The following is a 72,089-nucleotide window of genomic DNA, read 5'->3' on the forward strand; positions in this document are numbered from 1 at the left end:
GTCAAATCATTAACAGATTTAACAGTGATCATTATGATGGGATAACCCCTTTAAGGCCCCTTGCAAACGAGCGTGTCCGGATTAGGTCCGGATGCGTTGCATCTGCGTTCAGGGAAAATCATGCGAGTGCGTATGCAATTTCAGTCAGTTTTTACTTCAATTGTGTTGCATTGCTCAGTTTTGCACGCGCATAAGAAAAAACTGATTGTGGTACCCAGACCCGAACCCTGACTTCTTCACTGAAGTTTGGGTTTGGGTTAGGTGTTCTGTAGTTTTTATTATTTTCCCTTATAACATGGTTATAAGGGAAAATAATAGCATTCTTAATACAGAATGCTTACTAAAATGTAGCATAAGGGGTTAAAAAAAATAAAAAAATAACTCACCTCATCCACTTCTTCGCGCAGCCGGCATCATCTTCTTTCTTCTTCTTTCAGGACCTGCCAAAGGACCTTTGATGATGTAATCGCGCTCACCACATGATGAGCGTGGTGACGTCAGCGCAGGTCCTGCTGAATGAAGATAGAAGATCCTTCTATATTCATTCAGCAGGACCTGCGCTGACGTCACTGCGCTCACCATGTGGTGAGCGCGATTACGTCATCAAAGGTCCTTTGGCAGGTCCTGAAAGAAGAGGATGCCGGCTGCGCGAACAAGTGGATGAGGTGAGTTAATTTATTTATTTTTTAACCCCTCATGCCACATTTTAGTAAGCATTCTGTATCAAGAATGCTATTATTTTCCCTTATAACCATGTTATAAGGGAAAATAATACAGTAAATTGACTTTAATCAATTTACTAACATCATCTCCTAGTAACCGTGCGTGAAAATCGCATTGCATCTGCACTTGCTTGCGGATGCTTGTGATTTTCACGCATCCCCATTCATTTCTATGGGGCCTGCATGGCGTGAAAACCACAATATATAGAACATGCTGCGATTTTTCACGCAACGCACAAGTGATGCGTGAAAATCACCGCTCATCTGCACAGCCCAATTGAAGTGAATGGGTCCGGATTCAGTGCTGGTGCAATGCGTTCACGTCACGCATTGCACCCGCGCGGAATTCTCGCCCGTGTGAAAGAGGCCTAATAGGCAGTGATCAAGACACGGAGGACCAGGCGGGGCGGGAGGAAACCAAGAGGGACGTATACAGACAGGTAAGGAGGACAACCTAGTAGTTAACATCTCATCCACTAACCTATCACCAATACAGATTACAGTCCTACAGAAGGGCCTATCATTTTATCCCACACCAACACTTAATACGTTCTCATTAGAACAAGAATTACAGAAATTCTACCAGACCATAAGACTCAAAGCTCACTTCCAGGAATTAATACCGGAACACCCCATCCCTATTACCGAACCAGGACCCCTATCCATTAAAAACCTGGGACTCAGGAACAAAAGTTCCTTCATGCCCCCAAAAAATAAACATCCCATAGAAACATATATCTCCCTTTCCCAGAAACTAATAGGTAACATCCTCATGGCAAATACGGAAGGCCATTTTAAACATACCAACAATTTGTCCCAGGAGGAGAGAATAGCTCTCAATTCATTACAATTGAATAAGGACATAACCATCAAACCTGTGGACAAAGGTGGAGCTCTTGTCGTCATGGACAAGGGGGACTATCTGACGGAAATTAATAGGCAACTTTCTGACACAGAAACATATGAAATATTACCCTACACATACAAGAATTAATCTCCCGTACCATTAACTTATACTCAACATTAGGTATCATAGACCCCAAAACTGCCATCTTCCTTACAAAAAGAGACCCCATTACCCCAGTATTTTATACCCTACCCAAAATCCACAAAAATTTGACAAAACCCCCAGGACTCCCCATTGTTGCATCTACTGAGTCTATCTTTTCCCCTCTGGCCATTTACCTAGAAAATTTTTTGACCCCTCTGATAAAAAACATCCAGATCCTTCATACTCGATACCTCCGATTTTTTGAAAAAACTACAAAACATGGATAAACTGATGGACTGTAACCTGTTGACATTAGATGTCAACAGTTTATACACTTCCATCACACACGAGAAGGGTATACAGGCCACGGCAAAACTCCTTAATGAACAATCCAATCTCAGTAACCAACAACAGGAATGTTGCCTGGAACTACTAGAGATTATACTTACAAAAAACTTTTTCTTATTTGGGGACACCTATTACGGCCAGAAGAGAGGTACCGCTATGGGGTCCAACGTGGCCCCACCCTACGCTAACGCGTTTATGGTAAAATTTGAGGAAGATCACGTCTACACCCATCCCCTGTTCCAACAACACGTCCACATATGGCTTCGCTTTATCGACGACATCTTTTGTATCTGGAAGGGTCCCACACCAACCATAGATAATTTCATTACAGACCTTAACAATATCTACAGTGAACTGGGATTCACCTCACACATTAGCAAAAAGGAAATCAGTTTCCTAGACACCCTGGTCAAGATCGACCAAGCAGGATCTATATACATAGATCTATATCACAAACCCACGGACCGGAACAGTCTCCTCCTTTTCAATAGCTGCCACCCTAGAGCCACAAAAAAAATCGCTACCACGCTCCCAATACACACGTGTTGACCGAATCGTTACAGACACCACCATCAAAAATACGAGATTCGACAACATGACCGACAGATTTGTACAAAGAGGTTACCCAAAGGCCATTCTAAATAAAGCCCTCCAGAATCTAAAGAATCCACCCACACCAGCTCAAGCTAAACAAGATAATTCCAATAGAATAGCGTGTGTAACCACTTATCATCCCCTCATGCCCAAAATACAGCAAGCTCTCAAAAAAACTGGTCACTACTCTCAAAAGCGTATCCGGAGATCAAAGAATTCCAACAACAACCACTAACCTGCTACAAAAGACCATCCAACATAAGGGATAAATTAATCAAAGCAGATATAGGCAGCTTCACTAGACTTCCCAAACAAACCTTTCTACGCAGTAGGAGACAAGGAACATACCCGTGCTTACATTGTGCACACTGCTCCAGCGTAATCAAGGGAGAGTATGCTACACACCCACATACCGGTAAGGCCATTGCGATCAAGGGATTTTACACCTGCGACTCGAGCTTCGTCGTCTATCTATTAAAATGCTCATGCGGCCTCTGATACGTCGGCGAGACAACACAGCACATCAGGGACCGGATAAGCAAGCACAAATCCACAATCAGATTAGGACACACTTTTTTACCGATACCTAAACATTTTCTTGAGAAAAAACATCAAATCTCTCAGCTTCGCTTCCAAATCCTGGAACAAACTGACCAGCCAAGGAGAGGTGGCAACAGGACGCTTCTCCTAAAACAGAGAGAGGCCTTCTGGATACATAAATTGGGAACACTGGCACCACACGGATTAAACCGCGAATGTGATTTTTTTATAAACCTGTGATATACTGACGTATATTGATATATGTATTTCTCCTTTCTTCTGCAGACTCATTGAATTGTCCACAAGCGGGCGAGGGTGAGGTATTAGCTTTCCCCCTTCCTAACCCCCTCTTCCTCCCTACCCCTGCCCCCCCTTCTTCCCTCCCTTGCCCCCCTCTTTCCCCCTCTTCCCTCTTCCCCCCCCCCTTATTGGATATGCATCCCATTTTTGATATATTTCGCCACATACCCATAGGACTAAACAGTCCCACTTATTATAAAATAGGCTATTGCTCACTTGCTCAATATCTTCCCTATATATTCAAGGGATTTTACACCATCCCAGCAGTCAGGCTGAGATATACTACACACTTATAGGACCAAATAGTCCCACTTAAATAGTGCCATATATTTATAATGACACAGCCCACTATGACACCATCAGATACGTGTTTAAAATAGACTACTGTCCATTTGTCTAAATATCTCCCCTATATAGTCCAGGGACCTTACATCTTTATTTAGAATTCACACCTACAATGACACTACTGCCATGCACAGCCTCCCCTCTATATGCCATCCTTCTATGTCACCACCCTAATACACCCGCCCCCCTTACTGCCCTTTGCTGCCCAATCAAACATCCTATAGTCAAACAAATATGGACTAGATCGAAATATATATGGGAATAATGACATCCTTTGACACAGAGACAGGCATGTTCCACTTCCGGTATGCACACATTACCATGTGATGTCATTTGGAATGCATACTTGCGCTCCATTTGCCCTCCTCCCATCCGGTCACATGACCAATACCTGCGCTCCATACAGTGCCCACTAGCACTTCCGCCTTATGGAACGCAATCGTGCGTTCCACATACTGCGTCACTTCCGGTCAGATGACCGGAATTGCGATCCCTCAGATGATTTAAACCGCAGCAGAACATGGGTCACGTCTGCATCTAGCGCCCCAGAATACCGCTACCCACCACTCAGGTAGAGAATTTATCTTAACCCTTAATTTTTCTTTCACAGAAACTTCTTTATTATGCCAGTCTGTTCGACCATGGGAACTTCCTGCAGGTCCTCACCCCTCTATGTCTCCATATATACACAGGATCTCAAGTATAGGAATAATGCATGGGCGTCACTGAGCTTATCGAATGTATTATGATGTATGCTGATATATACAGTATGATATGTACTATGATTGCATCTATGATTACATGTATCAATATGCTGTGATATATGCAAACGATATACGCTATACCGCCTGAGTCCTCATATATATGCAAATGATATATGTGCTGTATGCGAATGAAATATGCTATACCGCCTGAGTCCTCATATATATGCACAGGATACAAGCTAGTCATATTTGAAGCAGACCGGACCCCTAAACCTCCGGATATATATATGCACAAGATTCAAGCTAGTAGTATCTAAGACTGCACACTTAATGATAACAATATGGTCATATATAATATACCCGCACATATGGACTAACGCCAAAAGCAGCCCTCGATCCGGCATAGACCAGTAGTACTCGGCAGCACACACATGGGTGGACTGCAGTATATAGTATTTAATCATGTTCAAAACTAAACCCTGCTATAACAATATAATCATGTGCATTACATGGAAGATACATATCAGGGCAGACCGAGTTTTATTTCAGGTTGGGAACAAGAACTAGGTGCCTCCATAACAAAGGAGGAACAACAGAAAGCATTTATATTCTCTCACAAATTATCAATGGCCTGTTCTGCACAGGAAAAAAACTATAAGATTATGGCTCGATGGTACAGGTACCCAGTTAGATTACATAGGATATTCCGTCAGTACCAGAAACCTGTTGGAGATGCAGCACAGAAAAGGGGACTATGTTGCATATCTGGTGGGGCTGCAATAAGGTAAAACCTTTCTGGAATAAAATCTTTGACATATATACACTGTGCGCAGAATTATTAGGCAAATGAGTATTTTGACCACATCATCCTCTTTATGCATGTTGTCTTACTCCAAGCTGTATAGGCTCGAAAGCCTACTACCAATTAAGCATATTAGGTGATGTGCATCTCTGTAATGAGAAGGGGTGTGGTCTAATGACATCAACACCCTATATCAGGTGTACATAATTATTAGGCAACTTCCTTTCCTTTGGCAAAATGGGTCAAAAGAAGGACTTGACAGGCTCAGAAAAGTCAAAAATAGTGAGATATCTTGCAGAGGGATGCAGCACTCTTAAAATTGCAAAGCTTCTGAAGCGTGATCATCGAATAATCAAGCGTTTCATTCAAAATAGTCAACAGGGTCGCAAGAAGCGTGTGGAAAAACCAAGGCGCAAAATAACTGCCCATGAACTGAGAAAAGTCAAGCGTGCAGCTGCCAAGATGCCACTTGCCACCAGTTTGGCCATATTTCAGAGCTGCAACATCACTGGAGTGCCCAAAAGCACAAGGTGTGCAATACTCACAGACATGGCCAAGGTAAGAAAGGCTGAAAGACGACCACCACTGAACAAGACACACAAGCTGAAACGTCAAGACTGGGCCAAGAAATATCTCAAGACTGATTTTTCTAAGGTTTTATGGACTGATGAAATGAGAGTGAGTCTTGATGGACCAGATGTATGGGCCCGTGGCTGGATTGTTAAAGGGCAGAGAGCTCCAGTCCGACTCAGACGCCAGCAAGGTGGAGGTGGAGTACTGGTTTGGGCTGGTATCATCAAAGATGAGCTTGTGGGGCCTTTTCGGGTTGAGGATGGAGTCAAGCTCAACTCCCAGTCCTACTGCCAGTTTCTGGAAGACACCTTCTTCAAGCAGTGGTACAGGAAGAAGTCTGCATCCTTCAAGAAAAACATGATTTTCATGCAGGACAATGCTCCATCACACGCGTCCAAGTACTCCACAGCGTGGCTGGCAAGAAAGGGTATAAAAGAAGAAAATCTAATGACATGGCCTCCTTGTTCACCTGATCTGAACCCCATTGAGAACCTGTGGTCCATCATCAAATGTGAGATTTACAAGGAGGGAAAACAGTACACCTCTCTGAACAGTGTCTGGGAGGCTGTGGTTGCTGCTGCACGCAATGTTGATGGTGAACAGATCAAAACACTGACAGAATCAATGGATGGCAGGCTTTTGAGTGTCCTTGCAAAGAAAGGTGGCTATATTGGTCACTGATTTGTTTTTGTTTTGTTTTTGAATGTCAGAAATGTATATTTGTGAATGTTGAGATGTTATATTGGTTTCACTGGTAAAAATAAATAATTGAAATGGGTATATATTTGTTTTTTGTTAAGTTGCCTAATAATTATGTACAGTAATAGTCACCTGCACACACAGATATCCCCCTAAAATAGCTAAAACTAAAAACAAACTAAAAACTACTTCCAAAAATATTCAGCTTGGATATTAATGAGTTTTTTTGGGTTCATTGAGAACATGGTTGTTGTTCAATAATAAAATTAATCCTCAAAAATACAACTTGCCTAATAATTCTGCACTCCCTGTAGGAAAATGACTGGGAAGTCAATAGAAAACACACCTAGAGTGGCGCTCCTCTCCATCCTACCAGGTTCCATCGCTTCTCAGAAATGCAATGTGTTGAGATTTTTTATCTCTGCAGCCAGGTCCGTGATCCCTAGACATTGGCGCACTGTACATGCACCTAACATTAGAGAATGGTATCAAGAAATGTTGCATATAAACAGAATGGAGGAGATTTCTGCAGAGGCTTCGGACCTTTCGAATAAATTCCAAAAGGTATGGTCGCAGTGGATCGAGTTTCAAGACTCTCCAGAACTTCTGTCAATACTCACTTCATAAATGGCAGGCACTCTCATCATATACTTCCCCTCCCTCCCCCCTTCTTCCCCCTTCCCCTTCTCTCTCCTTATCTTTACCTTTCTTACCCTCCTTCTTTCTTTTTCTCTTTCTTGTACGTTTAGTATCTTCTTTCTAAATTGTGGTGGGGTTTATTCCTCACGCCCTATTAACATGTCACATTACAGGGATATTTTTGATAGTATGTCATTTGTTTTTGCATATATATTATGTACTTCATGGATTGAAATGTGAACATGTTAAATGTTTTTGAAAAATGAACTGAATAAAAACAGTTTAAACATAATCATGTGCATTATGTCCTCTGTACGTTTTGCCCCTAGGCACGCATATACTCCCACTACTATTGATACATATATCAAGATCTATTCCATCATATTCACCTAACCAGTAATTCGCTTTACCATTATTAATTTCGTAAACCGTATGTCACGGACCCGTCGTATTTGCACTCATTTGCACCTATATGTATTTGGATATACACTGCTCAAAAAAATAAAGGGAACACTTAAACAGCACGATGTAACTCCAAGTCAATCACACTTCTGTGAAATCAAACTGTCCACTTAGGAAGCAACACTGAGTGACAATCAATTTCACATGCTGTTGTGCAAATAGGATAGACAACAGGTGGAAATTATAGGCAATTAGCAAGACACCCCCAATAAAGGAGTGGTTCTGCAGGTGGTCACCACAGACCACTTCTCAGTTCCTATGCTTCCTGGCTGATGTTTTGGTCACTTTTGAATGCTGGCGGTGCTTTCACTCTAGTGGTAGCATGAGACGGAGTCTACAACCCACACAAGTGGCTCAGGTAGTGCAGCTTATCCAGGATGGCACATCAATGCGAGCTGTGGCAAGAAGGTTGGCTGTGTCTGTCAGCGTAGTGTCCAGAGCATGGAGGTGCTACCAGGAGACAGGCCAGTACATCAGGAGACGTGGAGGAGGCCGTAGGAGGGCAACAACCCAGCAGCAGGACCGCTACCTCCGCCTTTGTGCAAGGAGGAACAGGAGGAGCACTGCCAGAGCCCTGCAAAATGACCTCCAGCAGGCCACAAATGTGCATGTGTCTGCTCAAACGGTCAGAAACAGACTCCATGAGGGTGATATGAGGGCCCGACGTCCACAGGTGGGGGTTGTGCTTACAGCCAAACACTGTGCAGGACGTTTGGCATTTGCCAGAGAACACCAAGATTGGCAAATTCGCCACTGGCGCCCTGTGCTCTTCACAGATGAAAGCAGGTTCACACTGAGCACATGTGACAGACGTGACAGAGTCTGGAGACGCCGTGGAGAACGTTCTGCTGCCTGCAACATCCTCCAGCATGACCGGTTTGGCATTGGGTCAGTAATGGTGTGGGGTGGCATTTCTTTGGAGGGCCGCACAGCCCTCCATGTGCTCGCCAGAGGTAGCCTGACTGCCATTAGGTACCGACATGAGATCCTCAGACCCCTTGTGAGACCATATGCTGGTGCGGTTGGCCCTGGGTTCTTCCTAATGCAAGACAATGCTAGACCTCATGTGGCTGGAGTGTGTCAGCAGTTCCTGCAAGACGAAGGCATTGATGCTATGGACTGGCCCGGCCATTCCCCAGACCTGAATCCAATTGAGCACATCTGGGACATCATGTCTCGCTCTATCCACCAACGTCACATTGTACCACAGACTGTCCAGGAGTTGGCAGATACTTTAGTCCAGGTCTGGGAGGAGATCCCTCAGGAGACCGTCCGCCACCTCATCAGGAGCATGCACAGGCGTTGTAGGGAGGTAATACAGATACGTGGAGGCCACACACACTACTGAGCCTCATTTTGACTTGTTTTAAGGACATTACATCAAAGTTCGATCAGCCTGTAGTGTGTTTTTCCACTTTAATTTTGAGTGTGACTCCAAATCCAGACCTCCATGGGTTGAAAAATTTGATTTCCATTTTTTTAATTTTTGTGTGATTTTGTTGTCAGCACATTCAACTATGTAAAGAACAAAGTATTTCAGAAGAATATTTAATTAACTCAGATCTAGGATGTGTTATTTTTGTGTTCCCTTTATTTTTTTGAGCACTGTATTTTGTAGAATATTTGTCATATATTCGCGAATTCAAGATTATATTCTTGATTGACAAAATCGGCAATGTAATATTCGCGTAATGCATGCAAAATACAGGCGTGGGTCACATATGCTACATTTTTCAAGCTGGTATAAGTCTCCTGAGACTGGAGAAAATGGTTGGCATGGCAGAACATTAGAATAACTTTATATGCAGATAGAGTGCTCCAATATACACTCACCTAAAGAATTATTAGGAACACCTGTTCTATTTCTCATTAATGCAATTATCTAGTCAACCAATCACAAGGCAGTTGCTTCAATGCATTTAGGGGGGTGGTCCTGGTCAAGACAATCTCCTGAACTCCAAACTGAATGTCAGAATGGGAAAGAAAGGTGATTTAAGCAATTTTGAGCGTGGCATGGTTGTTGGTGCCAGACGGGCTGGTCTGAGTATTTCACAATCTGCTCAGTTACTGGATTTTCACGCACAACCATTTCTAGGGTTTACAAAGAATGGTGTGAAACGGGAAAAACATCCAGTATGCGGCAGTCCTGTGGGCAAAAATGACTTGTGGATGCTAGAGGTCAGAGGAGAATGGGCCGACTGATTCAAGCTGATAGAAGAGCAAAGTTGACTGAAATAACCACTCGTTACAACCGAGGTATGCAGCAAAGCATTTGTGAAGCCACAACACGCACAACCTTGAGGCGGATGGGCTACAACAGCAGAAGACCCCACCGGGTACCACTCATCTCCACTACAAATCGGAAAAAGAGGCTACAATTTGCACGAGCTCACCAAAATTGGACTGTTGAAGACTGGAAAAATGTTGCCTGGTCTGATGAGTCTCGATTTCTGTTGAGACATTCAAATGGTAGAGTCCGAAATTGGCATAAACAGAATGAGAACATGTATCCATCCTGTGATGGCTACTTCCAGCAGGATAATGCACCATGTCACAAAGCTCATATAATTTCAAATTGGTTTCTTGAACATGACAATGAGTTCACTGTACTAAAATGGCCCCCACAGTCACCAGATCTCAACCCAATAGAGCATCTTTGGGATGTGGTGGAACGGGAGCTTCGTGCCCTGGATGTGCATCCCTCAAATCTCCATCAACTGCAAGATGCTATCCTATCAATATGGGCCAACATTTCTAAAGAATGCTATCAGCACCTTGTTGAATCAATGCCACGTAGAATGAAAGCAGTTCTGAAGGCAAAAGGGGGTCCAACACCTTATTAGTATGGTGTTCCTAATAATTCTTTAGGTGAGTGTATTTGTGCTTGTGAATTTTTGGCAATTAATGATGCACATATTTTTTCGCAATATGTGCAACTTGTGACATCACAGCACTATGTCTGTAGCATGTATGTATGGACAGCAGAACCTATCACACTGCCTAACACCCTGCACTGGAACCTATCAGCTACACTATAGATTAATCTAACCTACACTGACTATCTCCCCCTAACTATCTGAATTATATATATATAAGTTACCTGTCTAATGTAATACAACAAAGCACAGAGCACAGCAATGACACTGCGAGGTGCGTAGCTATAGGGGAAGCAGGGGAAGCAGCTAGGGGCCCATCCAGGAGGAGGAGTATTAAAAGATTTTGTCAGGGCCCCCTCAACAGTATTACACAATGAAATTATATACAGTGACAGTATAGACAGTGTAGAAAATGGATGGAACAGCTGCCAGGTCTGGTCTGAGAGAGCGATCTTTACTAGCCACAGGAATGGGGGCGGCATGAAAGGAAGGGGTTGCGAAAACATTACTGGGGGAGGGGGGCCCCATTCAAAAATTTGCTGTGGGGCACAGTCATTTCTAGCTACGCCACTGGACACTGCTGTCTCTTTTATAACTGCAATAAACTTTAGAAAATGGCTGCTGGGGAGGTTCTTATATAGTAAGGGGTAGGCAACTTTTCTATTGGTTGCTAGGGATGTTGCTAAGCTGTGACAAAGCCTTCTCATTGGCCCACAAGCTAGAAGAAGGGATGGATGATCACCTGATGTGTACTGTTTTAAAAAAAGAAATAAACAAATATTCGATATTCTGAATATATAGCGCTATATTCTAAATATTTGCAAATTCTCAAAGTGCGATATTCGCGATTAAAATTCACTATTCGAATATTCGCACTCAACACTACACTGCGTGCAGAATTATTAGGCAAATGAGTATTTTGACCACATCATCCTCTTTATGCATGTTGTCTTACTCCAAGCTGTATAGGCTCGAAAGCCTACTACCAATTAAGCATATTAGGTGATGTGCATCTCTGTAATGAGAAGGGGTGTGGTCTAATGACATCAACACCCTATATCAGGTGTGCATAATTATTAGGCAACTTCCTTTCCTTTGGCAAAATGGGTCAAAAGAAGGACTTGACAGGCTCAGAAAAGTCAAAAATAGTGAGATATCTTGCAGAGGGATGCAGCACTCTTAAAATTGCAAAGCTTCTGAAGCGTGATCATTGAACAATCAAGCGTTTCATTCAAAATAGTCAACAGGGTCGCAAGAAGCGTGTGGAAAAACCAAGGCGCAAAATAACTGCCCATGAACTGAGAAAAGTCAAGCGTGCAGCTGCCTAGATGCCACTTGCCACCAGTTTGGCCATATTTCAGAGCTGCAACATCACTGGAGTGCCCAAAAGCACAAGGTGTGCAATACTCAGAGACATGGCCAAGGTAAGAAAGGCTGAAAGACGACCACCACTGAACAAGACACACAAGCTGAAACGTCAAGACTGGGCCAAGAAATATCTCAAGACTGATTTTTCTAAGGTTTTATGGACTGATGAAATGAGAGTGAGTCTTGATGGGCCAGATGGATGGGCCCGTGGCTGGATTGGTAAAGGGCAGAGTGCTCCAGTCCGACTCAGACGCCAGCAAGGTGGAGGTGGAGTACTGGTTTGGGCTGGTATCATCAAAGATGAGCTTGTGGGGCCTTTTCGGGTTGAGGATGGAGTCAAGCTCAACTCCCAGTCCTACTGCCAGTTTCTGGAAGACACCTTCTTCAAGCAGTGGTACAGGAAGAAGTCTGCATCTTTCAAGAAAAACATGATTTTCATGCAGGACAATGCTCCATCAGACGCGTCCAAGTACTCCACAGCGTGGCTGGCAAGAAAGGGTATAAAAGAAGAAAATCTAATGACATGGCCTCCTTGTTCACCTGATCTGAACCCCATTGAGAACCTGTGGTCCATCATCAAATGTGAGATTTACAAGGAGGGAAAACAGTACACCTCTCTGAACAGTGTCTGGGAGGCTGTGGTTGCTGCTGCACGCAATGTTGATGGTGAACAGATCAAAACACTGACAGAATCCATGGATGGCAGGCTTTTGAGTGTCCTTGCAAAGAAAGGTGGCTATATTGGTCACTGATTTGTTTTTGTTTTGTTTTTGAATGTCAGAAATGTATATTTGTGAATGTTGAGATGTTATATTGGTTTCACTGGTAAAAATAAATAATTGAAATGGGTATATATTTGTTTTTTGTTAAGTTGCCTAATAATTATGCACAGTAATAGTCACCTGCACACACAGATATCCCCCTAAAATAGCTAAAACTAAAAACAAACTAAAAACTACTTCCAAAAATATTCAGCTTTGATATTAATGAGTTTTTTGGGTTCATTGAGAACATGGTTGTTGCTCAATAATAAAATTAATCCTCAAAAATACAACTTGCCTAATAATTCTGCACTCCCTGTATTAAATACCAGGAGTAAACACTCCTGGCCATCTACCAGCGAGGATTAGAAGAGCCGAATATATTGTGTGGCAGCCTCTGTATTCAGGAGTGGTACGAAGCTACTGCACATTAGTTCCCAACCTGTGGCAGGGCTCCATAGGAACATAGGGGAAGATTTATCAAACTGGTGTAAAGTTGAACTGGCGTAGTTGCCCATAGCAACCAGTCTGATTCCACATTTCATTTGTCACAGCTCCTTTGGAAAATGAAAGGTGGAATCTGATTGGTTGCTATGGGCAACTAAGCCAGTTCTACTTTACACCAATTTGATAAATCTCCACCATAGTGTAGTTGGTTATAGTTACCCAGGTGATCCATTAAAAAGTGTTAAAAAAATATACAAAAAAATAACAAAATAATTAAAAATAGAAAAATTCAAATCATTCCCCTTCCCCAAAATCAAATTAAAATACATAAATAATTTAAACAAATGAACATCATGAGAATTGCTTCTTGAAAAAAAGCCCATACTATTAAAATATAAAAATATTTATCCCATATGGCAAACAGCAAAACGGAAAAAAATTAAAATGTGGTCAAAAAGTCATAAACACTGAGTGACACCAATGAAGAGTACAAATTGACCCACAGCTCCATACACATAAAAATAAAAAAGTTATAGGGGATCAGATAATGGCAATACAAAGAATATTTTTTTTTCCAAAGTCTTATTTTTTTTATTTTATGCAAAGAGTCAGTATTTGCAGTGTTGGCCCTTCTTTTTCAGGACCTCTGCAATTCGACTGGGCATGCTCTCAATCAACTTCTGGGCCAATTCCTGACTGATAGCAACCCATTCTTTCATAATCACTTCTTGGAGTTTGTCAGAATTAGTGGGTTTTTGTTTGTCCACCCGCCTCTTGAGGATTGACCACAAGTTCTCAATGGAATTAAGATCTGGGGAGTTTCCAGGCCATAGACCCAAAATGTCAATGTTTTGGTCCCCGAGCCACTTAGTTATCACTTTTGCCTTATGGCACGGTGCTCCATCGTGCTGGAAAATGCATTGTTCTTCACCAAACTGTTGTTGGATTGTTGGAAGAAGTTGCTGTTGGATGGTGTTTTGGTACCATTCTTTATTCATGGCTGTGTTTTTGGGCAAAATTGTGAGTGAGCCCACTCCCTTGGATGAGAAGCAACCCCACACATGAATGGTCTCAGGATGCTTTACTGTTGGCATGACACAGGACTGATGGTAGCGCTCACCTTTTCATCTCCGGACAAGCCTTTTTCAAGATGCCCCAAACAATCGGAAAGAGGCTTCATAGGAGAATATGACTTTGCCCCAGTCCTCAGCAGTCCATTCACCATATTTTCTGCAGAAGATCAATCTGTCCCTGATGTTTTTTTTGGAGAGAAGTGGCTTCTTTGCTGCCCTTCTTGACACCAGGCCATCTTCCAAAAGTCTTCGCCTCACTGTGCGTGCAGATGCGCTCACACCTGCCTGCTGCCATTCCTGAGCAAGCTCTGCACTGGTGGGACTCCGATCCCGCAGCTGAATCCTCTTTAGGAGACGATCCTGGCGCTTGCTGGACTTTCTTGGACGCCCTGAAGCCTTCTTAACAAGAATTGAACCTCTTTCCTTTAAGTTCTTGATGATCCTATAAATTGTTGATTGAGGTGCAATCTTAGTAGCCACAATATCCTTGCCTGTGAAGCCATTTTTATGCAACGCAATGATGGCTGCACACGTTCCTTTGCAGGTCACCATGGTTAACAATGGAAGAACAATGATTTCAAGCATCACCCTCCTTTTAACATGTCAAGTCTGCCATTTTAACCCAATCAGCCTGACATAATGATCTCCAGCCTTGTGCTCGTCAACATTCTCACCTGAGTTAACAAGACGATTACTGAAATGATCTCAGAAGGTCCTTTAATGACAGCAATGAAATGCAGTGGAAAGGTTTTTTTGGGATTAAAGGGGTTATCCCATCATAATGATCACTGTTAAATCTGTTAATGATTTGACAGTGATCATTTTTGTAAATATACTTTATTAACAAATTCCCACCGATTAGGAGAAAATTCATCCCCACTTACCTTATTGTTGTGACTCGGTCTCCCCTGGTTACGACCACCGCTCTTCCGCAACATCCCGATGGTCGCGCTTGCCCAGAAGACTTCTTCTTTTCTCCCGGCCGGGCCACTCGCTGTCCTGAACGCGCACGCTGCCGCGCATGCGCGACGGTGACTTCTTCCCGGCCAGAATAGTACAGAGCTGCGAACGCGCACGCCTGCTCTGTACTATACTGGCCAGAAATAAGTCACATTGCGCATGCGCGGCAGCGTGCGCGTTCAGTCCAGCGCGCGGCCCGGCCGGGAGAAGACTTCAATCAAGATGAAGCCCGCCCCCAGCCAGAATCCAGGAAGTGAACGCGCGGTGGCAGCAGGTAAGTATGAAAACGCAAAGTGGGATAACCCCTTTAAGTTAATTTTCATGGCAAAGAAGGACTATGCAATTCATCTGATCACTCTTCATAACATTCTGGAGTATATGCAAATTGCTATTATAAAAACTTAAGCAGCAATGTTTCCAATTTCCAATATTTATGTAATTCTCAAAACTTTTGGCCACGACTGTATGCTGGAGATTTGCAATTTTTACACAGATTTGCCATTTTAGTGCCCAAAATGTTGTGTTCAGCATGTGGCACAGCACTCGTATTATTATGCTGTGCCTTGATCAATTTTTTGACCCCACAGATTTTATGTAAGATTTAATAAAAGCTAAATTAAATGTTAACTTTTTTCACAAATGTATCATTTAGAGGATATATTTTTCAGACACAGAGCACGAAAGTGGAGAAAAGCACCTCCATATGTATTGGGCTCTTTCTCCTTCAGTTCAGAAATAACTTCAAAATGACCCTCATCTCCTGCTTGGACACATGGCAAGGTCTCAAAGTAAAGGAGCAGCCTAGGGCTTTCTAATCCCGTAGAGTCTTTAGGATGAACCAGTTGCTGCCTCAGTGTGTTGCCAGGTTTAAAGCGAGCAGTAATTCAATGTTTATTGAAAATTCTTCAGTTTTTTCAGATACACCAGCTATATGTGGTAGAACCAAGTTCTTCCATCTTCCCTGCCCCGCACTTCACTGGCTATCTTGACATTCTTCTTTCTTCTTTTCTCAGTTTTAGCAAGAGACCTGCAAGTTCAAATGGCTTCTTTAAGGATACTTTCACACTCGCGCTTTGGCTTTCCGTTTGTGAGATCCGTCATGGGATCTCACAAGCAGTCCAAAATGGATTAGTTTTGCCCTAATGCATTCTGAATGGAAAAGGATCCGCTCAGAATGCATCAGTTTGCCTCCGATTAGTCCCCATTCTGCTCTGGAGGCGGACACCAAAACGCTGTGTGCAGTGTTTTGCTGTCCGCTTGACGAAACTGAGCCAAACGGATCCGTCCTGGCACAGAATGTAATTTAATGGGGACGGATCCGTTTTCACTGACACAATAGAAAACGGATCCGTCTCCCATTCACTTTCAATGGAGTTCATGACAGATCCGTCTTGGCTATTTTACAGATAATACAAACGGATCCATTCATGACGGATGCATGCGGTTGTATTATTGTAACGGATCCATTTTTGCAGATCCTTGGCGAATCCCCCCAAAACGTGAGTGTAAAAGTAGCCTAAAGTGTTTGAATTCCCTTATCTAATGACCTCTTTAAAGTGTTTGAATTCTCCTGTCTTAGTCTCTATGCTGGTTGAGATCTTTTCAACCCCGTGGTGTAGAGTTCTGACAACCACCAGTTTGTGAGCCAGAGGATGGTGGCAGTCAAACAGCAGGTACTGGTCCACATGAGTACGTTTCCTATAGACTCCACTTTCCGGCCGTCCTCCTTCTCCGCTTGTTACCAAGCAGTCCATGAAAGCCAGCATGCTGTACTGCACATCTTTCTGTGTAAATCTGATGTTATGGTCCATAACTTTGATGTGTTCAGTGAACACGCATGCTTTTTGTTTTTGAATTTTAACCCAGGTGTCATCCACATATCTGAAACAGTTACTGGGTGCTATTCCCACAGAGGTGTTTAGGGCTTTATGTTCTATCTACTCCATATACAGGTTAGCTATAATGGGTGAAACTGGTGATCCCATGGCAGAGCCATGTTTCTGTCCGTTGAACTTATCCTTGTGCTTAAAATAGGTGGTAGTCAGGCAAAGGTCCAGCAAGAAACACAGTTGACCTGAGTTGTTCTGCTATCTTGTATTAACATTGCGCTCACTGTCTAAACTGCCTCTGCAGTGGATATGCATATGAAAAGGGATGTGAGGTCATAGGAAAGCATTGTTTCCCCTGAACCCAGTATCAAGCCTTGGACTTTAGATGTGAAGTCCTGGTAGTTCTGGATGTGGTGCTCTGTATTTCCAATCAGAGGGGCAAGGATTAGTGTTGATCGGAAATATTCGAATCGCAAATTTTTATCGCGAATATTGGCACTTTGAGAATTCACGAATATCTAGAATATAGTGCTATATATTCGTAATCGTGAATATTCTAGATTTTTTTTTAATCAGTACACATGATCCCTCCCTGCTTCTTGCTTGTGGGCCAATGAAAAAGCTGCAATATCTTTGACTTTCGGAGTAGTGTTGATCGCAATCAAGAAAATAATTACTGGAGATCACGAATTCTTGAATATATGATGAATATTCGCCCAAATATTTGCAAAATATTGCAAATTTGAATATTGCCCCTGCCGCTCATCACTGGCAAGGATGTTGGCTAGGTAATGTTGTAAGTCAGTGATTAAATGTTGCTGACAATAGGTCCCTTCCTTATGTATCTTAGGAAGTCCATATCTACAAGGAGAAGCCTCTCGGGGGTAGGGGTGATGATACATGGCCTGTTCAATAGCTTGGTCCTGTTGCAGCTGTTGTAAGCGTCCTATAACCTTTATCTTTTAATCACTGTTTGGGTCTCTTCTTATGGCGTCATATGTGTTGTTCTCACTGAGAAGTGTAGTCACCTTAGCATGGTAGTCAGACATATTAAGTCTAGCCTAAAGTATTAAGCTACTTTAAAATTGTCTAAACCAAGCTTCAATAGATGTGGAGGTGTGAGACATCTGTTGTCTGCAACCTACAATACTGTTTTAAAATCTCTCCTAAGGCAATTTAATCAGACCTAATGTAATGCTGGCGACCTGTGTACGCTGCACTCCCACTCTCCTGGGTGGGCACTGGTGCTGGTGCACTCATCCTTTGCCTGTCGTAGTTCTGGCACTCTGGCAGCAGGCCAGGGCATTTGTGTCCGGTGTGTATTAGGACTTTTATTATTTGAACCTGAATCTCTTTGAACCTCAACACTACAAGAGACTGCTGCATGGCTGTGTCCATTAGCTAATCAGCTGTTCCAATATATACTTGGCTATTTCATTCAGTCCTTGCCTATGCAATTTGGTCTCTAGCTTGCTTGAACCTGTAAAAGAGCTTTTATCCATTTGTCAGCCTAATTCCTGGTTTCTGGCACAGGATCAATGTACTGATCCTGTGCTACTGCCCTAACCTTTGGAATGTTTCATGGATTTGCAAGAATGCTGACAGCCCTGACCTCTGCTTGTTTTCTGACTACATGTATTGCCTGTTCCCTTGGTGCCCCACATCGATGTCTCTGAGCCCCAAAGGTCAGAAGCCAACCACACCAGGACTATTCCAAAAAGTTGCAGCCTGATGGCTCCTCTGCAGTGAAGTCCATATCCCTATATAAGGGTTAAAGGGATTATGTTACTATGCACTATGTCAGTAGATGGCATTTATCATGTAATCAAAGTTAATACAAGGCACTTACTAATGTATTGTGATTTTCCAAAATGTCTCTGCTGTCTTTCCTGGCTTGATTTGTTATTCCATCACATTATACACTGCTTGTATCCATAGTTATGACCACCCAGCAATCCAGTAGCAGTGGCTGTGCTTGCACACTATACAAAAGGGCACCAGCCTCTCTGGTGACAAGGAATATGGGAGTGCACATAGGCTGTAGTTGTTTCTTATAGTGTGCAAGCACGACCACCACTGCTGGATTGCAGTAAACCCTGGATATGAGCAGAGTATAATGCAATGAAAAAATGAATAAAGCCAGCAAAGGAGGCAATATGGACAATCACAACACATTAGTTTTTGCCTTGTATTAAAGGGTTTCTGTCACTAGAATTTTCAGTATTAAACTGGCTGACATTAGCGATGTGCTAATGTCAGCTGCACCTAACTCTGCTATTCTAATGATTATCCGTGCCCCGTTACTGTAGAATTCTTACTTTTATAATATGTAAATGAGCCTCTAGGAGCAAGGGGGCATTGCTCCTGCACCAATAGGCTCCCATCTTCCACCTCAAGTCACGCCTTCCAAGTGTTGATTGACAGGGCCAGACATCGTTTGCATCCTTCTGCCTGCCCTGGGGATATCTCGCGCTGTTCAGTATTCTGCGCAGGCGCGGTGAGGAAGCTGGCAGCCTGCGAGCGTCCTTTCCTCACTGCGCCTGCGCAGAATACCAAACGGTGCGAGATTCACCCAGGTCACAGGGCAGGCAGAAGGATGTGAACGATGCCTCGCCCTGTCAATCAACACTTGGAAGGCGTGATTTGAGGTGGGAGATGGGAGCCTCTAGGTGCAGGAGCAACGCCCCCCCTGCTCCAAGAGGCTCCCGCCTCTCCACCTCAAATCACGCCTTCCAAGTGTTGATTGACAGGGCCAGGCATCGTTCACATCCTTCTGCCTGCCCATATTTTATAGATATGTAAATTAGAGTAAGTAAGATGCCCAAGGTGTGGTTACTTACTGTTAAGGAGCCCAGTACATGCGCTAGCTCGCTCATCGTGAGATTACGGCACTGTAACCTTGTGAGCAAGGAGAGATTCCTGAATGCAGGCGGTGCTGGGCTCCTTCACAGGGGGCGTGGCTGGGCTCCTTAACCATAAGTAGCCACGCCTTGGGCACCTTACTTGGCTAATTTACATATCTATAAAATAATTTTTTTAATGAAATAAAACCACACAGAGCTATGGGACAGGTATATTGCGGACATGCTAGCGGAGATCTATCCGTGCATGTCCGCAGCTCTATAGGGTAAAACTAGGTGACAGATTCCCTTTAAGAAAGATACAGCCTGAAAAGATACAGCCTGTATATATATTTTTTTGTCAGTTACAAACCAGATTTGAGCCAATAACCAAACTTACTAGTTTATTGAATTTTTGTTTTACATATAATTGTTTGCCCCACTCATACAAGAGGTATCCTAGATTTTTTTATGGCGCTGCCTGCGAGTAGGTGGAGTACATAGCTCAATAACACGGGGAGATGCATCAGCATTCTTAGCTGCAGGGGAAATCCGGTATGGGTCATACCCTTCGAAGATAGCCTTTCGAGTTTTAGGCTTTGCCAGCTGGCAGACCCTGTCTGAGGCTTGGGTGTGGAGAGCAGATGCAGGAACATGCTGTGGAACTGTCAGATCATGCTGGTATTGAGAGTGCCCCATTTTAGGTGCTAAAACAGATAAGCAGTATATTACTTTAAGTATATATTTTTTTTAAATATTCATCTCAACAAAATGTTATTGTTACCTTTCCATGTACAGGAGAATAAAATCTCCCTTATTCAGCGTGTCATTGATAGGAAAGCAGCATTGTATGTTAACATAGCCCATTTTATATGTTTTGATAACAGCAAGAATAGTTCCTACCATCTTCATATACTGTCCAGATATGTGTATTATTCCCATTTCATTCTCTCTCTTTGTGCCTGGGACCATCTAACCAACTACCCCCACAATCTCCTAGCTGCTTTCTGGCAAAACCGGAATATATATGTAAATGCAGCCAGATTAATGAAAGGCTTAATGGGGTATTTGCTATGACAATGGGTGTGGAACCACTGTGTCTACCAATAGATTTGTCTTCAGACTAAACCTAAGGGAATTATCCTGGCAGTCCTCTGATATTTACACTTTAACCCCTTTACAGGGATCTGTACTTTGCTGCAGTGGAATCACCAGACTGCTTCCTCCTGGAGTAGTCTCTCTGTGATTCATAGCTGACCCACATGCAGTCAGAGACACCAGTAAAGAGCACTGAGAGGTCAGCAAAATCATAGTCAGGGACAGGCTGATGTTAGGACAGGCAGAATACGCGTTATACAGTAAATGGTCTGAGGTCAGGGCAGGCAACGAAGGATCAATACAGGATCAAACTAATTTAATCAGTTTCTATGAGGAGGTAAGTTCTAGACTTGACCAGGGTAAGTCAATGAATGTCATATACAGTTGCAAGAAAAAGTATGTGAACCCTTTGGAATAATATGGATTTCTGCACAAATTAGTCATAAAATCTGATCTGATCTTCATCTAAGTCACAACAATATACAATCAAAGTCTGCTTAAACTAATAACACACAAAGAATTAAATGTTACCATGTTTTTATTGAACACACCATGTAAACATTCACAGTGGAGGTGAAAAAAAGTATGTGAACCCCTAGACTAATGACATCTCCAAGAGCTAATTGGAGTGAGGTGTCAGCCAACTGGAGTCCAATCAATGAGATGAGATTGGAGGTGTTGGTTACAGCTGCCCTGCCCTATAAAAAACACACACCAGTTCTGGGTTTGCTTTTCACAAGAAGCATTGCCTGATGTGAATTGTGTCTCGCACAAAAGAGCTCTCAGAAGACCTATGATTAAGAATTGTTGACTTGCATAAAGCTGGAAAGGGTTATAAAAGTATCTCCAAAAGCCTTGCTGTTCATCAGTTCACGGTAAGACAAATTGTCTATAAATGGAGAAAGTTCAGAACTGCTGCTACTCTCCCTAGGAGTGGCGGTCTTGTAAAGATGACTGCAAGAGCACAATGCAGACTGCTCAATGAGGTGAAGAAGAATCCTAGAGTGTCAGCTAAAGACTTACAAAAGTTTCTGGCATATGCTAACATCCCTGTTAGCGAATCTACGATACATAAAACACTAAACAAGAATGGGTTTCATGGGAGGATACCACAGAGGAAGCCACTGCTGTCCAAAAAAAAAACATTGCTGCATGTTTACAGTTTGCACAAGAGCACCTGGATGTTCCACAGCAGTACTGGCAAAATATTCTGTGGACAGATGAAACCAAAGTTGAGTTGTTTGGAAGAAACACACAACACTATGTGTGGAGAAAAAGAGGCACAGCACACCAACATCAAAACCTCATCCCAACTGTGAAGTATGGTGGTTGGGGCATCATGGTTTGGGGCTGCTTTGCTGCGTCAGGGCCTGGACGGATTGCTATCATCGAAGAAAAAATGAATTCCCAAGTTTATCAAGACATTTTACAGGAGGAGAACTTAAGGCCATCTGTCCACCAGCTAAAGCTCAACAGAAGATGGGTGTTGCAACAGGACAACGACCCAAAGCATAGAAGTAAATCAACAACAGAATGGCTTAAAAAGAAGAAAATACGCCTTCTGGAGTGGCCCAGTCAGAGTCCTGACCTCAACCCGATTGAGATGCTGTGGCATGACCTCAAGAAAGCGATTCACACCAGACATCCCAAGAATATTGCTGAACTGAAACAGTTCTGTAAAGAGGAATGGTCAAGAATTACTCCTGACCGTTGTGCACGTCTGATCTGCAACTACAGTAAACGTTTGGTTGAAGTTATTGCTGCCATTTATACTCAGGACTGTGACAAGGGAACATCCTCTATGTCTAGAGGAAAGAAGGTTTCTACAGGATTATGGTAAGTGCAGTGAGACTATGGAACGCTCTGCATAAGGAGGTGGTGATGGTAAATTCACTAAAAGAGTTCAAGAGGGGCCTGGATGCATTTCTAGAGTGTAAAAATATTACAGTTCACAGTTACTAGATTTCTGAAGAAGGGTCGTTGATCCAGGGAGTTATTCTGACTGTCTGACTGGAGTCGGGAATGAACTCTTTTCCCCTAAAATAAGGAAAATTGGCTTCTACCTCACAGGTTTCTTTTGTCTTCCTCTGGATCAACTTGCAGGATAGCAGGCTGAACTGGATGGACAGATGTCATTGTACAGCTTTACGAACTAGATTACTAGTCAGGCACAGGTCAGGTCAGGCAGCAGATGGTCAGAAACTAGTAAATAGGCAGAAAGTTGGTAACTGGGCAGACAACACAACAAACAGCTTTTCAGAGTATTAGAATGTTAGAAAGCCTTAAGTACCCCAGGTTGCCAGCCATTGGCTGGTAAAGATTAGGGTACCTGTCTGCTGACCTTTTAAGAGCACACCCTTCGGGAAGAGGAGAAAGTGCCTTGCTGGCATGTAGGATGCAGCCAGCATGGAGCTACAGAGCAGACCTGAAGGCTGACCTGCTGGGAAGAAGACAGTGGGAGGCAGGTCCAGGCGATGAGAGCAACAGCAACGGTGATAGGCTGCTGCTGTAACAGTAGTCTGTTATCAAGAAATACATTCTTATCAAATAGACAGGAGCTATGGATGAACATGTGCACCTCCACTCCAAACAAACTGTATGGGACTGATCACTGTACTTATCTATTTCCGGAAGTCATGTAGATTTTGAATGGAGTGGTTGGACCCCCAGCAATCTAACGGTTATTACTTTTTGGCCCAGAAAGCTCCAGAGACTAGAAGATCTCTGTGTAAGTTACTGCAAGATTTAGAGAGAGAGGAAGATAAAGGAGAACTTGGAAACTAAGTATAGGAGTCAGGAAGATAACCTGCACAGCCCTTCAGACACTGCTGCAGTGAAGGACACCATTAAGACATCCATCACACCTGGACACATACTGGCCAGATGTGCCTTCAAAACCCTGTATCCTGCAGTGGACACTACTAGAGATGGCCTTGCGGTTCGCCCGGTGGTCTGTTCGTGGCGAACTTCGCCGCCATATTCTTTTACATTGTGAAGAACTTTGACCTATGACACATCCATCAGGTGGTACAGGACAGCCAATTGAAAAGTTTCAGCACATGGACATACCCCCTACCTTATAAATAGACCTGACCTGGCATGCCATTTTACATTCTGTCTTTTGTCAGTGTAGGGAGAGGTTGCTGTGTGGAGCAAGGACAGACTGTTAGGAACACCAAACGCTAGCTAATAGGTCCACAAAAGTCTTTTTAAGGACTGGTATAGGTGTACTATTGATAGGTGTGCAGTACAGAGGGGTGTAATACACTTATAATATACTTTCTAACAGAAAGCATATTATAGTGGATTTGTATTGTGCAGCAGTGGTGGTAACTGGTGAGCGGTTCTGTAGCGATACTACAACTACAAAGAGTGACAAACGCAATTACAAAAAATTATTATAACTGGTGTGATATACCAGTCACCCCCAAAATGACTGATAGAAGCGTGATGTTAAATACCAATATACTTTCTTTATATTGCTTTTGGGTAGTGCAGCATTTGTTTGCTGTTTTTCTGCGTTCCCTCTGCTACACACAGTGACAAACGGTACTGGAAAAAATTATTATAACTGGTGTGATATACCAGTCGCCCCTCAAAAGAGCTGATAGAAGCGGGGTGTTATATACCAATAATATACTTTCTATATAGTGCATTTGGGTACTGCAGCATTTGTTTGCGGTTTTGCTGTGTTCCCTCTGCTACACACAGTGACAAACGGTATTGGAAAAAATTATTATAACTGGTGTGCGCATGCGCGAAAATTATATTGCTGATATTTCGCATTGAAAAAAATGATGAATGGAGATCGCAAATTTGAATAATACATCTGGTATGTCACTGTCCATGTTGTTGGACTATTTGTGCACTGCTAGTAATTATTTCTTGGCTGCAAATATGAGCTGAAGGTTTTTCAGATTCGCCAGCCATTAAAATGAATGGGACCCGCCGCGATCTTGCGGTTCACGAACATTTGATCGCGTTTGTGCGATCGCGCTCGCAAACATTCCCGGCAGATGTTCGTCCATCACTAGACACTACAACCATTATTGCCAAGGTACTATGTACAGCCATAGATTCTACTGAGAGAGACTTTAGCAAGAGAAAGAGGAAAGAGGGCCATGACTCCAATCCTTGTCTAAATCCATACACTGTTATCTGAAAGTTCCAACTGTTTACGGTGCAATTCTCTATCTTTTGCTATAACTGGATGTACTGCAACTTCTATTTTGCACTACAGTAAAGAGAGATGTTTATTCTTCTATCTCTGTCCTGGTTTTCTAACTCTTACATCCTAAGCCGGCCACGCCCTGCCTTGCACTGATCCAAACACCTAACATTAAGGGCACCCCAGCTACCATCAAGCAGTAGCCTCAGAATCAGGGTGTCCCTGAAAGAAGAAAGGATGCCCCCTTCATTCACTGTATGGACCTAGGGGGCAACAGTGTGAGGACAGCCGTCGTGATTGCCTGGACAGCCAGAGCCACTACCACTCTGATCCTCCGCTCTGGCTCCTCTTGGGCTCACTGCAGTTATCAAATAAAACATCTTTATGAAATATGCAGTAACCAAACAACATTGTTGCTCCAGCAAAGTTAGTTTGTCAGAAACATGCTTAAATACAAAAAGGTGCTCAGCCATAGATTAAGAGGAAATTTACTTGGCGCACATTGGCCCTTCAAGATGGCAACAGAGCACTTACAGATATGCCTGTAGAGACTAGCATACAGTGGTAATTAAGAGTAGAGTGCGAGCAGGGAACAGATAGGTATGCTGGCTGCAGCGCCACATAACCTGGCTGGTGTGCCATTATTACATACTGTATGGAGACATCAGTAGAAATGCAGTGAACAACTGAGAAGCCGATGCAGAGGATGGGAGTGGTAATGGCCCTGATGAAGTGTTGTGTCGTCGTGTACTCCATTAGGCTGTTGCTCCCTGGGGATTTTTTGCAGTGGAAAGGTGGTTTTAAGAATCAGGCCAGCCGTAAAAGTATAACAGACTGTCTTCATTGTGTGCAAAATATCTTATGGTACATCCAGCAGTGGTACAGGCCTGGTGTTTGGCTGGCCTGAAAGAAGTCTAGGTGATGGTTGTCTGAGCTATAGCCTCTCACCTGCAGCAGGGTCTGCAAAGCTGTGATTTTGCTGATCACCCTGCTGTCTAGGTACACTTAAGCTTCTTTGGAAGCAGCATTCTCAATTCTGGCAATTTTACCTAGGCCCTGATTTCCCAATAAGGCCCTGGAATAAGTATAGGACCAGAGACAACCCATTCCTCCCCAGATGGACAAATGGAAGTCTCTGTCTCAGGCCCAGATACAACAACAGGTAATATAACAAATACAAACAAACGCAACACTTAACTTTTGTAGAGATGGAAGAACAGGGACACCAGAGAGGATCTCACACCAGCTCAGCCAAACCCAAATTAAGCTATCAACCGCATAGTCAGAAGGGTGGGGTGAGACTATAAAGACCAGAAATGATGACCACTGAGCAACAGCTGAGAAAAGGGAAGTGGTCATTAACCCTATCAACACTGAATCAAGAGAAATCAAGGAGGCTGTTAGATTCCTCCACACTCAGCCAATCTCTTTGATTTCCTGACATCAGTCACCTGAGGGACCGTGACACTCTGGCATGGGATTTATCTCTCTTTGCAGTCTCACTGGAACTCCCCCTCTTAGCATTAAGTAGGACCAGCCCACTCCTCCCAAGAAGGGAAGGACAGGGTGGTTAGTCCTGTTCCTACCAACTATTGACAAGCATACCTAATACGTTGGAATACACGGCAGAAAAATAATATGACATTACAATACAAATAAAACAATTGCAGATAACCCCAGGTCTAGGGTACTGCAGAAACAACTCAAAAATGAGGCACCAGTTGCAGATCTATAACCACTTGGTATTCATTTATCATTCTGAAATATGCCATAAATTAGGAATATTTAAGGCACAGCTTGCTAGCTGTTGCGCCGCAATCTGCGACTTTGCCCCGCTCACACCAGGTCGAAATAAGTGGGCGTGGTGTGGGCAGGGAAGGGGACTTGCCAGTAGCCCCATCTCATTTACCATTTTCTACGCCTGTTTCAGGAGTAAAAAAAGGTCTAACTGTAAGACAGCTCAGAAGGTGTCTTACATTTAGAACTGGCGCTGGATGCGCCGAAGTTATGGAGAGGCCTGCGCCTCTTCATAGCTTCGGTGAAACCACCACCGGCTTAGGGCTTTATTAAGACCAGCGTCAAAAACGCCCGTCTTATTAAATGTGCCCCTTGGTTTACCAGACTCTTGCCTTAAAGGGGTTATCCCATGACTAATTAAAAAAATTAAATTATCAGACATCATATAGAAGATGACAATCTCTTTCTAACAAAGCTAGAACCAGCCCTGTACCTCACATTAATCCAGATATCTCCCAGTCATTGCTTGGCTGGATTTATATCAAGCTGACAGCTCAAGGGGAGTGTCTTTTCTGCTGCAGCTAAGGGGGTGTGTCTCAGCTCTCGCTATCTCAGCTCAGGAGGCAGTTGAAAGATGAAACTGAGCATGTGCGGCCTTCTCAGTGAGCAGGACAGAGAAATAAGAGAAAAACAAACAGCAGGTGGCGCTGTACAGATACATTTTGTTGAATAACTCAGTGGCTATGCAAATTTTTTAATTACATGCAATTACAGAAGTATTCAGACCCAAGTGCTGGTTTGAAAACTGTAGAATATTTTTCATGGGACAAAACCTTTAACCTCTTCAGGACACATGACGTACCGGTACGGCATGTTGTCCTGGTACTTAAGGACACATGACGTACCGGTACGTCATGTGTATTTCCGATCACCGCCGCCTGGCTGGCGGTGATCGGAACAAGATGCCTGCTCAAATCATTGAGCAGGCATCTTGTCTAAATGCGCGGGGGGGTCCCGTGTCGGTGATCGCCGCAAACCGCAGGTCAATTCAGACCTGCGGTTTGCGGCTTTACCTGCGGTTTGCGGCTGCTGGCAGCTGTTCCATCGGATCCCCATGCGGCTGTAGGGGGGACCCGATGGCATAGAAGGCAGCGCGATGCCGCTGCCTTCCGGTGATGAGCCTGTGAGATCCAGCCCCCTGGATCTCACAGGCCGGAAGCTGTATGAGTAATACACACAGTATTACTCATACAGCCAATGCATTCCAATACAGAAGTATTGGAATGCATTGTAAAGGATTAGACCCCCAAAAGTTCAAGTCCCAAAGTGGGACAAAAAATAAAGAGAAAAAAAAAGTTAAAAAAATTTAGTTTTCCTCCAAAAAAAATTTAAGTTTCAAGTAAAAATAAAGTAAAAAAAAATTGGTAAAAGGATAGGGGAAAAAAAAGTATACATATTAGGTATCACCGCGTCCGTATCGACCGGCTCTATAAACATATCACATGACCTAACCCTCAGATGAACACCGTAAAAAATAAAAAATAAAAACTTTGCTAAATAAACCACTTTTTTGTCACCTTACATCACAAAAAGTACAACAGCAAGCGATCAAAAATGCGTTAGCCCCCCAAAATAGTACCAATCTAACCGTCACGTCATCCTGCAAAAAATGAGCACCTACCTGAGACAATCACCCAAAAAATAAAAAAAACTATGGCTCAGAATATGGAGACTCTAAAACATGATTTTTTTTTGTTTGAAAAATGATATTATTGTGTAAAACTTACATAAATAAAAAAAAAGTATACATATTAGGTATCACCGCGTCTGTATCAACCGGCTCTATAAAAATATCACATGACCTCAGATGAACACCGTAAAAAATTTAGAATAAAAACTGTGCTAAATAAACCATTTTTTGTCACCTTACATCACAAAAAGTGTAATAGCAAGCGATCAAAAAGTCACACGCACCCCAAAATAGTGGCAATAAAACAGTCATCTCATCCCGCAAAAATCATACCCTACCCAAGGTAATCGCCCAAAAACTGAAAAAATTATGGCTCTCAGACTATGGAAACACTAAAACATGATTTTTTTTTGCTTCAAAAATGAAATCATTGTGTAAAACTTACATAATTAAAAAAAAAGTATACATATTAGGTATCACCGCATCCGTGACAACCTGGTCTATAAAAATATCACATGATCTAATCTGTCAGATGAATGTTGTAAATAACAAAAAATTAAAACGGTGCCAAAACAGCTATTTCTTGTTACCTTGCAACACAAAAAGTGTAATATAGAGCAACCAAAAATCATATGTACCCTAAACTAGTACCAACAATACTGCCACCCTATCCCGTATTTTCTAAGATGGGGGCACTTTTTTGGAGTTTCTACTTTTAGGGTTGCATCAGGGGGGCTTCAAATGGGACATGGTGTCAAAAAAAACAGTCCAGCAAAATCTGCCTTCTAAAAACCGTATGGCATTCCTTTATTTGTGCGCCCTGCCGTGTGCCCGTACAGCTTTTTACGACCACATATGGGGTGTTTCTGTAAACTACAGAATCAGGGCCATAAATATTGAGTTTTGTTTGGCTGTTAACCCTTGCTTTGTTACTGGGAAAAATGGATTAAATTAGAAAATTTTCCAAAAAATTAAAATTCATCTATAAATTCATTTATCTCCATTTGCCAATAACTCTTGTGGAACACCTAAAGGGTTAACGATGTTTGTAAAATCTGTTTTGAATACCTTGAGGGGTGTAGTTTCTTAGATGGGGTCACTTTTATGGAGTTTCTACTCTAGGGTTGCATCAGGGGGGCTTCAAATGGGACATGGTGTCAAAAAAAACCAGTCCAGCAAAATCTGCCTTCCAAAAACCGCATGGCATTCCTTTCTTCTGCGCCCTGCCGTGTGCCCATACAGTAGTTTACGATCACATATGGGGTGTTTCTGTAAACTAAAGAATCAGGGCCATAAATATTGAGTTTTGTTTGGCCTTGCTTTGTAAAAGTAAAAAAAATATAAAAATGGAAAATCTGCCAAAAAAGTGAAATTTTTAAATTGTATCTCTATTTTCCATTAATTCTTGTGGAACACCTCAGGCTGGGTTCAGACCTGAGCGTATTTGATATGCGCGTTTGACGCGCGTTTTTGTCGCACGTTTTTATGCACGTTTTTTGCAATAATAAACGCGCGTTTGACGCGCGTTTGTGTGATTGACTGCAGTGTCCTATGGCCACAAACGCGCGTCAAAACGCCCCAAAGAAGCTCAAGAACTTGTTTGAGCGTAGGGCGTTTTACAGCGCGTTCAAACGCGCTGTAAAACGCTCAAGTGAGAACCAGGGCCATAGGGAAGCATTGGTTTTCATGTGTTGAGCGTTTTACAGCGCGTTTGAACGCGCTGTAAAACGCTCAAGTGTGAACCCAGCCTAAAGGGTTAACGACGTTTGTAAAATCAGTTTTGAATACCTTGAGGGGTGTAGTTTCTTAGATGGGGTCATTTTTGGGTGGTTTCTATTATGTAAGCCTCGCAAAGTGACTTCAGACCTGAACTGGTCCCTAAAAATGGGGTTTTTGAAAATTTCTGAAAAATTTCAAGATTTGCTTCTAAACTTCTAAGCCTTGTAACATCCCCAAAAAATAAAATATCATTCCCAAAATGATCCAAACATGAAGTAGACATATGGGGAATGTAAAGTAATAACTATTTTTGGAGGTATTACTATGTATTATAGAAGTAGACAAATTGAAACTTGGAAATTTGCTATTTTTTTTTACAAATTTTTGGTAAATTTGCTATTTTTTTTAATAAATACAATTTTTTTTTCTTTACTTCATTTTACCAGTGTCATGAAGTACAATATGTGACGAAAAACCAATCTCAGAATGGCCAGGATAAGTCAAAGCGTTTTAAAGTTATCACCACTTAAAGTGACACTGGTCAGATTTGCAAAATATGGCCTGGTCCTAAGGTGAAATAAGGCTGTGTCCTTAAGGGGTTAATGGATGGTTTAGTGAGCAAGTAATGGAACAATATTTCACTGTAAGGTTGCCTTTTATGTATACAACCACCAATACCTGCTAACTCCTCTATTCTAGCTCTGGTAGTTTCCACTTTATCAGAATTCAAGAACCCATTGCCATCCTCCTGGCTACGTTTTTGTGTGCTTGACACAGAATGGGCAGCACGATCCTTTGGTCTGGCTAGCTGTACTGTGCGTGCACTTGCAGAAGCTGTCTTGGCGGCTTCAGTCACCTGAAATGAGTTGAAGATACAATGTTATAGTTTCATCTGTGAAACATTTTCAATCATTTTCAGTATTACGAGCATACCATAGTGTATACAGGTCGGTCTTCCATCCATTCTTGACAAACAGTTTTTGATTGTGCCAGTTTTTCCAACCGTGGAGATGAAACTGCCTGTAGAGCGCTTTGTTTGACAGGCCAAATTGGAGAAGGCCTATAGGAAGTAAGATAATGACTTTGTATTTGCTTATTGTTTTATTCATTTGTGTATCATGTTTTACTGTTGAAATCATTGCAAATTCCTTCAGTCGGGGCTTATTCAGATTATACAGTCATCTGAATGAGCCCTTACACGGATGAATATCCATATTATGTAGTCACCTGTCTTCCTTATACATCTTGTTCACAATTTTGTGCTGTGCCAACTCATTTTGCCTTGCAGTCAAACCTGTTGGAAGAAAGTGAATACAAAACTTGGCATATTGTATTTTTCTGAAAATCTGTCACACACATAGCTGCTTCCTGCAATATAAATATACTTTTATATAGAATAGAATATTCTGAAAACGTGGGAGTGAAAAGTCATTCACAACTGGTTTGCTACAATGAAACTAGTCAGCTGAATACAATTCACACTTTAAGGCCTTATTCACACGTCAGTGTTTTGGTCAGTGATCTCCATCAGTGATTGTAAGCCAAAACCAGGATTGGAGCCCCCACAGACATAAGGTATAAGGGAAAAATCTGCTCCTGTTCTGTGTTTAGACCCGTACCTGGTTTTGGCTCATTATAACTGATGGAAAACACTGACCAAACACTGATTCTGTGAATGAGGCATAAATCTACAAAAATGTTGCTGTTTTCCTGTTATGAGAAAGCAGTGCATTGTGGGAGCTTGTAGGCAGGGTCACACCCCTTACCAAATAGTTAACCTGACATTTTACCTTGTGATATTGTGTTAATAATTAACCTGGCTTTATTTTACTGTGCCTTTATCCTCTCCCAGACTGTCACGACCATGGTCATGGTCGTGACTCCTGTATCCGCATGCTGTTGCCTGCGGTCTGGTTTGGTTGTTCAACCACAGGTGAGGGCCGCTAGTATGTTGCCTCACTTGTGGTTGCGGCTGGCAACATGTAGTTAATTCGCAGTCTAGCAGCCTGAGCTGGTGCTGGGCAGCTTGCTGCAATGTGCATGCGGTTGCACCTGGCAACCTATCTTTGTAAGGTGTGTCTTTTGTATGTCTGGTGTGCACAGGGTTTTAGTTATGTGTGCACTTTCTCCTTTTAAGTGGCTGTCTTCCCTTCCCTGGTGTGAGAAGGGTTAATTCCCTTCTGTGTGTGTGTGAACACTGGGTGTGTCTGTGTGGGTGTGGCCACTTTGGGCTATATAGCCTCAGTTGAGACCTGATGTCTGAGGGGTACTCCAGCCTTGTTTGTAAGCTGGAGGCACCCTCCTGGTCCCTTATACCATCTGCCAGTGAGGGCCACCCTTGTGGTCATAAATGTTGTGATGTGATGTGATGTGATGTGATGTTTATGTGGTGTCTGTTATTATTGCAGCTATGGTTCTGTGTGCTGTGTCCTTTTTTGTCTGTGTGTGGACTTCCGCACTTGTGTCCAGGGATCCAGTCAGTGTGTCTGTGGCAGGTAGGGGTGGAAGTCTTTCACTCTCCTGCCATATCCATAGTCTGTTTATGTTTATATCTCCTTGCAGCTCGGCCAGTTTAGACTCCTGTTTCTCCGCATCTGGGAGGAACAGGTGGTCTACCCAGCTCCTAGTTCAGGGATCGGCGGAGGGTGCGTAGGGATCCGAGGTTCCTGAGCATGAGCCCTCCTACCATCAAGGTCGGCTCATGCAGCTAGGAGTCGGGGTCAGATTAGGGATGCGTTAGGAGGTGACCTGCTCCCTAATTCTGTTGTTTCTGGCCTAGTAGCTTCCAAACATCTTCTGGCATCGCACGGCTGAGTGTTTCCCCATCCTCAGCCGTGACACAGACAGAGTCAGTTGCTTTTACCCTCCTCACAGAATCTATATATTTGCAAATCTGATGTGTCAATTTAAAGACTTATTCAATTCAGAAGTCACTTTGAGGAGTTTACATTATAGAAACCCCCCATAAATAACCCCATTTTAGAAACCACACCACTCAGATTTTTCAAAACTGATTTCAGAAACTTTGTTAGACTTTTAGGTTAACAGGAATTAAAGTAAAATGTAAATGATTTTTAAAATTTTACACTTTTTTTGCAGATTTTCCTTTTTAACCATTTAATTCTATAACAAAGTGAGGGTTAACAGCAAAACAAACCTCAATATTTATTACCATGATTCTGAAGTTTACAGAAACATCCCACATATTATTATAAACTGCTGCATAAGCACAGGACAGGAGCACCATATAGTTTTTGGAAGGCAAATTTTGTTGGAATGATTTACAGGCATTTTAAGAGACCCTGGAGTACCTCTACAGTGGAAACCTGCAAAAAGTGACCCCATTTTGGAAAATTGCAATTTTTACACAGAGATACCATTCAATTGCCCAATATGTTGTGTCCAAAGTGTGCCAGTTTGAAAAGCAAGCACTTTTATTGTTATGCTGTGCTTCCTAGTTTTATAAACACCCTACATACTGTATGACCCTAATCTTTTGCCTGGACATACAGCAGCGCTCAGGAGTAAAAAAGTACCATGTTCGTTTGAGGCCTAATGTGGTGGTTTATGCTTCATGTGCTGAACCCCTGAAAAGTGATCCAATTTTGCAAACTATACCCTTCAAGGTATTTATTAACCCTTTCGATACCAGTGCCGTACATGTACTGCGCTGTATTGATGTGTAAACATGGCGCCCGCTCACGTGCGCAGCGGGCGCCATCGCCGACAGATCTGCGGCTAATTACCAAGTGAGGTCACGGCATCTAAATGCACAAAAACCTTGAATCGCATGCTTCCGGGCTTCCTACCGATGCCCCGTGTGGCCAATTGGGGCATCGGTACTTGTGCTGAACACTTTCAGCCTCGCTGATGAGGCTGAAAGTGTTCATGCTGCAATTATTATTTTGGCCACCAGATGGCAGGCCAGGATAAGAAATGAGCAAAATTTAGTTTAAATGGCATTTAAAAAATCCCTAATAGACCAAAATTAAAAAAACATAATTTATAGGCTCATATATGAGCCACAAAATCATCACAAAAAATTAAAAAGAAAATGTTAAAAATTATATAAAAATTTAAATCACCCTCCTTTCCGTATAATAAAAAAAAAAAAACCTAAATAACAATAAATATAAACATCATGGGTATCACTGCAACCAAAAATGCCCATACTATTAAAATTGAAAAAAAAAATTCAATACGACGAATGGCGTAACAGAAAAAAGGGTCAAAATGGCCGATTTGCCATTTTTTCATTGCTTCTCTTACCCAAAAAAATTTAATGAAATGTGATCAAAAAGTCACGCACACTCCAAAATAATATAAATAAAAACTACAGATTGTTTCACAAAAAATGAGCTAGTAGACATAAGTATAAAAAAGTTATGGGGGTCAGAATATGGTGATGTAAATTTTTTTTTAATCAATGTTCAAATTTATTTTTACACTATTTAAACATAAATAACCTATACATTCTAGTGTATCATTGTAATCGTTCTGACCCAGAGAATGAAGGGCATTGGTCAATTTTGCCATAAACAAAACGCTGTGGGAACAAAACCCGTAAAACGGTGGCGGAATTGCGTTTTCTTTCCAATTCCACACCATTTTTTTACCGCTTCCCACTACATTTTATGCCATAATTAATGGTGCCATTAGAAAGTACAACCTGTCCTGTAAAAAATAGGCCCTCATACATGTGACTGGAAATATAAAAAAGTTATGGCTCAAGGAGAATAGGGAAGAAAAATGAAAATGCAAGAACGAAAAAAACTCAGATATCCTAAGGGGTGGAGTGAGCATTTTGACCCCACAGATGTTTTGCAAAAATTAGTTCACAGCAGATGGTGCAAAGTGAAAATTGCAATTTTTACACTGTCATGCCATTTCAGTACCCAATATTTTGTGCCAATGTGAAAGGTAAGCTCTCTAATTATTATGCAGTGTTTCCTGGTTTTAGAAACGCCCTACATGTGGCCCTATTGTTTTGCCTGAACGTACAGTGCCTTGAAAAAGTATTCATACTCCTTGAACTTTTCCACATTTTTTTCGTGTTACACCCAAAAACGTAAATGTATTTTATTGAAATTTTATGTGATAGACCAATACAAAGTAGCAAATATGTGTGAAGTGAAAAGAAAATGATGTATCATTTTCAAAATTTTTAATAAATAAAAATCTGAAAAGTGTAGCGTGCATTTGTATTCAACCTCCTGTACTTAGTAAATGGATTCTGTGTATAATTTATTCTCAGTATAACTACAGTTGTTCTGTGAAAGCCTCAGAGGTTTGTTAGAGAACATTAGTAATCAAACAGCATTATGAAAACCAAGGAACACACCAGACAGGTCAGGGATAAAGCTGTGGAGACATGTAAAGCATGACATGTAATTTTTTTTAAAGGACTAAAGGATTAATTTTTTTACATGACATGTAATTTTTTTTAAAGGACTAAGAGTTAAAAATAAATATAAACTGTGCTCACCCTCAATGATTCTCTGCCGTAGCTTTCAAACACTAGTCCTATTCCCTCTGGAAAGGAATGCTCATTAAATCACCGGGTGTAGTGGTGACTCGCTTTGGGCCTTTCCTAGCGTTTGAAGCCAGAACCTGAAAGTGAAGAGCTGTGGAGACTAGAATGGCAGCTCAGGGGATCGGTGAGGATGAGTATGGCTTATTTTTTATTTTTAACCTTTTGTGGACCAATTTTACAATTTATTTTTTATTTCCCAGAGAGTCCCTTTACACTGGTAGATAATCATCTGAACAAAAGGGCTCATGAATGATTGCTCAGTACTGATGATGGATTGCGCAGCCATTTGTTTTCATTATCAGCAGTAGATTACCTATTTACTCTGGGAGACCATCTGCCCATGTAAAAAAACATTTACAGGTGAAGTTCCATTAGTTATGAATACAAGCTGCCATAAACCACTGCTGGCGATCGAGCTGTTTGCTCTTAACTGACAGAAAGTTTGATTACAAATGGAGCATATCTACTGCAACATTTATTTTCAGAATACTTAGATTATTGTAAACACTTACTACAAGAAGATATTGTGTCTGTCTTGTCCTGCCAATATACAGATGGCCTGAAACACATTAAATAAAAAACTTGATATAAATTTACACTCTGGTCACAATATACTATAAAATTTTCCTGGTGCAATTATTTTAAATAACAAAAGGGGTTGAAGAGGGCAACAAATACCAGATAGTGAGTATTCACTTTACCAATCTCCTGCCTCTGCTGTTCTCCCACTCCTCTCCACTTCTTCTTCTCAAGCTCATCACGCCATAAATGGCTTGGACTGCCTGCTCAGCCAATGGCTGACTGAGGTAGGTCTCCATTGTGGCCAGTGATTGGCTGAGTGGGCGGGCCTAAAGAGCCTGATTAAAGGAAGTAACTCTGAGATTGGAGCAGTCGATGAACAGCAAAGGCAGAGAATCGGTAAGGTGTTTGTTATTTTTGCTCTCTCTCCGGTTTTATTTAACATTTTAGACCCAAAATACCCCTCAAATAAATAATAAAAAAATAAAAAAATAAAAAGCCAGGTTGGCCAGTAAGCTGTATGTGTGTTAAAATGACAAAGATGCACCCACCTCTAATATCTTCGAATACCCTGTTCCATGTTCTTTGTTTACAATGCTGTAAGGAATAATTGGCTGGAACAGTTGCATATTGGGATGACATGTCATAGCTTCAGCATTGTAAACATAGGTGGAGAGCAGACCACAAATCTATTGACATGGGAATGGTGGAGGCAGCATCAGAGATGGGAATCAAATAGCATTGGAGCATATTGCTAACAATACTAGCTAATCTCCAATAACTGCATGGCTTAACAGCATCACTCCAACTCTCGAACTGCATCTTCATGGTACTGGTGGTGCAATCATTTATATATAGTGAAGATTATCACTTTTTATGCAAAAGGGGAGATGTCATTGTACTTGGGTCCTTGAAGGCATCAGTCACCAGGGAAATCATTATCAACCCAACCCTGCAATTGTGAGAAAAACACTTTTTGATCCTTATGCAATAAGTTCTTACGAGCATCAATGGTGAGCCTGAACCCCTTGGTGCGCCCTTGCTTCTCTGTTGCTCCTTCTTTTGCTAGACATTCCCCCTTTTACTTGTTTGACAGGCCCAGTCATCTGAATCTTCATCTCTTTTTGTCTTGTCAATCAAGTGGAAAGTGGAGTTGCTAGGAAAGGAGAATGGAGGAACTAAGGTGCACCAAGTGGCTCAGGCCCTTACTAGATGCACATAAGAACTAATTTGCATAAGGATTAAAAAAATAAATAAAATAAAATTCAATTGCAGCAATTTATCGGTGAGAGTAATGTAATCAGCAGTGACAACCCTACCAGGTATTGTGGAGAGTTGCACTGATGCTGTCAAGCCAAGCAGTCATTAGAGATTAGATTGAATTGTTAGCAATATGGTCCAATACTATTCAATTTCTGATGCTGCCTATACCACCCCCATGCCAATGGATTTGTGGTCTCCTGCCTATCTATGTTTAAGATGCTAAAGAGATGACGATGTCCTTTCTACCTTCACAACTTTTTCTGTACCTTTGGAACTTTTTTATTTTTCCTTTCACATAGCCGTATGAGTGCTTGTTTTTTTGCAGGACAAGTTTCATTTGCTACTGGCACAATTTAATATTGGATACGATGTAGTGGGGAGCTGTAAAAAAAAAAAATCCAAATGGGATGAAACTGGAAAAATAACACAATTTTGCCATAGTGCTATGAGTTTTGTTTTTATGGCGTTCCCTATGTGGTAAAACTGACCTGTTTCCCTTCATTATCTGGGTCAGTATGATTAGTGATACCATATTTTTATAGTTTTTCTTGTGTTTTAATTAAGGATGAGTGAATTGACTTCTAATGAAACATGTAAAATCAATTCGCATAAAACTTCGTTCCAATACTGTACGGAGCAGGAGCTCTGTACAGTATTAGAATGTATTGGCTTCGATGAGCCAACGTTATTGCTTCGCAAAGTTTTGCAAGACTTTGGGTAATAACTTCATAAATTAATTTGTACTGTAAAAAAACGTTTCCTGAACTCGGGTTCGGTTCCAAGCTTATTAAGGGCATATGCACATGACCGTGTGCTGGCCGGGTCCGTGCTGTGGACTGCAAATTGCACGGCCACCGACTGTGTGGCCACGGCATAGGGATCGCGGACCCATTCACTTAAATGGGGTCCGCGATCTGCATCCAACGGTCCGCACCATAAAAAAGTAGTGCATGCACTACCTTTTTGTGGTGCGGAGGCACGGACAGAAAACTCATGGAAGCACTCCGTACCACATCTCCCAGATTGCAGACCGATTCAAGTGAATGGGTCTGCATCTGTGATGCGGGGTGTACACGGGGTGCACACGGCTGGTGCCCGTGTATTGCAGACCCGCTGTATGCGGGTCACAATATGGCCACGGCCGGGCAACGGCTATGTGCATGAGCCCTAATTAGCATGTGGAGAGATATGCTTCATAGGAATTTAAAATAATGGATGCGGATTCAGAGCAGATTCCGGTTTTGGGTGAGAAAACATATCATCGTGGAAAATCTGCAGTGTGTACATGGTCTTAGAGTTATGGTATATTCATACATGATGAATTTGTTACCAAAATTTCTGCAACTGCAATATTCATCTGAAGGGGTGTGAAGACATTCGGGCACGATGTTGTTGTTCAGTTTGGTGCAGATAGGGTCACAGATTTAATTGACTACATTGCAATGAATGAAATCTAGGGTGAAAATCCATGACATTTCAGCAACAGATAGGGCATTTCAAATCCGCAGTGTGCCTAGATCCATGGAAGATTTTTATGCTGTGAGTCGATGGGGTTTAAATCCTATTCACTAAGATTACACTATACTTCATGGTGGACTTTTGTTGCAGATTTCGCACCATTATGTAATAAGTATGCAATGTGTGACTTCCTCCTAAGAATACTTGTTGACGTGACATTTGTCTGGATTCTGTGCCTGCTACATAAATTAATTAATTATGAGCTCCCATTTACACAGTATGGTAGTGTTCAGAGCATTTCCCAGCAAACATTTTTGATGAATTTTTTTCTTAATTTGATTTAAAGGAATTTTCCAGTGTCTAGATCAGGGATGCACAACCTTTTCTGATCTTGAGCCTCTTTCACACAAGCAATACGGATTGTGTCCGAATCTGTTCAGGAAAAACTGATGGTTTTGCATGCAAATTCAATCGATTTTGTCTGCAATTGCATTTTGTGAGTGCGTTTTTCCTTCTTGATTGTATACGGATTGAATGCGTATTTCGCGGTCTTCTGTTTTTCACGCAAGGCCCATTTACTTCTATGGGGCAGAGTTGAGTGAAAAACACACAATATAGAACATGCTGCAATTTTCTTCCTGAACGCAGAGATGATGCTTAAAAAACGAGGCTCACATACACAGACCTATTGAAATGAATGGGTCAGGATTCAATCCGGATGCTATGCATTTTCTCTACGCATCACATCCGAACGTAAAACTCGATCATGTGAAAGTGTCCATTGCGGGTTGAATGCGAATTTCAGTTGAGTGTGATCTTCTGTTCTGGACACTGCTGGTCGAGCAGGAGCGCACGAGATTATACTGATTTATAATGCTATTTGTCTCTGTATGACCTTATTGCTACAGAATCATAGGGACAGCTTTATGTCACTATGGTCCTGTAGAAGTATGGTCATGAAGAGACACACAGCATTATAAATCAGTGTAATGCTGTGTGCTCCATTAAGTCCAGAATGGAGGATCACGCTCACACATGGATCACGATTGCCGCAATGGACTCGCTCGTGTGCAACAGCCCTAAGGGTCCCGTTCTCAGACTGCACACGTCCAAAGGGCTACAATTAAACTTAAAGGGGAAATTAACTTTTGAATTTGAACTTTCCCATACATTTTTACTTCCAGGATTCCCCCCTATCAGGAGAATGGGGGCCCAGTTCTCCCTCTAGAACGAAAGTGACCATGCATGTATGCAACTCTCTCTCTCTATTGTAGTTTATGTGAGTAAATGTGAGGCTGATTTAGATGAGTAGATAATCGTTACGATTAGAACATTAGCGATTCATGATGGACGACAATCGTGTAATGTAAATGTATGTAGTGACTAAACGATTTTTAATAAAAACATTTGTTCAACAATTGTCAAATTGCTGATGTGAATAAGTAGATTTTCACTTGTTAATGAATTGTGGAAATGTAAATACACATCCTGTGACCTTTTGCTGATAGGCACGATGACTAGACCTGTCTGAACACAGTCAACAATAACTGTTTGAGCGAGTATACAATCAAATATGAACAAATTTGTACACAATACTCCCTACATGTAAATGCTTGTCGTTTTCATTGGCGTATTGTTGGTAGGTCATTTGTGTCATCAGTCGCCTGAACGATTATCTACTCTTCTAAATGAACCATTACTGAAGCAGTCAAGTGTTTCACTTCTGCTATACAATGAAGATAGCATACTCTTACCTGTCTTTGCCACTATGTGCCACTTCCCTCTGGCACACAAAATACACGTGAACAGCTACCAAACCAAAAATAAGCATATCTCTGACCAGATGACTGGGAGCTGCACGGAACAGCAAGGCCTCTGGTCTAGATAGTGGTAGCCTATCATTAGAATAGTTCATCAGTATCAGAAAGCTCTGTGCACTGTGTGATGGCCAAGCCTTACTACAGTTCAACTCCATTTCATGTGAATCGGTTTCAACCCCTTAAAGTTGAAAAACAATACAAAATGAAGCCCTGGGGACATATTTCAAAATCAAGGTCACAATTGCATAAAATATTTTGGGTGTAATTGATGCATTTTTGCACCAACTTCTCTGATTGAAACCGTCCCAAAAACATTTACGCCAAGCAAGAATATTGATGTTGATTAATTCATCATTTGTAACCCAAAAATGTAACCCCCTTCTAATCATACATGCACAGGTTTATTTATCAAGATTTTGCATGCATGGCAATTAATCCCAACCACATAAAGAAATAATCACTGAACTCAAAATATTAAGAACACTCATTTTTACTTGCCAATTGCGCCTATCATAATTAAAAATAATCTTACAGCCTAGTGGTTACCCAAAGCCAAGCTGCAACATTATCATGGAGCTGTTTAACTCCATACTCTTCATCATGAGGCCTCATGTGCACTGACAAGGGGACACATGGAGTCTGTAGTCTACAGGCTTGTTTTTGGAGTGGATCCCATTAGCACTATATATACTTCTGTATGCTGGCTCCATTAAGAGCCTTATGTTTATCTAGAATGAAAACATAATATGGCATGTAATGAAAAATGCTAAAATTATTTTTCTTATGTGTACCTCCATGTAAAATCAGAGCCACGTGCAGCATAGTATGGACTCTTGCGTTTTTACAGGGCTGCATACATGAGCCATAATAATTAAAATAACTTGATATGTCTGTAATGTTGTGAGGATACGTCTGCTAAACTCTACAGACAATTGTTATCATCAAATTAAAAGATATCCATTTGTTTCCTTATTCTTGATGATTGCTAACATTGGAGCAATTTGAGAGTTCCTGTGTTTGTTGAGAGCGACATGGGGTCGTCATAGACATAAGAGACTGACACAGTAATTACAGTGTTTTTCAGCATTCTGGCATTTTGAATGCTTGTTAGCTGGGGTCACCTGTAATTACAGTCTCATTGTGCTCTACACGAGATCTGCTATTCATAGTGTATAATTAAATGGCAAATAATAAGTACGTGGTAACAAATAATAAGTGCTATTGTCAAATGTGAGGCTGTTACTTATATTTATCAACACGGGTTCTAAATATGATTAGTGCAGAATGGTACAGGAATAATTCTGAAACAATCCGGGTTAAAAATACAGAGGATTTTATCAGGGAAACAAAAGATTATAATGATAAAATGTGGGATAAACATGACAGCAAGTACAAACTGTAATAGGCAAATTAAAGGGAATGCTTCACCTATATTTTTAATGAACTAAAAACAAATACTGATAACTATTATTTTATGTAGATTGAATTTATTTAAAAAGGACCTGTCACCATAAAATGCAGTGCAACGTGAAGGCACCATGTTATAGAGGAGGAGAAGCCGAGCAGATTGTTATATATTTGTGGGAAAATATTCAGTAAAACCTGTAATTTATACACTTATATCTTTGTATACAGTGATAGCTGTCAGTCACTGGTAACTCCTCCCTTCTGTACAGATAGCTCTTCACAGGAAGTGGAAAAAGCAGAGATATAAATGTATTAATTACAGGTTTTACTGAATATTTTCTTATAAAACTATATATCAATCTGGGAAATAATAATAAAGCGAGCACTCGCTCTATGGCAATACTCAGAATTTATTTTTAAAATGTAAAGAGATAATAATACAATCATAAAACACTCTGGTTAAACATTATAATATAATTAAAAGGTCGACCATATACCAAATACTGATGAGATTGGTACTAATTCATATAAGGGGCTTATTCAAGCATATAGGAGACTCAACCATGAGCAGTTGTACAACTGCTCATGGTTGAGTCTCCTATATGCTTGAATAAGCCCCTTATATGAATTAGTACCAATCTCATCAGTATTTGGTATATGGTCGACCTTTTAATTATATTATAATGTTTAACCAGAGTGTTTTATGATTGTATTATTATCTCTTTACATTTTAAAAATAAATTCTGAGTATTGCCATAGAGCGAGTGCTCGCTTTATTATTATTTTCCACTATATCCAATATTTTGAGGCAGGGCGTCCTCGATTTTGAGTTTGTAGCACCGTACCACCCACTAGCAATAGTGAGCCACTCCATTCAATTATCCAATTTATATATCAATCTGCTTGGCTTCTCCTGATCCATAACACGGTGCTTTCAGATTGCATTATATTTTGTGGTAACAGGTCCTCTATAAAGGGTTATAACATGAATCAATTTAGTATCAAGGGCCCTGATAAGCTGTTAACAACTGTTTTAAGGTAATTTATAGACTTTCTACTATAAAAGTACCCTTTTCATATTTTTATTTTTGCATTCATGTGCTCCCCTTGCTGCTGCTGGTAAGATGTGCTGTTGTGGGGCAGGTGCTGGACATAATCGGTCTATTTTCCCCTCTGGAGGCTGGCAGTATAGTATCTTCTCACTTCTACTACAGTAGGAGATTTCTCAGTTGTGCTGCTATATTACTGCAGAGTTTTTTTTTTTTTTTTACAAAGTCCGTCTACTTCCCCCTCTGGCATCTGGCAATATAGTATCTTCTCAATTCTACTACAGCAGGAGACTTCTCAGTTGTGATGCTATGTTACTGTACAGTTTTTTTTTTTTTTACAAAAGCAGTCTACTTTCCCCTCTGGCAGCTGGAAATATAGTATCTTCTAACTACTACTACTACAGCAGGAAACCTCTCAGTTGTGCTGCTACGTTACTGCAGAGGCCTTTTTCCATCTCTGACAAGAAAGCTGGAAAGCTATTTATTGCCTGCTCTGCACTGAAGAGATGATCTCTATGCAGAGGCCTGGCTGTGGGGAGAGTAACTGACCATGTGTGACCAGCAGCACTGAGCTGGACATGCACATTGCTATACACTGTGAACAGCAAGTGGGATCATGGTATGTAAGTAAATGAGATGAGATAACTTTTTTCTGGATCATCTCTTAAAATTATTTACCTAAAACTCTCATTGAATGAACTGACCTGTCTTGTTGTTGTAGAAAATTCACTTTAGGACGAGCAAGAACATCAAGTCGATTTGCTGGAGATAAAGAGACCTGAGCCGCAGACATGGTGATTCTGATAGTGAATAATAAATGATATTCTGAATAAAAATTATTATGATTATTACATTAGCTGAATAGTGCACAGAGGTGTATAAGTGTGTGTGTGTATATATATATATATATATATATATATACACACACACAGTCAGGTCCATAAATATTAAGACATCGACACAATTCTAACATTTTTGGCTCTATACAACACCACAATGGATTTGAAATTAAACGCACAAGACGTGCTGAAGCAAGCCATCATTAGACTGAATAAACAAAACAAACCCATCAGAGAGATAGCAAAAACATTAGGCCTAGCCAAAACAACAGTTTGGAACACTCTTAAAAAGAAGGTAAGCACCGGTGAGCTCAGCAACACCAAAAAACCCGGAAGACCACGGAAAACAACTGTAGTGGATGACCGAAGAATTATTCCCCTGGTGAAGAAAACACCCTTCACAACAGTTGGCCAGATCAAGAACACTCTCCAGGGGGTAGGTGTATGTATGTCAAAGTCAACAATCCAGAGAAGACTTCACCAGAGTGAATACAGAGGGTTCACCACAAGATGTAAACCATTGGTGAGCCTCAAAAACAGGAAGGCCAGATTAGAGTTTGCCAAACAACATCTAAAAAAGTCTTCACAGTTCTGGAACAACATCCTATGGACAGATGAGACCAAGATCAACTTGTACCAGAGTGATGGGAAGAGAATAGTATGGAGAAGGAAAGCAACTGCTCATGATCCAAAGCATACCACCTCATCAGTGAAGCATGGTGGTGGTAGTGTCATGGCATGGGCATGTATGGCTGCCAATGGAACTGGTTCTTTTGTATTTATTGATTTGACTGCTGACAAAAGCAGCAGGATGAATTCTGAAGTGTTTCGGGCAATATTATCTGCTCATACTCAGCCAAATGCTTCAGAACTCATTGGACGGCTCTTCACAGTGCATATGGACAATGGCCCAAAGCATACTGCAAAAGCAACCAAAGAGTTTTTTAAGGGAAAGAAGTGGAATGTTATGCAATGGCCAAGTGAATCACCTGACCTGAATCCGATTGAGCATGCATTTCACTTGCTGAAGACGAAACTGAAGGGAAAATGCCCCAAGAACAAGCAGGAACTGAAGACAGTTGCAGTAGAGGCCTGGCAGAGCATCACCAGGGATGAAACCCAGCGTCTGGTGATGTCTATGCGTTCCAGACTTCAGGCTGTAATTGACTGCAAAGTATTAAAAAGTGAAAGTTTGATTTATGATTATTATTCTGTCCCATTACTTTTGGTTCCTTAACAAGTGGGAGGCACATATGCAAACTGTTGTAATTCCTACACCGATCACCTGATTTGGATGTAAATACCCTCAAATTAAAGCTGGCAGTCTGCAGTTAAAGCATATCTTATTAGTTTCATTTCAAATCCATTGTGGTGGTGTATAGACCAAAAAATGTTAGAATTGTGTCGATGTCCCAATATTTATGGAGCTGACTATATATATATATATATATATATATATTAATTAGAGATGGGCGAACCGTTTAAGATTCAGTTAATTTCAGGTTTGCTGAATTTAAAAAAAAAATTGGTATGGGCACAAAGCGATTGAGGGAGGGATGGAGGGAAGGTGAAAGAGAAAGCCTAGTATGCTACTCTGGTTTTCTAAGCAATATATATGCATTGTCTGGGTGGTACACACATAGTATGCATAGTAGGTGCTCTCCATAATGAGGGGTACCTCTCAGACTATATATATATATATATATATATATATATATATATATTGCCCAGAAATAAATATAAATATATATATATATATATATATATATATATATTGTATCTACATTACCCCGGCTGCCTTCCAAACAGTTTGGGTCCGATCTGGCTCCTCACTCTACATATATATATATATATATATATATATATATATATATATATATATATAACTCAGCTCAACACCTTCATATTTCTTAGTATATATTCTTAAGTAAATCCACATTTCATTTGTTTGTTTGCTCAGGTGTCTGAGAAAGAAAGTAAATAATACTGGTGTTTGCACAGTCAGTTCCTTATCTCATCATGCATCATGTGCTGAGACTTTAGATGAGAAGTAACCATACATGCCAGCATCTGCAGAAGTAGCCACTATCTATATAATGTGTCCAATTAAAGGATATATTAGAGATGTAAACTCAGACTTACCTCCTGCATCAGTGCACAGCTCTCATGTCATGTGTCCAGCCTTCCTTCTATTGTTTGTTGCTGGGAGACTGGGGGCATCAAAGAATGTCACATGGTAGCAACAAAGGCGTCATGTGATGAATAGTTAACATCTGAGAATGGGTAAAGCTTTGCATTTACTCACTTTTATTTCTAGCAGATTATGAATCGTTTACAGTATGTTGCATTTCCTTCTCTACTCTTTGTAGTGCTGAAAATGTGCAAATCATCTAATTCAGGGACTTTTGCTAATGTGCATATTTATTATCATTGCAAATAACTTGAACAGATAATCAAACAATGAGAAGTTCTTTGCATTTGTGATGAATTAAATATGAATCTAAGGAATGTACAGCGTGTTCAATGTCACTGAACAGATTTGACTTAGGGCTACTCCTGACAGCAATATCTAAGTGGTCCCCTGGTTTTCACCCTGTCACCCCTGTACAGCAATCTCCAGATTGCTACATCTAGCATTAGTCTCCGTTCAGTGACAGCTGACCCAGGTGGAGTTCATTCAATACAATGAACGAGCAATAGGCAGCACAGTGTCAATACGGCGAACAGTTAGAGGTCAGGATGGGCGAAACTGGATCAACACGGTAAACAGGCAGAAGTCGGGCATGGGAATTCAGAAGACATAAAATGCCTTTGCAGGGACTAGACAAGCTAGGAACCTTATTGCTCAGGCCAGGGGCATACATAGAAATCACTAGGTCACATAGCAAGTATCTAAATTGGGCCCCATGCCCCATTTATAGCACATCCCAATACCCATTTCAGGCCTCTCCCTTTGCTCCATGAACTGTGCTTGCTGATGTGTTTTATATTGTGTGCCATCAGGGCTGGACCGGGATTACAAAACAGCACTGACCTACAAAAGAGGTATAACAGATGCAGTGTGTACAAAAGTGGATGAAAAATGTCTCTGCATCTTATGGGGTAAATACTAATGAGCGCTTCCATTTTGGAAGCGCTCATTAGTACCAGAGGACTGGGAAGCGGTGGAGGCTCTGCTTTCTTGGTCCTTGGCTGTGCTGTGGCTGCACACAGCGTGAGGGCACTCTGTGACCTCATGCTGTGCGTGTCGGTTCACAGCACAACCGGCGGCAGGAAGAGCAGGAGGAGCGCCGGAGGCGAGGAGCTGTGGAGTCCAGAGCAGGAGAGGTAAGTGTTTTTTTTTTTAATGTGTTCTGTGGCTGAGGCATGGGGGCTGAAATATGGCAATGGGGGCTGATGTGGGGTCTGAAATATGGTAATGCAGGCTGAAATATGGCAATTGTGGCTGATATGGGGGCTGATGAGAGGCATGGTGGCTGATATCAGGGCTGATGAGAGGCATGGGGCTGATATGGGGGCTGATGAGAGGCATATGGGGGCTGATGATAAGAGGCATATGGGGCTCTAATCTGAGGTCTGATTGGGGGTCATTCACATTGGGGTCTGAGCTGAGGTCTGATTGAAGGTCTAATCTGAGGTCTTATTGGGTTTTTATTAACATTGGGGGTCTGATTGGTGGTCTGACCTGAGGTCTAATGAAATATATTTTTGTCTTATTGTCCTCCTCTAACATCTAGTTGTGTCTTATGGTCCAGTCCATGTTATAGAGTGAAAAATACGGCATATAGTATATAAAGCAGTGTGTTGACATGTGAGGTACAAGGTATAAATTACAGCTCGTACTTCACATATCAGTACACTGCTGTATATAATATATATATATATATATATATATATATATATATATACAGTACAGACTAAAAGTTTGGACACACCTTCTCATTCAAAGAGTTTTCTTTATTTTCATGACTATGAAGGCATCAAAAACTATGAATTAACACATGTGGAATTATATATATAACAAACAAGTGTGAAACAACTGAAAATATGTCATATTCTAGGTTCTTCAAAGTAGCCACCTTTTGCTTTGATTACTGCTTTGCACACTCTTGGCATTCCATCTCGATTGGGTTCAGGTCCGGTGACTGTGGAGGCCAGGTCATTTGGCGCAGCACCCCATCACTCTCCTTCATGGTCAAATAGCCCTTACTTTCAAAGTTTTCCCAATTTTTCGGCTGACTGACTGACCTTCATTTCTTAAAGTAATGATGGCCACTCGTTTTTCTTTACTTAGCTGCTTTTTTCTTGCCATAATACAAATTCTAACAGTCTATTCAGTAGGACTATCAGCTGTGTATCCACCTGACTTCTCCTCAATGCAACTGATGGTCCCAACCCCATTTATAAGGCAAGAAATCCCACTTATTAAACCTGACAGGGCACACCTGTGAAGTGAAAACCATTTCAGGGGACTACCTCTTGAAGCTCATCAAGAGAATGCCAAGAGTGTGCAAAGCAGTAATCAAAGCAAAAGGTGGCTACTTTGAAGAACCTAGAATATGACATATTTTCAGTTGTTTCACACTTGTTTGTTATGTATATAATTCCACATGTGTTAATTCATAGTTTTGATGCCTTCAGTGTGAATCTACAATTTTCATAGTCATGAAAACAAAGAAAACTCTTTGAATGAGAAGGTGTGTCCAAACTTTTGGTCTGTACTGTATATATATATATATATATTGTGGAGGTTAGCTGTAAAAATGGTAGGCAGTCGGCAGGATTGGATGCAACATAAGGGTTTTATTGGAAAAAACACAACACAAATTGTTCCAACAGGATGGCGTGGCTTCAGCCCATCAAAGTTCAGTCACATAAAGCACTTATCTTCAGCCCTCATGTGTCATATAACAGTTCAATTTTTAAACAGGAGTCACCTTTGTGGGGAATCTTGTCTTTTCTCTTCTCTGGAACACTGTGGAGAGGAATGCTTCCAAGTCCTCTGCAGACCAACACCAACCACACATTGACAGTGTGTCTTTTAAGTTAGCTTCCAGCTAGGTGAGGTGGTAACACAGGAGATGGAGTATGGGAGTAACCTTCCCACCCAAACTCTTCAGTCACTCCTAAATCCCGGACCCAAATTCCAGCTACCACAAACTCAGCGATCTAACATCACTGGTTGCCATTTACCTCCGGGATTTACATCACTGAGAGCAGCAGCCTCAGTGACACATACTTACCATCAATAACCTCACCCCTTGGATGCTTACAATATATATATATATATATATATATATATACACACACTGCATATACACTCACCTAAAGAATTATTAGGAACACCTGTTCTATTTCTCATTAATGCAATTATCTAGTCAACCATTCACATGGCAGTTGCTTCAATAGTAACATAGTAACATAGTACATAAGGCCATAAAAAGACATTTGTCCATCCAGTTCGGCCTGTTATCCTGCAAGTTGATCCAGAGGAAGGCAAAAAAAAAAACCCTGTGAGGTAGACGCCAATTTTCCCCACTTTAGGGGAATAAAAAATTCCTTCCCGACTCCAATCAGGCAATCAGAATAACTCCCTTGATCAACGACCCCTCTCTAGTAGCTATAGCCTGTAATATTATTACGCTCCAGAAATACATCCCTCTTGAATTCCTTTATTGTACAAACGATCACCACCTCCTCAGGCAGAGAGTCTCACTGCTCTTACCGTAAAGAATCATTTTCTATGTTTGTGTACAAACCTTCTTTCCTCCAGACGCAGAGGATGTCCCGTCGTCACAGTCACAGGGGTGTGGTCCTGGTCAAGACAATCTCCTGAACTCCAAACTGAATGTCAGAATGGGAAAGAAAGGTGATTTAAGCAATTTTGAGCATGGCATGGTTGTTGGTGCCAGACGGGCCGGTCTGAGTATTTCACAATCTGCTCAGTTACTGGGATATTCACGCACAACCATTTCTAGGGTTTACAAAGAATGGTGTGAACAGGGAAAAACATCCAGTATGCGGCAGTCCTGTGGGCAAAAATGCCTTGTGGATGCTAGAGGTCAGAGGAGAATGGGCTGACTGATTCAAGCTGATAGAAGAGCAACGTTGACTGAAATAACCACTCGTTACAACCAAGGTATGCAGCAAATCATTTGTGAAGCCACAACACGCACAACCTTGAGGCGGATGGGCTACAACAGCAGAAGACCCCACCGGGTACCAATCATCTCCACTACAAATAGGAAAAAGAGGCTACAATTTGCACGAGCTCACCAAAATTGGACTGTTGAAGACTGGAAAAATGTTGCCTGGTCTGATGAGTCTCGATTTCTGTTGATACATTCAAATGGTAGAGTCCGAATTTGGTTTAAACAGAACGAGAACATGTATCCATCCTCTGATGGCTACTTCCAGCAGGATAATGCACCATGTCACAAAGCTCGAATCATTTCAAATTGGTTTCTTGAACATGACAATGAGTTCACTGTACTAAAATGGCCCCACAGTCACCAGACTCAACCCAATAGAGCATCTTTGGGATGTGGTGGAACGGTAGCTTCGTGCCCTGGATGTGCATCCCTCAAATCTCCATCAACTGCAGGATGCTATCCTATCAATATGGGCCAACATTTCTAAAGAATGCTATCAGCACCTTGTTGAATCAATGCCACGTAGAATTAAGGCAGGTCTGAAGGCAAAAGGGGGTCCAACACTGTATTAGTATAATGTTCCTAATAATTCTTTAGGTGAGTGTATATGTATATAGGCCCTTACATATATGCATATATATTGGCCCTTTTGCATGGGCCAGTCCAGGTGGTACATGTATACATAGAGATGTATGTATGCCCCCTTGTCAGCATACATCTCTATGTATATAATATATATGTGTAGGTGGGCTTATTGCTGCCCATTCAGACACCCTGTTTTATATATATGTATATATTTATGGATGTGCCCCAAGCATCTATAAGTATATATGTACAGTTAAACTGTGCCCAAAAGCTCCCATGGATGCCCCCCCCCCTCTGGAATGTGGGGGCAATTATGTCCAGTTTCGGCCTCTTCAAAGGACAGATGATCAATACCGGAGATGGTATGCCTAACAGGGACATGAGAACAAAGAGTTCCCATGCCCCTGTGTGCCGCTCACCTCCTGCGCTGTAAAAACAGCGCCAGAGATGTGTGATATCTCCACAGGCGGGAGGATCAAAGGATACCCCTGCCAGCCCGCGTGGACCTGGCTGCAGGCGTGCGTGCGCACGCCTGCAGGGCGGGAAGACAGGAGCGAGCGCCGCGGGGTTTAAATACCCCAGCGGCACTGCGCTCTGGAGATCGGGACCCCCCTCTGAAGGAGAGCGCATCCGGCGCTCAGACACAGGACCCCTGGCACCCCCCCCCCTTCCCGAAGGAGAGCGCATCCGGCACTAAAACTCTGAACCCCGACCCTCCTCCCGGAAGCAGAGCGCTGTGCTGCGCTCAGGAGCAGTCTCCAGCCCGACATCCCCTGCAAGAAGGAGAGCGCAGGCAGCGATGTGCTGCGCTCTGAAGACCGCCCCCCCCCCCTCACAGAGAGGGAGCGCAGGCAGCGCTGAAAAGGAAGGAGCTGCGCTAACCCACATACCGTGCACATACTTGACCATCCCAAACCGGAAGAAGAGGCTGGCAGCGCTCAGAAGAGAGGTGGAGGGGGCTGAGTCCAGAGAAGTTGAGCCCAGAGCAGTCAAGAGGAGGAGAGCAGAAGGATGGAGCAGCCAGAGGGACTGAGAAGTTGAGCAGCTGGCTAAGTATCACTTTCCCTGCCTCTTCCTTAACCCCTGCTGCCCTGTACTTTAGTAGTAACTCCTGCTGTACCTTGCTCTGCTGCCCCAGCCCACAGTCCCCTGTACCCCTGCAGCCCCAGCCTCTCCCATTAACCCCTGCTCTGCCCTGCATTGCCCTGTCCCTGCAGACCATTAACCCCTGCATTGCCCTGTCCCTGCAGAGCATTAACCCCTGCATTGCCCTGTCCCTGCAGAGCATTAACCACTGCATTGCCCTGTCCCTGCAGAGCATTAACCCCTGCATTGCCCTGTCCATGCAGAGCATTAACCCCTGCATTGCCCAGCTACAACCCTGTGTTCCTTGGCCTGCATGTATTAACCCCTGCAGTGCCACAATTGTGTTTTTAATCCCTTGTACCCCATAGGGACAGTGAGTAGCCAGGCGGGTGGGTTACTGATATTTGTGTGTATGTAAGTGTACTATTGTATTGTATAGATAGTGTGTGGGATGGAACTTGGGATTGAATAGTGTAGTTAGTGCTGTATTTATGGTGCTGTATTGTGTGTATTGTGTACTGTAGGTGATAATAAATATCTTGTATTATTTGTATTATACCTACTGTGTAACGTGTGGCTATTAGCGGTAGCTTGCTGAGTTAGGCGCATGCAGCTAGCTTAGTGATTAGCGTAAGGCAAGGTGAAAGTATTATTCCTTATTTAAGGTATAAATAGGCGGAGTCATCACTAGACGACTCCTCTTGTTTATGAATATTAATTATTGATATTTGCATAAATATTGGTAATTAATATTCCCCCTTTACACTTACCTACATATACTAATAAGACAGTCTTCAAGAAAATTCCTGAGAGTGGCCATACTTAGTGATAGACGAACCGCGCGTTCGCGGCAGGCCCCATTCACTTTAATGGCAGGCGAACCTGAAAAACCTTCAGGTCATATTTGCAGCCAGCAAACACTTACTAGAAGTACACAAATAGTCCCACAACATGGACAGTGATATACCAGAGGGGAATCATTGGCAAAAATTCCCACAAAAAATATGTATTTTAATCAGGAGCCATTTTTATGCGTGTTAAAGGGAAACTCTCAAAAATGTGCTCTGCTGGAGCCTAGAAAATTATTTCCTATCGGTTTGATGTATACAAATGTGCAGCACTCCACGTTTTTGTATCATGCAGAGTCCATTAAAAAAATGCATACGTTAACGTAATTTTTTTTTCTACCATGGAACTCTATGGTGAACGGACACCACTGTACGGCATCAGTCTGAGGCATCTGTTAACGCATACATTTTTGATATGCTTTAAAAGGATGGCAAAAATAGGATGTGAACCCAGCCCTAGTGTCAGAAAAAGCACCAGTACACAGCGGAGCAGCGTGGCGAAGAGTGGAGGCCGCCATGTACTGACAGAGCGCTACCTGGTCCTGGTGGTCAGGGATGAGGACTGTGCTTCCCAAGGATCATTTTCTACTGGGAAATACAGGGCACAGTATAATACACTAGAATTTATACAATATAAAGATATTATCCCTACCCCCAAATAATAATACAATTAGGTGGTCATTTATTATATAGAAATACGTCTATGTTAGGTGTATTTCTGACACAGATTGTGGCGCAAAGGTCCTTAGCACCGCAATCTGCATATTTTTCCCGCTCATGCCAGGTCTAAAATAGGAAGGCGTGGGCAGGGAAAGGGATACAGTTATTGCCATACAGTTATTGGATACCACTGCCATACAGTGACCGGATAAAACCTCTGTACAATGACTGGATAACACCGCCATACAGTGACCGGATAAAAGGGTATAAGAGGGCACAGTACAGGGAATGACTAGGGGCACTGTACAGGGTGTGGTAAGAGGGCACAATACAGGGTATAAGGGGGCACAGTACGGGGTGAGGGGCACAGTACGGGGTGGGTGGCACAGTACAGGGTGGGGGGCACAGTCACATGACCCTGTGACGTTAGAAGGTCCTTATGGTGAATGCGGTTCATACGCTACCATAATGAGTGGCAGAGCAGTGAGACAGGGGAGTGATTATGTGGCGAGAGATAAAAAATTTAACTGTCAGCCAGTACAGGCCCCAAAAATTAGGCAATAGGCATTCACCTGACAGCAAAGAACTTTAGATTCTGTGGCTGGAGGTATATTAGGCGGTCACAGGATAAATATGTAACTGTGGGCCAGTACAGGACACAAAAATTAGGCAATAGGCATTCACCTGACAGCAAAGAACTTTGGATTCTGTGGCTGGAGGTACATTAGGCGGTCACAGGATAAAAATGTAACCGTCGGCCATTATAGGCCCCAAAAATTAGGCAATAGGCATTTACTTGACAGCAAAGAACTTTGGATTCTGTGGCTGGAGGTACATTAGGCTGTTACACGATAAATATGTAACTGTCGGCCAGTACAGGCCCCAAAAATTAGCCAATAGGCATTCACCTGACAGCAAAGAACTTTTGATTCTGTGGCTGGAGGAACATTACGCAGTCACAAGATAAATATGTAGCCGTCAGCCAGTACAGGCCCCAAAAATTAGCCAATAGGCATTCACCTGACAGCAAAGAACTTTGGATTCTGTGGCTGGAGGTACATTAGGTGGTCACAGGATAAATATGTAACTGTTGGCCAGTACAGGCCCCAAAAATTAGGCATTCACCTGACATAAAAGGCCTTTTATGCTGCTGTATATACATAAAGCAAGGGTGGTGGCGGATATGTGTGGGCTGGCATGAGGAAATTCATATACACGTGGTCATTACAGGTGTTGAATTCCACACTGAGGTAGTCCACACTTTCGTGAGCATGGCGAGTGCGCTTATCAGTCACGATCCCCCCTGCTGCGCTGAACGTCCTTTTGGACAGGACACTCGACGAGGGGCAATCCAAGAGTGCCATGGAAAATTGTGCCAGCTCTGGCCACAGGTCAAGCCTGCACATCCAGTAGTCAAGGGGATCCTCGCTTCTCAGATCGTCCACATCGGCCGTTAACCTGATGTAGTCAGACACCTGTCGGTCTAGGCATTCCCTGAGGCTGGATCCGGAGGGCGGCTGTCGATGGTTTGGCTGCAAGAATGATTTCATATCCGAAGTGACCAACATATCTTTAAACCGCCCTCTTTTTGCAGGCGCGGTAGGATTGGTACCTGCACCTGTTTCGCTGTGGGTGGAAATTCGTCTGCCAGTGCTCGCAACAGCAGAATGCAGCATCTTTCGCAGCAAGGCCTGGAAATGCTGCATTCTGGTAACATGTCCACCATTTTGTGTTTGTACCAGGGGTCTAAGTACGTTGCCACCCAGTACAGGTCCTTGACCTTTATGCTTTTTATATGGGGGTCCCTCTTCAAACACTGAAGTGGAGCATGAAGGCCCCCATTTGCACTAAATTGGAAGTGGTGGAGCGCCCTGGCTCCTGCTCATTGCCCAGGAGAATGTCATCTTCGGTCTCCTCCCCCCAGCCATGGACAACACCAGGGATCCCCGAAAAATTTAAAGCCTGCTCTTCTTGCTCCTCCTACTCCTCCCCCCAGCCACCATCCTCCTCTGACTCCTCTTCAGACTCCTGCTGACTTGTCTCAGATGAAGTAGCCCCCCCTGGGAATTCATTCAGCATTGCGACTTCCTCATCTTCCAGCTCCTGCTCCTTGACAGCTTGATCAATGACACGACGCAATGCATGCTCCAGAAAGAAGGTGTAAGGTACGATGTCACTGATGGCGCTCTGGCTGCGACTGACCAGTTTGGTGATCTCATCAAATGGCCGCAGAAGTCTGCATGCTTCCCGCATGAGCGGCCACTGGCGCGGTGAAAAAAAAAAAGCTCCAGAACCTGTCCTGCTGCAGAGTTCGTACAGGTAGTTGTTAACAGCACGTTTCTGCTGGAGCAGCCTATCAAGCATATACAAGGTGGATTTCCAGCGCGTCGGGCAGTCACAAATCAGATGTCTGACGGGCAAGTGGTGTCGCTGCTTGTGGCAGGCGCAGCACTATGAAGTGCCTTTTGCGCTGTGGCATTAGAAGAATTTTGGTATCTCTGACTTTTAGTCTAAACAGACTGTCTATTACTCTGTAATTCCTCTAGCGCCGTTCTATGGAAACAGTAGGTTTAAAGAGCACACCAAATGCTTTAAATAACTTCTTTATTAACATTAACATTTCTTCATATATAACGCTGCCGCCTCCGCAGCAGATAGTCCATGTACAAAACACGTGTTGAAAAGATATCACAAAATGGCGATATGCATAAGATGGTGGTTCAACTGTTCAATCTTGTCATTCAACATAAAATGGTGGATATATTTCTCTCTTGAGTATCTGTACTCTCACTTTTAGTTATTTAAGCACTTTATGATCTCTCTGAGAGGTATATCTGAGGTCTAACTAATAGTTCACTTGCAGTATGCAGTTAGCAGTGACTATTTGCAGATTAGTTGAGTATGATCTGGTATGGTTGTATGCAATTTTGATTGCAATATGGAATATGAATGCTTGCAATTTGTAGCTTGCAATTTAATTTGCTATTGTATGGTTGCAATTGGTTGAACTGTAAGTAAACACATATATATCTAGTTCAGTATACAGTTCTAAACACAATACTAACAATATGAACATTATATAACTGTTTTAACTACCTATTTTGGCCTCTTGTTCCCATAAAACTCAGCTCTCAGTGGAGTGAATGTCTCTTCAGCTCCTGTCTCTGCTGAATAATGATTCTAGCAGCAGGAGCTGGGGGAATTCCCAGACAGGCTGTGTGTGTGAGGCTGGCTGTGATTGGTGAAAACTCTTGCTGTGTGAGAAGCTGGCTGTGATTGGTCTAGACTTCTGCCCAGCAACAACAGATTAACACTACGCATTCTGTTTTTTCTGCTGTGTCACTGAGCTTACCTTACATTACAAAATTAATCTTAAAGGCATATTATCTTTTTCTGCTTCTGTGAACACAAAATATAACAGTTATATGACATCTAAAACATGATGTCACAGTAAATAACTGTTCTTTTGTCTTTAACACATAAACATAGGAACTGTACCAAGGCCATTGGCAGGTCTAGCTGTATACGCACATAAGCTATACTAGCAATCCAGGACAGGTCTCAGCTGGCCAGCTACACTCCCATTAAAATTACCTATAATTCTATGTTCTTAGTGGTAGGACTTGAACATGAATTTGAGGAATTTTCCATCAGGTTCTCAACTTCCAATTGTCTTTTATCACTCAAGTAGAAAAACTAACTTGAGTTAGTTTCAACTAACGTTCCAACTTGAGTGGGGTAGTGAGACGTTTTCCTTTTTTATCAAGCTTTCAGTCTCCTATTTGTAACAACACTCTTCTTACTAGTTTATCTTCATTCTTTTGTACTTCTAGAACTTTGGACAATTTCCATTGACTTATAGGTAAATCTTCTTCTTTCACTAACACTATATCACCAACTTGGACATTTCTTCTGGGTGTTTACCATTTACTTCTTAGCATAAGATTGGCTAAGTACTCTTTCCTCCATCTATTCTAAAACTGTTCTGATAGATATTGAACTCTTCGCCATCTCCTTCTGGCATATAAATCCTCTTTGCTGAACTTGCCAGGTGGTGGCTGTATGTAATCCGACTTAAGGTGAAGTAGATGGTTGGGAGTTAAAGGGTCCACACTTGTTGGATCGTTGATGTTATCAACTGCAAGTGGACAACTCTTAACAATAGACATTACTTTATAGAATAGGCACCTACGTGAAGCATCATCTATTCTTCCGGGCGTCATTTTCAACCCTGCACTTAACACATTTCTCACAGTTCTGATTTGTCTTTCCCAAACACCTCCTGTATGGCTTGTATGTGGAGCATTAATGTGAAAATCACACTATTTCTCTAACAAATACTCAGTTACTTTTTCTTTATCAATCTCTTTTAGTGCTTTCTTCAATTCATTTTTTGCTCCAACAAAATTAGATCCTTGGTCAGATCTAAGCTCTCTGACAGTACCTCTAATTGCTATGAAACATCGTAAGGCATTGATGAATGCGTCAGTTGACATATCCTCTAACATTTCCAGGTAAATCGCTCTGGAACTCAGACATGTAAATATTAGTCCATATCTCTTGTACTCCTTGCGGTTCTGTTTGGTGATGAATAGGCCAAAACAATCCATTCCGCTATAAAGAAATGGTGGTGATGGGTTTACATGATCTGCCAGTAAATCTGCCATTCTTTGTTCTTCTATAGGTCTACATGCCTTTCTGCAGACTACACATTTACTTATATACTTTGCTATAACTTTGCTTACTTTCACAATCCAGTAACCACCATCTCTCAAACATCTTTCGGTAAAGCTTCTACCTTGATGCAAGGATATTTTGTGGTAGTGATCAATAATCAGTCTTGTGAAGGTAGAGTTTTTGGGAAAGAATTGCTGGATGCTTCACTCTGCAAGGTAACAATGCATTTTTCCACTCACCCTCCCACCTTCAGTATACCATCCTGCAGAATAAGATTAAGCTTGTACAATGGGTGGTTGTTTGGAAGCCTTTTAGGTTCTTTACTAAGTCTCTTTAACTCTTCGCTGTAGAATCTCTGTTGAATGAGCCTTATGACTGTTTCTTCAGCTTTAATTCTTTCTTCTACATTCAACAATTCCTTCTTTCTGATTCCCTTTGCCAAATGTTGAATTCGAGCTACTACGTTTATGACTGTATTCCATTTTGAACATCTGGCTAGTCTTTCAAGTATGTCATCTTGACACTTGGCAGCAGTGCTCAATGTTTGTACAACTCTTACTTCTGGATCACCCATAGACAATTTTGTGTAACCTTTACTGGGCGTGATTTCCTTTTCACAAAGGAACTCTGGACCGTTGAACCAGTTAGAATTTTTAAATTCTGTTACTTTCAGGCCTCTTGAAGCATGATCTGCTGGGTTATGCTTTGTGTCAATGTGATGCCAATGTTCCGGATTTGTTATTTCCCGAATTTTCTCAACTCCGTTGGCGACAAAGATATGGAATCTTCGAGCTTCGTTGTTTATGTATCCTAGGACAAATTGTGAGTCTGTCCAAAAATATTCTTCTTCTATTTTCAATTACAATTCTCCTCTCAGAAACTTGCTTACTGGTGCTGAAACTATGGCTGCTGTCAGTTCAAGTCTTGGTATTGTCTGAATACTGGTAGGTGCAACTCTGGCCTTCCCCATAACCAGGGCACAGTGTATCTTTTCTTCTTCTATCACTCTGATGTAGGAGCACTGACTATAACCATAACTACTGGCATCTGAAAAGTGATGAAGTTCTATTTTCTTGTACTTTCCGAAATCATGAGGTACAAAACATCTGGGTATCCGAACTTCTCTAAAGTTTTGCAAGTCTCTTATCCAACTCTCCCACCCTGGCCTCAAATTTTCAGGTATGGGCTCGTCCCATCCCAACTTCTGTCATAATTCTTGCAGTATTTCTTTTGCTTTGAGGATTACTGGGGCCAAGAATCTCAATGGATCAAATATTGAAGCCACTGTTGAAAGAATGGTTCGTCTAGTTGAAACTTTCTCATAAATAGATACTTCAAATAAGAACTTGTCGTTCTCTACATTCCGTCCCAATCCAAGTACGTTCTGAACTGGAAGATGATCATAATTGAGATCTACATTCTTCATTGTTGCTGCACGTTCAGAGTCACTGATGGATTCCAGCAACTCTCTGTTGTTTGAGATGAATTTGTGAAGGCGCAAGTTTCCTCTTGCACATAACTCTTGGCTTTCTTTCACTAGTTTGATTGCAGATTCTGTGGACTCTAGACTTATGAGACCATCATCTACATAAAAGTTTTTCTTCAGAAAATTTGGTGCTGATGGGCAATCCTTTTCATTCTGATTAGCCAGGTTCTTCAGGCCATAATTGGCGCAACCTGGAGATGCTGCTGCTCCAAACAAGTGTAATTTCATTCTGTATTCTGCTGGCTCTGTATCTGTATCGCCGTCCTTCCACCATAGAATCCTCAGGAAGTCTCTATCTTAATTTAGAAACATAGATGACCTTGTTGATTCTGCTGAATATTTTCTTCTAGAGTGTGTATGAACTTTATGTCTTCTTGGGATACACTCTTTTCTTTAGAACTTATATCTGCAAAGTCGGATTCAAGAATCTTGATTACTTTTGCTGGACTTACAGTTGGTAACTCTTGGACAGATATTCTATGACACAATCCTGTCACCTGTCTTGAGTTTGTGATCTGCTGTTTTCCTCCAACAACACCCCATCCTAAATCAGTTTGAGCAGCATAGGGTTCACCCTTTCCTTCTGTGATTACCTTTCGTGGTACCAAGGATTCTGGACAATCGTAGCCTATCAACAGTCCAACACCAAACTCCATCAGCGGGGACATTTCATGAGATATGACAGATAGGTGCTCCCATTCATTGGCTGTTTCACAGGTAGGTATACGATCTCGATCTAGAGGTATATCGTATTTTGTATAAGCTGGAGGTAGATCTAATGTGCAGTTTGAATGAAGTCCTCTAACTCTCAGTCCTTTGACCCTTTGTTCACTAATGTGTGTCTCCCCATCATTGTGGTGAGTTTGAACTTCAGTGGTTCTGTAGTCACTTGTAATTTCTTGCAGATTTCTTGATCAATGAAGGTGACGTCACTTGGGCATCCAGTAGCGCATAGGCGTATACTTTCTTGTTCCTCCTTTTCCCTCACTCTGCAAGAGAATACCGATACTTTCTTTCCTTCCTCAGTATCTTTAGTTATTGAGGCTTTATCTTGCTTTGGACGTTCTTCATGTAGTGGTGTAGGATGGCGTCCTTTGCATGTGGCCTTTTTCTTACACTCCTTAGTAACATGACCTTTTTTTAGGCATCCGAAACACAGTTGGTTATCCGGCACAAATTTTTTATTTTCTTCTTGGGACTTCTCCTTCAATTTTTGGCACTTATGTATGGAGTAGTTCTCTCCACAGAACATACACTTGAAGGTAGTATGAAGGTTTGTCTGTTCTGTCTCTCTTCTGATCCCAGTAGTTACTTTGGACTTGCTCTCGTAGGTATCTGGACCTTTAGCTGCTGCGTTGGTTGCTAAGCTAGTTGCTCTTGCACGTCTTATCTCTCTTGCAGGCCTTTCTTCTAAGGATTTTAAGACGTAAGATGATGTTACTGGATTGCATGCTATCCGTGCTTCCTCATTGACAAACTCAGAGAACGCTTTAAAACTTAGGAAGTTCTTACCTAGATCTAACTGTTTAGTCATATAGCGATTCCATCTAGAAGCCACTTCTTCAGGTAGCTTAGTTAGCATCCTGTGGTTTTCTAGATAGTCATTCAGTACTTCCAGTCCTTGAACATGTGGGATGGCATTGCTGCATGCAGGAAGTCACCATACTTTTGGAGTCTGAAGTGTTCTTTAGGACCTATTTTAGGCCAGTTATTCAGTTTCTCTCTAAAGGTTCTTTGTACTAAGAAAGGATGACCATATCTTGCATTCAATTTTTCCCAAGCTTGCTTGTAGGCATCTTCGTCTTTTCTATAGAAGTTACCGTCAAGAACTTCCTTGGCTGCTCCACCAACATATCTCTGAAGGTAGAATAACTTGTCAACTGGACTAAAGCAATGATGCTCAATGATCATCTCAAACTTGCCTTCCACTATATGAACTTCAGTATGTCTCCTGAAAATACAGTAGGTTCCGGATCGGGAAGTCTTGCTAGGACTGTTCTATGTGGTCTTGCTGGGATAATGGTTGTAAGATTCTCCTGAGCATTGCCGTGGCATCTAGGAATATAATCATCCTTTTCTATTTTCTCACTTAGTTCTGAATTAGGTGAGTCCTTTTCTTCATCTTTTCCGGTAGAGATAGAGGGTAAATTCACACACCTTTTCCCTAACACTGGACTAGGCCTCTCTTTGTTTTTATGAGCAGGGATGGAAGGATAATAAATTCCTTTCCATTCTCCTGGGCATGTGAAGGAAAGTAGGATTTTTTTTTCACTTAGTACAGATTTGAACCTATGACTACTCTGACTCATATCCTCCTCATGTACTCTGAGTCTGACTTCTATGATCTTAACTTCTTTCTGCCTTTTCAGACTTTTTAATTCAGCTTCCATTTGATGGCGCTGTGCCTCCATTTCAGCTTCCATCTGATGGCGTTGTGCATCCTTTTCAGCTTGCTTTTCAGCCATCAGTTGACGCTGCACCTCAATGGCAGCTTCCATCTCAATTTCTGCTTTCTTGACAGCAAGTTGTTCAGCTAATTCCTTTCTTTTGGCTGAAGTATTTGAGGACTCTGATATGTGGGTGGCACTTCTGCTAGTGAAGGAAGTCACAATTAAGATTGTATTTCCCCCTAAGGACCTAGCATAGTCTCTCATAAAAAGCTTGTTCATTCTACTTCTTGCTTTAACTTCATCATAGTTTGCTGCAGATAGTTCTCTCATGAGCTTTACTAAATCTTTAGTGACCACAGTACATGTGTCCATGCTCCTTACAATATCCTGGGAAGGTGTCGTAAGTGACAGCAGGTTGACATATGCTGCCATAAGCTCTGATTCAGATTTTTCTACCGTCTCTACCATATCGCTCAAGTTCTTTTTTATACTCTCTTGCTTTAGCTTTCTACGAATGTATTTAATGTATGATTTCCACTTCTCATAGATTCTGGCAAACTTTTTTCCTTTTAATGCTGTTTCTTGCTCCAAATTTTCCAGCATCTTTGGGGTTAGTTTTATGGCACGTGATGAACGTCTTAGTTCATCTGCTTGGGCTATATTTGTTTGAGGCAAGACTAATGCTGCAAAATAATCTTCTACCTCAGACAGGTTCCCTTGCTCTTCAACTTCTACACTATCTATCTTAGTATTCTCTAACAGTGGCATGGTAATACTAGGCTCAGACATTTTACTTTAAATGCTATAACAATCAATACAAATAGTAATAGTCCTTTCACTTTAAATGCAATATTGACAAATACAGAAATAAATGACTTTCATTTTAAATGTAACAGCGATAAATGCAGGCAATAAATGACTTTCACTTTAAATGCAATAGAGTCCGTGTAATACAAACTGTCCTTTGTTTTACTTTAAAGTCTTTATCTGAACACAAAAATGTCTCTTTATGCCAAAGCCTATATGCAACGATAAGTAATAAAGGAAAACTCTGACCTTATTCTGAAGAGCAGGATACTGCGATTTGAAGGTTGCTGGAACAAATGTCTGTCTTAAAGGAGAATTGTCTTTTCTTGATGTGATGCTCTGCTCTGCGCTGACTTGTGATGCTCTGTACAGACTTGCGATTCTCTGATCTGAGTTGTAATGCTTTATGATGACTTGCCATGATCTGTGATGACTTGCAATGCGCTGGCTTGGATACACTGCTGCAGACTTTGGGCCTGGTGGTGGGAAACTAGCTGACTGCAGTACGTGGTCTCTCCTTGGATAGTGGTGCAGGCACTCTAGCTCTGGATTTTGGCCTCCCACCATGCGTCTCTTTCTCTCTCTAGGGATCACAGGAGGGTTGGCGCTCTTTCTCTGACTATTTTGCTTTGCCGTTCTGCCACTTTAAGAGTCGGCTGCAGTTTGACTAATGTGCACATTCTATGACCTTTATGGTAGCTCCGCTGAGGTGTCATTGCTTGCTAACTCAGGGAACAGTTGCTGCGCGGCGGTATATGCTGGCACTGCGCTGTGCTCTTTACTGTGCAAGTTGAGGAGCGCTATCACTTTTGCCCTCTGAGGGCAATAGTTCCACTGTGGCAGGCGCAGCACTATGAAGTGCCTTTTGTGCTGTGGCATTAGAAGAATTTTGATATCTCTGACTTTTAGTCTAAACAGACTGTCTATTACTCTGTAATTCCATATTTTTAAAGAGCACACAAAATGCTTCAAATAACTTCTTTATTAACTTTAACTTTTCTTCATATGTAACACTGCCGCCTTCGCAGCAGATAGTCCATGTACAAAACACGTGTTAAAAAGATATCACAAAATGGCGATATGCATAAGATGGTGGTTCAACTGTTCAATCTTGTCATTCAACATAAAATGGTGGATATATTTCTCTCTTGAGTATCTGTACTCACTTTAGGTTATTTAAGCACTTTATGATCTCTCTGAGAGGTGTATCTGAGGTCTAACTAATAGTTCACTTGCAGTATGCAGTTAGTAGTGACTATTTGCAGATTGGTTGAGTATGATCTGGTAAGGTTGTATGCAATTTGGATTCCAATATGGAATCTGAATGCTTGCAATTTGTAGCTTGCAATTGAATTTGCAATTGTATGGTTGCAATTGGTGGAACTGTAAGTAAACACATATATTTCTAATTCAGTATACAGTTCTAAACACAATACTAGCAATATGAACATTATATAACTGTTCTAAATACCTATTTTGGCCTCTTGTTCACATAAAACTCAGCTCTCAGTGGAGTGAATGTCTATTCAGCTCCTGTCTCTGGTGAATAATGATTCTAGCAGCAGGAGCTGGGGGAATTCCCAGACAGGCTGTGTGTGTGAGGCTGGCTGTGATTGGTGAAAACTGTTGCTGTGTGAGAAGCTGGCTGGGATTGGTCTAGACTAGAGTTGAGCGGACACCTGAATGTTCGGGTTCGACCGGGTCGGCCAACTTCACAAAAAAGTTTGAGTTCGGGACCCAAACTTGACCCTGAACCCGAACCCCATTGAAGTCAATTGGGACCCGAACTTTTGAGCACTAAAATGGCTCTAAAATTGTCATGGAATGGGCTAGAGGGCTGCAAATGCCAGCAAAATGTGGTTAAGAGCATGGCAAGTGCTCTGCAAAGAAATGTGGATAGGGAAATGACTTTAAATAAAATAAAATACGTAAAAATAAAGAGTTATAATCTTGATCTAGGAGGACAAGGTCCATATAGAGTAGGAGGTTGAGGAGGCGGTAGATGTGGCGGTGTAGGTGGAAGCGGCGGTGGAGGAGGAGGAGGAAGCCTACACTGCTTTTTGGTTTTAAATGTATTTAAAAAAATTTAAATTAGGGTACACCCCAAAACATTGGGAAATATTACCTATGATAACCCCCTCCAGTCGTGCTAAACACACGTTCAGACAATACACTGGCTGCAGGGCAGGCCAGCACCTCCAAGGGGTAAAGGGCAAGCTCAGGCCATGTGCCCAATTTAGAGACCCAGAAGTTGAAGGGGGCAAACCCATCATTCAGTACGTGTAGGCGTGTGCACACATACTGCTCCACCATGTTGGTGAAATGCTGCCTCCTGCTAAGACGTTCCATATCAGCTGGTGGTGCTGGTTGTTGTGGCGTGCTGACAAAGCTTTTCCACATTTCGGCCATGCTAATCCTGCCTTCTGAGGTGCTGGCGGTGCCCCAGCTGCATTGGCGACCTCTTCCTCTTCCTTCGCCTTGTGCTTCCAGTGTGCCCCCGCTGTCAGGTGGGAATGCCACCAGCAGCGCGTCTACCAGCGTGCGCATGTACTCGCGCATCTCTACGATCACGCTCCAGTGAGGAAATTAAGGACGGTAAGTTGTCCTAGTAGCGGGGATCCAGCAGCGTGGCCACCCAGTAATCAGCACAAGTTAGAATGTGGGCAACTCGGTGGTCGTTGCGGAGACACTGCAGCATGTAATCGCTCATGTGTGCCAGGCTGCCCAGTGGCAATGAAATGCTGTCTTCTGTGGGAGGTGTATCGTCTGTGTCCTCTGTATCCCCCCAGCCACGTACCAGTGATGGCCATGAGCTGGTCTGGGTGCCACCCTGCTGTTAAACATGGTTCCTCCTCCTCCATCTCCTCCTCCTTATTCTCCACCTCGTCATCCTCCAGAACTGTGCCCTGGCTGGACAATTGTGTACCTGGCGTTTGTGGGTGCAGGAACCCACCCTCGGAGCCACTTGTGAATGACTGTCCGGAAACCCTATGAAATGATCCCTCTTCCTCCTCCTCCTCCTGTGCCACATCCTCTTCCATCATCGTCAGCAGCGTTTTTTCAAGGAGGCACAGAAGTGGGATAGAAATGCTGAGAACGGCGTTATCGGCACTGGCCATGTTGGTCGAGTACTCGAAACAGCGCAACAAGGAACACAGATCTCGTATGGAGGCCCAGTCATTGGTGGTGAAGTGGTGCTGTTCCGCAGAGCGACTCACCCGTGCATGCTGCAGCTGAAACTCCACTATCGCCTTCTGCTGCTCGCACAGTATGGCCAGCATATGCAAGGTGGAGTTCCACCTTGAGGGCACGTCGCATATGAGGCGGTGAGCGGGAAGGCCGAAGTTACGCTGTAGCGCTGACAGGCGAGCAGCAGCAGGGTGAAAATGCTGAAAGCGCGCACAGACAGCCTGCACCTTATGCAGCAGCTCTGACATATCGGGGTGATTTTTAAGGAATCTCTGCACCACCAAATTCAGCACATGCGCCAGGCAAGGGATGTGCGTCAAACTGGCTAGTCTCAAAGCTGCTACCAGATTTTGCCCATTATCGCACACCACCAGGCCGAGCTTTAAGCTCACTGGCACCAACCACTCATCGGTCTGTTGTTCAAGGCCGGTCCACAGCTCCTGCGCGGTGTGGGGTTTGTCCCCCAAACAAATAAGTTTTAAAACTTCCTGCTGTCGTTTACCCCTGGCTGTGCTGAAGTTGGTGGGAAAGGTGTTACGCTGACCGGATGAGGAGGCGGTAGAGGATGAGGAAGCGGAGTAGGAGGAGGAAGCAACAGGAGGCAAACTGAAGTGCCCTGCAATACTCGGTGGTGGAAGGACATGCGCCAAAATGCTATCCGCCTCAGGTCCAGCCGCCACTGCATTTACCTAGTGTGCTGTTAGGGAGATATAATGTCCCTGACCGTGCTTACTGGTCCACGTTTCCGTAGTGAGGTGCACCTTGCCACAGATGGCGTTGCGCAGTGCACACCTGATTTTGTCCCCCACTTGGATGTGCAGGGAAGGGATGGCACGCCTGGAAAAGTAGTGGCGGCTGGGCACGACGTACTGTGGGACAGCCATCGCCATAAGGCTTTCAAAACTATCCGTCTCCACCAGACGGAATGACAGCATTTCAAAGGCCAGTAATTTTGAAATGCTGGCATTCAGGGCCAGGAATAGTGGGTGGGTAGGAGGGTACTTCCTCTTCCGTTCCAGTGTTTAGGAGATGGAGAGCTGTACGCTTCCGTGGGACATTGTGGAGATGCTTGGGGACCCAGGTGGTGGTGTTGCTGGCAGATCCTCTGTTTGCGGGGTGGCAGGTGCCACTGTCACTCCAGAGGTGAATGAAGAGGCCGAGACTGCAGCAGAAGAGGAAGCAGAAGGAGCCAGAGACCTTTCTTTGTTTTGGAGGTGTCTACTCCACTGCAGCTCATGCGTTGCACTTAGATGCCTGGTCATGCAGGTTGTGCTCAGGTTGAGAACGTTTATGCCTCGCTTCAGGCTCTGATTGCACAGCGTGCAAACCACTCGTGTCTTGTTGTCAGCACATTGTCTGAAGAACTGCCATGCCAGGGAACTCTTTGGAGCTGGCTTTGGTGTGCTCGGTCCCTTGCTGCGGTGGGCAGTAGCAGATGTCTTGTCTAGGGGACCACCGCTCCGCTTTTGCACCCTGCTCCCTCTTCTGTTGTGCTGGTGGCTCTGTGCGACCACCGCCTCTTCCTCCGAACTACACAGGTCACTCGCATGACCTTGATTTCATGTGCGGTCGCGGACCTCATCGTCTTCCTCCCAGTCTTCACCCCTGCCCTCTTTGTCGGTCTGCACACTTTCGAAAGCCCCAGTAGTTGGCATCTGTGTTTCGACATCATCCGAGACGTGCTGCGATGGTCCTCCCATGTACTCATCTTGAAACATAAGTGGTTGGGCATCGGTGCACTCAATCTCTTCCACTTCTGGGGCAGGGCTAGGTGTATGCCCCTGGGAAACCCTGCTAACAGAGTCATCAAAAAGCAGAAGAGACTGCTGCATGACAGGGCTCAGACTGCTTAGCTGATTTGCAAGGGGGTGAGGTGAAAGACTGATGACATCGGCTGCAGGTGCCAACTCTGATCTTTTAGCAGGAGACTGGGTGGGAGACAATGTGAAGGAACTGGAGGCACTGTCAGCAACCCAATCTACTATCGCCTGTACTCGTTCTGGCCTCACCATTCGTAGAGCCGCATTAGGCCTGACCAAATACCGCTGCAGGTTCTGTCGCCTACTCGCACCTGAGGAAGGTGTTTCACTTGTGCGTGTAGCTGGCAAAGATCGACCACGTCCTCTTCCTGCAGCAGGAGCTCCAATAGCAGCACCATGAACGGGGCCACGTCCCTTATTTGACGCTCTCCTAATATTTCTCAAATTTAGGATCTTGCCCAAAATGGGTGTTTTTCTAATAGCAGAATAGAACAACAGTATCTTAATGGTGTAGCTCACACGTACAGATGCAGACTAGGCCGCAATTTAAGATTTTTTCCCAAAATGGGTGTTTATTGAATACCAGATTAGCACAGCAGTATGTAAAGGGTGTATATCAGAATGACGGATTCAGCAAAGGCTGCAAAATTAAGATTTTTGCCCTAAATGGGTGTTTTTTTAATAGCAGACTAGAACAACACTATCCAGAGGGTGTATCCCACACGTACAGATGTAGACTAGGCCGCAATTTAAGATTTTTGCCCAAAATGGGTGTTTATTTAATACCAGATTAGCACAGCAGTATGTAAAGGGTGTATATCACAATGACGGATGCAGCAAAGGCTGCAAAATTAAGATTTTTGCCCTAAATCAGTGTTTTTTTAATAGCAGACTAGAACAACACTATCCAAAGGGTGTATCCCACACGTACAGATGTAGACTAGGCCGCAATTTAAGATTTTTGCCCAAAATGGATGTTTTTCTAATAGCAGAATAGAACAACAGTATCTAAATGGTGTATCTCACACGTACAGATGCAGACTAGGCCGCAATTTAAGATTTTTGCCCAAAAAAATGGGTGTTTTTCTAATAGCAGAATAGAACAACAGTATCTAAATTGTGTATCTCACACGTTTATATATGCAGACTAGGACGCAAATTAAGATTTTTGCCCAAAATTGGTGTTTTTTTTATAGCAGACTAGAACAACACTATCCAAAGGGTGTATCTCACACGTACAGATGCAGACTAGGGCGCAATTTAAGATTTTTGACCAAAATGGGTGTTTATTTAATACCAGATTAGCACGGCATTATGTAAAGAGGGTATCTCACAATGACAGATGCAGCAAAGGCTGCAAAATGATGATTTTTGCCCTAAATGGGTGTTTTATAAATAACAGAATAGAACAACAGTATCTAAAGGGTGTATCTCACAATGACATATGCAGCAAAAGGCTGCAAAACTAAGTTTTTTGCCCTAAATGGGTGTTTTTTTACTAGCAGAATAGAACAACACTATCTAAAGGGTGTATCTCACACGTACAGATGTAGACTAGGCTGCAATTTAAGATTTGTGCCCAAAATAGGTGTTTTTCTAATAGCAGAATAGACCAACACTATCTAAAGGGTGTATCTCACATGTACAGATGCAGACTAGGCCGCAATTTACGATTTTTGCCCAAAATGGGTGTTTTTTTAATAGCAGAATAAAACAGTATCTAAAGGGTGTATCTCACAATGACATATGCAGCAAAGGCTACAAAATGAATTTTTTTCACTAAATGGGTGTTTTTTTAATAGCAGACTAGAACAACACTATCCAAAGGGTGTATCTCACACGTACAGATGTAGACTAGGCCGCAATTTAAGATTTTTGCCCAAAATGGGTGTTTTTCTAATAGCAGAATAGAACAACAGTATCTAAATTGTGTATCTCACATGTACAGATGCAGACTAGGCCGCAATTTAAAATTTTTTGCCCAAAATGAGTGTTTTTTTTAATAGCAGAATAAAACAGTATCTAAAGGGTATATCTCACAATGACATATGGAGCAAAGGCTACAAAATTTATTTTTTCCCTAAATGGGTGTTTTTTTAATAGCAGACTAGAACAACACTATCCAAAGGGTGTATCTCACACGTACAGATGTAGACTAGGCCGCAATTTAGGATTTTTGCTCAAAATGGGTGTTTTTCTAATAGCAGAATAGAACAACAGTATCTAAATTGTGTATCTCACATGTACAGATGCAGACTAGGCCGCAATTTAAGATTTTTGCCCAAAAAGGGTGTTTTTTTAAAACCCAGAAAATTATAGCGGTATTTATAGCTTAAATTGCACACTGACTAATGCGGTAAAGGCCCCAGATGGAGGGTATTGCAAAAAATGGGTGTATTTCTAACTTAAATTGCACACTGACTAATGCGGCAGAGGCCCCAGATGGAGGGTATTGCCAAAAATGGGTGTTTTTTTTAAAGCCAGATTATTATTGCAGTATTTCAAGCTTGTTTTTAACAATCACAGATGCAGCAAGGGCTGTAAAATTGTGTATTTTGCCCAAAAAGGGTGTTTTTTAAAACCCTGAAAATTATATCTGTATTTCTAGCTTGAATTGTACACTGACTAATGCTGCAAAGGCACCAGATGTAGGCTATTGCCAAAAAAGGGTGTTTTTTTTAAAACCAGATTATTATTGCAGTATTTCAAGCTTGAATTTGAATGTCACAAAAGCACATATGCAGTACTGGTGCACTGAGCTTGCATAAAATGGCCGCCGCCGCCCACCTAACTTACAGACAAATATATAAGTAAATTTTCTCTTTCACTGGGCTAAGGGCAGGGTAAAAAGATTGTGCACTGCACCCACACAACAAAATCTATGTAGATCGCTGAGTTCAATTGGAGTTCTGATTATCGATTCTGTCCTATTCTCTCCCTCACAGCAGCAGCATCCTATCCCTACACTAAGCACAGCAGAGTGACGTGCAGCGCTACATGACTCTAGCTTATATAGAGACTGAGTCACATACTGCACTGGCCAATCATGTGATGGCTTCTAAGGGCACACAGTTAAACGCTTGTTGATTGGCTGCTCTGCAGCCTTTCAAAAAGCATCAAGAAATCGCTGAACACCGAACCCGAACTTTTACTGAAATGTTCGGGTTCGGGTCCGGGGTTCAAAAATCCTAAAGTTCGGTACGAAACCAAACTTTACAGTTCAGGTTCGCTCAACCCTAGTCTAGACTTCTGCCCAGCAACAACAAATTAACACTATGCATTCTGTTGTTTTTGCTGTGTCACTGAGCTTGCCTTACATTACAAAATGAATCTTAAAGGCATATTATCTTTATCTGCTTCTGTGAACACAAAATATAACAGTTATATGACATCAAAAACATGATGTCACAGTAAATAACTCTGCTTTTGTCTTTAACACATAAACATAGGAACTGTACCAAGGCCATTGGCAGGTTTAGCTGTTTACACACATAAGCTATTCTAGCAATCCAGGACAGGTCTCAGCTGGCCAGCTACACCGCTGAAGTCAGCAAGGCGAGCCATGGCCGTGTAAGATCTTCTTAAATGACCAGAGATTTTCCTGGCCTGCCGCAAGACATCCTGGACCCTCGGGTATTTTGCAACAAATCCCTGCAGACTAAGTTGCACGGCACATGTGTCATTTTACCCTGTTTCATCGCGCTCAGCAGATTGGCACAGTTATCGCACACCACTTTACCAACTGTGCAATTGAGCAGGGTTAGCCACTGATCGGCTTGTGACCGCAGAGCTGAAAGCAGTGCAGGACCGGTGTGGCTCTTGGCTTCCAGGCACAAAAGCCGCAGCACAGCATGGCAACGTCTCACCTGGCATGTCGAATAGGTTCTGGGGAGCTTGGGGGGTGCAGCGGAAGAGGCGGTAGCAGTGGAAATGGAGGAGTCAGCCGAGGAGGAGACGGAGGATTGAGTGGGAGGAGGAGGAGAAGAAAAGGCAGGCCAGCATGCAATCCATGGCGGTAACACCAAATCCACATGGGTGCCAATGGTTACATGCTTGACAGCCGTCAGAAGGTTCACCCATTGGGCAGTAAAAGTTATGTACCTTCCCTGCCCGTGTTTGCTAGACCACGTGTCTGTGGTCAGATGTATCTTAGCACTGACACTGTGTGCCAGAGATATATTAACTTGCCACTGAACGTGGCCATATAGTTCAGGGATGCCCTTCTGGGAGAAATATTTCCTTCCGGGGACCTTCCATTGCGGTGTGCCAATGGCCA

At 42.4% G+C, this 72,089-nt stretch overlaps 1 protein-coding gene across 1 annotated transcript; it reads right to left on the reverse strand.

The window, feature by feature from the left end:
* Nucleotides 1-20,332: 20,332 nt before the first annotated feature.
* Nucleotides 20,333-46,376, reverse strand: THEG (theg spermatid protein). Its single transcript, XM_040420396.1, has 7 exons — nt 46,316-46,376; nt 44,039-44,134; nt 36,331-36,377; nt 31,513-31,579; nt 31,219-31,345; nt 30,964-31,141; nt 20,333-20,580 (listed from the first exon to the last, which is right to left on the reverse strand). The coding sequence occupies exons 2-7, from the start codon at nt 44,125-44,127 to the stop codon at nt 20,333-20,335; spliced, it is 756 nt and encodes a 251-aa protein (XP_040276330.1). The 5' UTR covers nt 44,128-44,134; nt 46,316-46,376.
* Nucleotides 46,377-72,089: the final 25,713 nt, after the last annotated feature.

The sequence above is a fragment of the Bufo bufo genome, chromosome 2, assembly GCF_905171765.1.
Source record: "Bufo bufo chromosome 2, aBufBuf1.1, whole genome shotgun sequence".
Classification (NCBI taxonomy): Eukaryota; Metazoa; Chordata; class Amphibia; order Anura; family Bufonidae; genus Bufo; species Bufo bufo.

Excerpts from the sequence above, each read along its gene's own strand:
- THEG (XM_040420396.1), bottom strand. The coding sequence starts at position 44,127 with ATGTCTGCGGCTCAGGTCTCTTTATCTCCAGCAAATCGACTTGATGTT. Across the intron at positions 31,580-36,330 it reads AGACACAATATCTTCTTGTA|GTTTGACTGCAAGGCAAAAT; the intron begins GTAAGTGTTTAC and ends TTCTTCCAACAG. Across the intron at positions 20,581-30,963 it reads TAGAATAGAGGAGTTAGCAG|CACCTAAAATGGGGCACTCT; the intron begins GTATTGGTGGTT and ends TATCTGTTTTAG.